The sequence below is a fragment of the Somniosus microcephalus genome, chromosome 1 (genome assembly GCF_052327205.1).
Source record: "Somniosus microcephalus isolate GS21.2 chromosome 1, FLI_Smic_1.0, whole genome shotgun sequence".
NCBI classification, from domain to species: Eukaryota; Metazoa; Chordata; class Chondrichthyes; order Squaliformes; family Somniosidae; genus Somniosus; species Somniosus microcephalus.
This window is the reverse complement of record NC_140987.1, coordinates 305,453,415-305,525,503: the sequence shown is the minus strand read 5'-3', so window position 1 is coordinate 305,525,503 and position 72,089 is coordinate 305,453,415.

Genomic DNA, 72,089 nt, shown 5'->3' with positions numbered 1-72,089 from the left:
AAACCAAAACTGTACGCAGTATTCCAGGTGTGGCCTCACCAGTACCCTGTATAACTGAAGCAAGACTTACCTGCTTTTATACTCCATCCCCCTTGCAAAAAAAGCCAAGATTCCATTGGCCTTCCTGATCACCTGCTGTACCTGCATACTAACCTTCTGTGTTTCATGCACCAGGACCCCCTGATCCCTTTGCACTGTAGCACTTTGCAGTTTCTCTCTATTTAGATAATAACTTGCTCTTTGATTTTTTTCTGCCAAAGTGCATAACCTCACACTTTCCAACATTATATTCCATCTGCCAAATTTCTGCCCACTCACTTAACCTGTCTATGTCCTTTTGCAGGTTTTTTATGTCCTCCTCACTCATTGCTTTCCCTCCCATCTTTGTATCATCGGCAAACTTGGATATGTTGCACTTGGTCCCTTCCTCCAAATCGTTAACATAGATTGTAAAGAGTTGGGGTCCCAGCACTGACCCCTGCAGAACACCATTAGTTACTGATTGCCAACCCGAGAATGAACCATTTATCCCAACTCTCTGTTTTCTGTTAGATAGCCAATCTTCCACCCATGCCAGTATATTACCCCCAATCCCGTGATATTTTATCTTGTGCAATAATCTTTTGTGTGGCACCTTGTCATATGCCTTTTGGAAGTCCAAATACACCACATCCACTGGTTCCCCTTTATCCACCCTGTTTGTTACGTCCTCAAAGAATTCGAGCAAATTTGTCAAACATGACTTCCCCTTCATAAAACCATTAAATTATGCTTATCCAAATGTCCTGTCACTGCTTCCTTAATAATGGACTCCGACATTTTACCAACTACAGATGTTAGGCTAACTGGTCTATAGTTTCCAGCCTTTTGCCTAACTCCCTTTTTAAATAAGGGCATTATATTAGCAGTTTTCCAATCTGCTGGGACCTTTCCTGATTCCAGGGAGTTTTGGAAAATTACCACCAATGCAACTGCAATCCCTACCGTTACTTCTCTCAAGACCCTAGGATGTAAGCCATCAGGTCCAGGAGATTTATTCTCCTTTAGTCCCATTTTCTTACCGAGTACCACCTCCTTAGTGATTTAATCGTGTTTAGCTCCTCCCCCCTATAGCCCCCTGTTTGCCCAGTGTTGGGATGTTTTTAGTGCCCTCTACTGAAAAGATTGATACAAAATATTTGCTCAGCATTTTTGCCATCTCCATGTTTCCCACCACTAATTTCCCGGTCTTGTCCTCTAAGGGACCAACATTCACTTTAGCCACCTTTTTCTTTTTATATAACTGTAGAAACTCTTGCTATCTGTTTTTATATTTTTTGCTAGTTTACTTTCATAATCTATCTTCCCTTTCTTAATTAATATTTTAGTTATTCTTTGCTGGCTTTTAAATGCTTCCCAATCTTCTATCCTCCCACTAGATTTGGCTACTTTATATGTTCTTGTTTTCAGTGGGATACTATCCTTTATTACTTTACTTAGCCACAGATGGCTGTCTTTTCTTTTACGCCCCTTTTTCCTCAGTGGAATATATTTATCTTGAAAGTTGTGAAATATCTCCTGGAATGTACACCACTGCTCATGTACCGTCTTACACCTTAATCTATTTTCCCAGTCCACTTTAGTCAACTCTGCTCTCATACCTTCATAGTTTCCTTTATTTAAGCTTAGTACGCTGGTTTGAGATCAAACTCTCTCACCCTCCAACTGAATTTTGAATTCAACCATGTTATGGTCACTCATTCCAAGGGGATCCTTTACGCGGACATTTTTTTATTAATCCTGTCTCATTACACAAGACCAGATCTAAGATTGCCTGTCCCCTGGTTGCTTCAGTTACATGCTGCTCAAGGAACCCATCCCTAATGCACTCTATGAACTCTTCCTCAAGGCTGCCCTACCCAATTTGATTTGTCCAGTCAATATGAAAGTTAAAATCCCCCATGATTATAGCTGTTCCCTTATTACAAGCCCCAACTATTTCCTGATTTATACTCCAACCAACAGAGTTGCAACTGTTAGGAGGCCTATAGACTACACCCATTAGTGACTTTTTCCCCTTATTATTCCTTATCTCCACTCAAACTGTTTCACTATCCTGATCCTTTGACCCAATATCATTTCTCACTATTGCAAAGATTCCATCCTTTATTAACATAGCCACCCCACCTCCCTTTCCTTCCTGCCTGCCCTTCCTAATTGTCAAATACCCCTGGATGTTTAGTTCCCAGTCATGGTCACCTTGCAGCCATGTTTCTGTAATGGCCACCAGATCATACCCATGTGTAGTTATTTGTACCGTCTACTCATCTATTTTGTTACGAATGCTGCATGCATTCAGATAAAGAACTTTTAAATATGTTTTGTGACATTTTACTCCTGCTTTTGTGACATTTTACTCTTGCTACTACTTTACCTTTATCTTTATATACATTCTGTCCATTCCTGACACGCTCTGGTTTTTAATTCCCCCACTGCTACCTTGCTCTATTGCCTTCTCCGCTGACATTTTTATTTTTCGCTCTCTTGAAACCTCCCCCCCACTAATTAGTTTAAAGCCCTGTCTACAGCCTTAGTTATTAGATTCACCAGGATTCTAGTCCCAGCACTGGCCAAGTGAAGTCTGTCCCAATGGAACAGCTCTCTCCTGTCCCAGTACTGGTGCCAGTGTCCCAAGAAGCAAAACCCATTTCTCCCACACCAGTCTTTGAGCCACGCATTTAACGCTCTGATTTTATTTTCCCCAGCCAAATTTGCTCATGGCTCAGGTAGTAATCCAGAGATTATTACCCTTGAGGTTCTGTTTTTTAATTTGGCCCCTAGCTGTTCATACTCCCTCAGCAGGACCTCTTTCGTTGTCCTATCTATGTCATTGGTATCAACATGGACCATGACAACTGGATCCTCCCCCTCCCACTTCAAGTTTCTCTCCAGCCCAGCGAAAATGTCCCTAACCCTGGCACCGGGCAGGCAACACAGCCTTCAGGACTCTCGCTCTCGGCTGCAAAGAACCCTATCCCCCTAATGATACTATCCCCTACCACAACAACATTTCTTTTTACTCCCCCCACTTTAATGGCCCCTCATTCCATGGTGATGTGGCCAGGTTGCTCATCCTCCTTGCAGTCCCTGTTCCCATCATCTCAGGGAAATAAGTTCCTCGAACCTGTTGGACAAGAGCAAGGGCTGCGACTCCTCCAACACTACCTCCTGGATCCCCGTACATGCCTCACTCATAGTCACCCCCTCCTGTCGCTGACCACGGACTACATCTGAATTAGTTAATCTAATTGATGTGGCTACTTCCTGGAACACAGAGTCCAGGTAACTCTCCCCCTCCCTGATGTGTCGCAGTGTTTGAAGCTCGGACTCAAGCTCATCAACACGGAGCCGGAGTTCCTCGAGCAGCCAACACTTACTGCAAATGTGATCACTGTGAACATCACTGGTGTCCACCAGCTCCCACATATTGCAGCAGTAACACATCACCTGCTCTGCCATTCTATGTAATTAATTAAATTTATTATTATTATTTTTAAACACCCTCTGCCCCGACTCTAGATGATGACTATCACACCTCTATTTAATTGAACTTACCAACTTATAAAGGCTTAAAAGGGAAGGAAAGATACTCACCAACCAGCCAATCACCTACCAGCTTGGCTGTGATGTCACTTTTGAATTCTGACCTCCCTTTGGAATGTTGCCTGTGGAGCCTGTTTCGGCTGCCTCGCCTCGCTGCTCCGACTTGACACCCGCTGCTGCTCCCGGCTGCCTCGACTGGGCCTCGCCTCGCTGCTCCGACTCGACACCCGCTGCTGCTCCCGGCTGCCTCGACTGGGCCTCGCCTCGCTGCTCCGACTCGACACCCGCTGCTGCTCCCGGCTGCCTCGACTGGGCCTCGCCTCGCTGCTCCGACTCGACACCCGCTGCTGCTCCCGGCTGCCTCGACTGGGCCTCGCCTCGCTGCTCCGACTCGACACCCGCTGCTGCTCCCGGCTGCCTCGACTGGGCCTCGCCTCGCTGCTCCGCCTCCACGATGTTTGCTAATCCTGAGGCTGGAAGGAAAAACAAGACAAAAACAGAACAAAAACAGCACATCACACCCCATTTGCCCAAAATCTCTCACTTACCCAAATCACAAAAGCATTCTCTGCTGCGAGCAGGCTCGGTTCTGGAGAAGAGCAGGCTCAGTGCTGGGGAAGCAGGCTCGGTGCTGTGTAAGACAAGGCCTGGCACTGGGGAAGATCAGGTTGATGCTGAGGAAGAACAGTCTCGGTGCTGGGGAAGACCAGTCTCGGTGCTGGGGAAGAGCAGGCTCAGTGTTGGGAAAGCAGGCTCGGTGCTGGGTAAGACCAGGCTCGTTGCTGTGGAAGCAGGCTCGGTGCTGTGGAAGACCAGGCTCGGTGCTGGGGAAGCAGGCTCGGTGCTGGGGAAGCAGGCTCGGTGCTGGGGAAGCAGGCGCGGTGCTGGGGAAGACCAGGCTCAGTGCTGGGGAAGCAGGCTCGGTGCTGGGGAAGCAGGCTCGGTGCTGGGGAAGACCAGGCTCGGTGCTGGGGAAGCAGGCTCGGTGCAGGGAAACACCAGGCTCGGTGCTGGGGAAGTGCAGGCTGAGCGCTGGGGAACACCAGGCTCGGTGCTGAGGAAGACCAGGCTCAGTGCTGGGGAAGCAGTTTCGGTGCTGAGGATGACCAGGCTCGGTGCTGCGGTAGAGCAGGCTTGGTGCTGGGGAAGAGCAGGCTCGCTGCTGGGGAAGCAGGCTTTGTGCTGGTGAAGAATAGGCTCGGTGCTGGGGAAGCAGGCTTTGTGCTGGTGAAGAATAGGCTCGGTGCTGGGGAAGAGCAGGCTCAGTGCTGTGGAAGCAGGCTCGGTGCTGGGGAAGAGCAGGTTCGGTGCTGTGGAAGACCAGGCTCGGTGCTGGGGAAGACCAGGCTCGGTGCTGAGGAAGCAGGCTCGGTGCTGGGGAAGACCAGGCTCGTTGCTGGTGAAGACCAGTGTCTGTGCTCTGGAAGCATGCTCATTGCTGGGGAAGAGCAGGCCCGGTGCTGGGGAAGCAGGCTCGGTGCTGGGTAAGCAGGCTCGGTGCTGGGGAAGAGCAGGCTCGGAACTGGGGAAGCAGCATCGGTGCTGGGGAAGAGCAGGCTTCGTGCTGGGGAAGATCAGGGTCGGTGCTGGGGAAGAGCAGGCTTGGTGCTGGGGAAGAGCAGGCTCGGAACTGGGGAAGCAGCGTTGGTGCTGGGGAAGAGCAGGCTCGGTGCTGGGGTAGAGCAGGCTTGGTGCTGGGGAAGAGCAGGCTCGGTGCTGGGGATGCAGGCTTTGTGCTGGTGAAGAATAGGCTCGGTGCTGGGGAAGAGCAGGCTCAGTGCTGGGGAAGCAGGCTCGGTGCTGGGGAAGAGCAGGTACGGTGCTGTGGAAGACCAGGCTCGGTGCTGGTGAAGACCAGGCTCAGTGCTGGGGAAGCAGGCTCGGTGCTGGGGAAGACCAGGCTCGGTGCTGGGGAAGCAGGATCGGTGCTGGTGAAGAGCAGCCTCGGTGCTGGGGAAGCCCAGGCTTGGTACTGGGGAAGACTAGGCTGGGTGCTGGGGAAGAGCAGGCTCAGTGCTGTGGAAGAGCAGGCTCGGTGCTGGGGAAGAGCAGTCTCGGTGCTGGGGAAGAGCAGGCTCGGTGCTGGGGAAGAGCAGGATCAGTGCTGGGGTAGCAGGCTCGGTGCTGGGGAAGAGCAGGCTCGGTGCTGTGGAAGAGCAGGCTCGGTGCTGGGGTGGCAGGCTCGGTGCTGGGGAAGAGCAGGCTCGGTGTTGAAGAAGACCAGGCTCAGTGCTGGGGAAGCAGATTCGGTGCTGGGGAAAAGCAGGCTCGGTGCTGGGGAATACCAGGCTCGGTGCTGGGGAAGACCAGGCTCGGAGCTGGGGAAGATCAGGCTCAGTGCTGGGGAAGACCAGGCTCGATACTGGGAAAGAGCAGGCTTGGTGCAGGGGAAGACCAGGTTCGGTGCTGGGGAAGACCAGACTCGGTGCTGGCCAAGACCAGTCTCTGTCCTGGTGAAGCAGTCTCAGAGCTGGGAATTCCAAGTTCTGTGCTGGGGAAGCAGGCTCGGTGCTGGGGAAGAGCAGGCTCGGTGCTGCGGAAGACCAGGCTCGGTGCTGTGGAAACCCAGGCTCGGCGCTGGGGAAGAGCAGACTCGGTGCTGGGGTAGCAGGCTCGGTCCTGGGGAAGAGCAGGCTCGGTGTTGAGGAAGACCAGGCTCGGTGCTGGGGAAGCAGGCTCAGTGCTGGGGAAGAGCAGGCTCGGTTTTGAGGATGACCAGGCTTGGTGCTGGGAAAGAGCAGGCTCGGTGCTGGGGAAGCAGGATTTGTGCTGGTGAAGAATAGGCTCGGTGCTGGGGAAGAGCAGGCTCAGTGCTGGGGAAGCAGGCTCGGTGCTCGGGAAGACCAGGCTTGGTGCTGGGGAAGACCAGGCTCAGTGCTGGGGAAGACCAGGCTCGGTGCTGGGGAAGCAGGCTTGGTGCTGGGGACGACCAGGCTCAGTGCTGGGGAGGGAGGCTCGGTGCTGGGGAAGACCAGGCTCGGTGCTGGGGAAGGCCAGGCTCGGTGCTGGGGAAGGCCAGGCTCGGTGCTGGGGAAGACCAGGCTCGGTGCTGGGGAAGCACGCTCGGTGCTGTTTAAAACTAGGCCTGGCGCTGGGGAAGATCAGGCTTGATGCTGAGGAAGACCAATCTCGGTGCTGGGGAAGACCAGTCTTGGTGCTGGGGAAGAGCAGGCTCAGTGTTGGGAAAGCAGGCTCGGTGCTGGGTAAGACCAGGCTCGGTGCTGTGGAAGCAGGCTCGTTGCTGTGGAAAACCAGGCTCGGTGCTGGGAAAGCAGGCTCGGTGCTGCGGAAGCAGGCTCGGTGCTGGGGAAGCAGGATGCGCTTGTGAAGAATAGGCTCGGTGCTGGGGAAGGGCAGGCTCTGTGCTGGGGAAGCAGGCTCAGTGCTGGGGAAGAGCAGGCTCGGTGTTGAGGAAGACCAGGCTCGGTGCTGGGGAAGAAGGCTCAGTGCTGGGGAAGAGCAGGCTCGGTTTTGAGGATGACCAGTCTTGGTGCTGGGAAAGAGCAGGCTAGGTGCTGGGGAAGCAGGCTTTGTGCTGGTGAAGAATAGGCTCGGTGCTGGGGAAGAGCAGGCTCAGTGCTGGGGAAGCAGGCTCGGTGCTCGGGAAGACCAGGCTCGGTGCTGGGGAAGACCAGGCTCAGTGCTGGGGAAGACCAGGCTCGGTGCTGGGGAAGCAGGCTTGGTGCCGGGGAAGACCAGGCTCAGTGCTGGGGAAGCAGGCTCGGTGCTGTGTAAGACTAGGCCTGGCGCTGGGGAAGATCAGGCTTGATGCTGAGGAAGACCAATCTCGGTGCTGGGGAAGACCAGTCTCAGTGCTGGGGAAGAGCAGGCTCAGTGTTGGGAAAGCAGGCTCGGTGCTGGGTAAGACCAGGCTCGGTGCTGTGGAAGCAGGCTCGGTGCTGTGGAAAACCAGGCTCGGTGCTGGGAAAGCAGGCTCGGTGCTGCGGAAGCAGGCTCGGTGCTGGGGAAGCAGGATGTGCTTGTGAAGAATAGGCTCGGTGCTGGGGAAGGGCAGGCTCTGTGCTGGGGAAGCAGGCTCGGAGGTGGGGAAGACAATGCTCGGTGCTGTGGAAGCAGGCTCGGTGCTGGGGAAGACCAGGCTCGGTGCTGGGGAAGACAATGCTCGGTGCTGGGGAAGCAGTCTCGGTGCTGGGGAAGACCAGGCTCGGTGCTGGGGAAGCAGGCTCGGTGCTGGGAAGAACAGCCTCGGTGCTGGGGAAGCCCAGGCTTGGTGCTGCGGAGGAGTAGCCTCGGTGCTGGGGTAGCAGGCTCAGTGCTGAGGAAGAGCAGGCTCAGTGCTGTGGAAGAGTAGGCTCGGTGCTGGGGAAGAGCAGTCTCGGTGCTGGGGAAGAGCAGGCTCTGTGCTGGGGGAGAGCAGGATTAGTGCTGGGCTAGCAGGCTCGGTGCTGGGGAAGAGCAGGCTCGGTGCTGGGGTAGCAGGCTCGGTGCTGGGGAAGAGCATGCTCGGTGTTGAAGGAGACCAGGCTCGGTGCTGGGGAATCGGCTTCGGTGCTGGGGAAGAGCAGGCTCGGTGCTGTGGAATACCAGGCTCGGTGCTGGGGAAGACCAGGCTCGGTGCTGGGGAAGATCAGGCTCACTGCTGGGGAAGACCAGGCTCGATACTGGGAAAGAGCAGGCTTGGTGCGGGGAAGACCAGGTTCGGTGCTGGGAAAGACCAGACTCGGTGCTGGCCAGGACCAGTCTCTGTCCTGGTGAAGCAGTCTCAGAGCTGGGAATTCCAAGATCTGTGCTGGGGAAGCAGGCTCGGTGCTGGGGAAGAGCAGGCTCGGTTCTGGGGAAGACCAGATTCAGTGCTGGGGAAGGCCAGGCTCGACGCTGGGGAAGAGCAGGATCGGTGCTGGGGTAGCAGGCTCGGTGCTGGGGAAGAGTAGGCTCGGTGTTGAGGTAGACCAGGCTCGGTGCTGGGGAAGCAGGCTCAGTGCTGGGGAAGAGCAGGCTCGGTGTTGGGGAAGACCAGGCTTGGTGCTGGGAAAGAGCAGGCTCTGTGCTGAGGAAGCAGGCTCGGTGCTGGGGAAGCAGGCACTGTGCTGGGGAAGCAGGTTCAGTGCTTGGGAAGCCCAGGCTCAGTCCTGGGGAAGCAGGCTCGGTGCTGGGGAAGACCAGGTTCAGTGCTGGTGAAGACCAGGCTTGGTGCTGGGGAAGAGCAGGCTCGGTGTTGAGGAAAACCAGGCTCGGTGCCGTGGAAGAGCAGGCTCGGTGCTGGGGAAGACCAGGCTCAGTGCTGGGGAAGACCAGAGTGATTTTGTGATATCCGAGTTGTAAGGTCAGAAACTGAGAGAAGCGAGATATTAGGAACAAAACCCAACTGTTTATTTACACGGTGTAGCAGAGAGACATAACTCTTACAAACTGGATGCCAGGCACATAATTCTTACTGCACGAGCCAAGATGGAGGATGGACCTCTGAGTCATACCCATAATGCAATGCCACATTACAGTACTAACTGGTGTACCAGGACATTGAATACATGACCCATTACCTTAAATACTGGTGAATGTGAACCCTTCATATTTGGCTCCATCTGGTGGATAACTTAAACATTACATCCCAGATTACTATATCCCTCCCCTCTGAAGTTGAACATTAATTTCTTAACAACATTCTTAAGTAGTCCCATAAGGAAACTCCTTTAACGATAGTCCATACTGAATGAATCTAGCAGGTCGTTATCAATCTCTCTGGCGGCTTGTGAGATCTTGGTGAACGTCTTACAGTCAAGTCCCTGCTTGGTTGTGATAGAGCCACCTGCTGCTCCTGAGCAGTACTCAGAGTATCTGACTCTGCTACGATGGTTTCCTCTTTACGAAGGGGTCCAGGTGGAACTGGCTCTGTTCGTGGTGATGGTACTACCGATGCATTTGAATAACTGGGGGCCAACTTGTCCTCCGACATCTCCTCTGGAACCTCCAGTTCGATTTCCCCTTGTCTGGTCAGTATCTGATCTACATGTCTGTGTACTACCTGACCAGTTCCCACCATGACCGTATATGATACTGGACCGGTCATTGAGTCTATGATGCCAAGAATCCATTTTGGACCATAACTGAAATTCCTGGTAAGGACCGCATCTCCTTCTCCAAAACTGCGGCTCTTTGTCCTTCTGTCATGGTTCTCCTTTTGTTTGATTTGTCGGTTTGCCACCTTCCTTTCTGGGTGAACCAGGTCAAGAGTGGAGCGTAGTCGACGTCCTAACAACAGCTCAGCAGGAGAGAGTTCTGTGGTAGATTGAGGTGTTATTCTGTAGCTGAACAGAACTCGTGACACCTTGGCTGCCAAACTCCCTTCCGCACTTTTTATCATCATCTCCTTAAATGTTTTTACGGCTCTCTCCACAAGTCCATTTGAAGACGGATGATATGGAGCTGAGGTCACGTGCACTATGCCATTGTTTCTCATGAACTCTTTTGTTTCGGTACTCACAAAACATGTGACATTGTCACTTACTACGATCTCCGGTAGCCCTTGATTACTAAAACTCCTATGCAGGCAGTCTATAGTAACAGTAGATGAAGCAGAATTTACAGGATAAACATCCATCCATTTGGAATGGGCATCAATGATGAAAAGGAACATCTTTCCCATGAATGGACCCGCATAATCTACATGTAATCTTCTCCATGGTTTATCTGGCCACTCCCAGGGGTGGAGAGGAGCTGCTGCTGGTGCCTTCCTGTGTACTTGACAAGTGCTGCATGTCTTGACTAGATTTTCTATCTCCTCATCTAGTTTTGGCCACCACAAGTAACTCCTTGCCAAGGCTTTCATATGCAAAACTCCAGGATGACACTGATGTAGTTGCCCTAGGATAGACTGTCGTGCTGGCTGTGGAATAATCACTCTTGCTCCCCACAACACGCAACCATCCTGCACACTCAGCTCTGTCTTCCTGACACTGTAAGGTGTGAAATCAGTCCCTTCCGGATGCTGTGGCCAACCCCTCATCACATATTCTCGGACTCTAGACAGTACTGGATCTTTACCGGTCCATGTCCTTACTTGTTCAGCGGTCACAATTGCCATGTCCATGTCCTCCAACATCAAAACTCTGCCCTTTGGAGCTGCACGGATAGGTGTACCTGGCAGTGGAAGATGGCTCAAGGCATCTGCATTCCCATGGTACTTGCCCGCCTTGTAAACGATGACATACTCATATGCCCTCAACGTCACTGCCCACCTCTGGATCCGGGGTGACACCATCTGTGGTACTGCTTTCATTTCATCAAAAAGAGATAGAAGAGGTTTATGATCGGTGCATATGGTGAATTTCCTGCCATATATGTACTTGTGAAACCTCTGTAACCCAAACATTACTGCTAACCCCTCTTTATCTAACTGGGAATAGTTTTTTTCCACTGGTGTCAGATTTCGAGACATAAACCCTATTGGTCTTTCTGTTCCATCTTCCAAGCTGTGTGAAAGAACTGCCCCCACCCTGTAAGGTGAAGCATCACAAGAGAGAATGATTTCTTTCTCTGCATTGTAGTGAACCAGCACATCCGAGGACAGCATCAGTTTCTTGGACTGTTCAAATGAAACCCTCTGTTCCTCTTTCCACTGCCACTGTGTCTCCTTGTGCAGAAGTTTGTGAAGAGCTGCTAACACTGTTGCCAAGTTTGGTAAAAATCTGTTATAATAGTTTAGCAGTCCCAGGTAAGCTTTTAACTCAGTCACATTTGTAGGAGCTGGGGCCTCCTGCTGTGCTTGTACCTTCTCCTTGATTGGATGGAGCCCGGTGGCATCCACTCTGTGTCCCAGGAACATGGCCTCATTCCCCAGGAAAGTGCACTTACTCCTCTTGAGCCGTAACCCAGCCTTATCCAATCTTTGTAGTACCTCTCTCAGAGTGCTCAGATGCTCCTGGTCGGTTCGTCCTATCACCAGAATGCCATCCAGATAGATTGAAACATGTGGGGTCCCTTGCAGTACACCCTCGATAGTCCTCTGGAAAATAGCTGGACTAGATGAGACACCGAATGGTAAGCGGTTATAGGTAAACAAACCCTTGTGTGTATTTATGGTTACATACTTCTTGGATTCCTCATCTAATGTAATCTGCAAGTATGCATGACTCATATCCAGCTTCGTGAATTTCTTCCCTCCAGCCAGGTTTGCAAAGAGATCCTCTGTTTTGGGAATAGGATACTGTTCTCGTTTAGACACCCTATTTACTGTCAATTTATAATCTCCACAGAGTCTTGCCAAATTGTCCGGCTATAAAACAGGTACAATGGGAGCTGCCCATTGTGAACATTTCACGGGTTCCAGTATGTTCTCTCTCAAAAGATGGTCAAGCTCAACCTCTACCTTCGGTTTCATGGCATACGGCACAGGTCGTTGTTTAAAAAACCTTGGCAGTGCCTCCTTGTCTACATAAATCTTAGCTGGGGGGCCATTAAATGTGCCAAGTTCTTCCTTGAACACGTTCTCATGTTCAATCAACACTTCTTGCAAAGACAATTGTTTGCCTCCCTCTATTTGATTTATTGCTCCCCAATCTAATTTACGTTCTTGTATCCAGCCCCAACCTAACAGGTTTGGTCCGGAACCTGATACTACAACTACAGGTAGCTGTTCCACAGTGTCCCTGTGTTGCACCGTTACAGTAGCTGTACTCAATGTCGCCACTCACTCACCGGTATATGTTTTAAGCTGCATAGAGCAAGACTTTAACTCTGGAACTTTTGCATGGTTCCACAATTTTGAGTACTCCTCCCTGTTCATTATGGTTACACTGCATCCTGTATCCACTTCAAAGTTGACCTTAGAGTCATTTACTGTCAGTTGCAAAGTGATAGGATCCACTTTTGGAATGTTCTCTACCATACTATGCATTATGAACATATCGTCTTCTTTCTCAGATTCTCCGCTGATGTGATGTGCTCCCTGTTTTTTCACTTCTCTTCCTAGGTTTTGCTTTTCTCCCCCTTTTGGTTTGTATTCCTCCACGGTTGCTTTTGCCCTGCATGCACATTTTATTTGTCCTTTTTTCCCACACTTGTGGCACTTTTCCTCCAGAAGCCTGCATTCCCTCACCAGGTGATTGCCATTGCATCTATAACATGCCTTTACATGCTCACGTTGTGGTTTCTGATGCATATTTAACTTGTGCACAACAACCTGACCTGCAACTTGCTTTGTAGTAGCCCAGTCAGAAACTTGTATTTCTTTTACATCTCGGTTCACTGTCTCTATGGCTTGAGCAAGTTCCAATGCTTTTTCATACGTAAGCCCAGTCTCGGACAATAATCTCCGCTGCATTCGATCATCCATTATCCCGCAAACTAGCCTATCTCTCAGCGTGTCTTTCAGGTTGTTGCCGTAATTGCAATCGTGTGCCAATTTCCTCAACACCGCTACATAATCCAATACAGTCTCTCCCAGTTTTCTGTTCCGTGAATTAAATTTGAAACGCTGTACAATCTCACTCGGTCTGGGATTGAAATGGTCCTTCAGCAAGGCCACTAAGTTAGCAAATGATCTGCCTCCAGGCTTTGCAGGACTGCATAAGTTTCTCATTAAACTATACGTCTGACTTCCCACGGAATTGAGCAAAATAGCTCTCCTTTTTCCGACATCATTTATATCATTTGCCTCAAAGAAATGCATCAACACCTCACAGTATTCATCCCAGGTCTGCGTCTGAACATCAAAAGCAGAGATCTTTCCTACCGTAGCAGCCATGATCCTTTTCTTTTTTTTCTTCGTTTAGATGTGATCTGTTTATCCTCGTCGCCAATATGTGATATCCGAGTGGTAAGGTCAGAAACTGAGAGAAGTGAGATATTAGGAACTAAACCCAACTGTTTATTTACACGGTGTAGCAGAGAGACATAGCTCTTACAAGCTGGAAGCCAGGCACATAATTCTTACTGCACGAGCCAAGATGGAGGATGAACCTCTGAGTCATACCCATAATGCAATGCCACATTACCATACTAACTGGTGTACCAGGACATTGAATACATGACCCATTACCTTAAATACTGGTGAATGTGAACCCTTAATATTTGGCTCCATCTGGTGGATAACTTAAACATTACATCCCAGATTAGTATAGATTTGGGGGACAGTTTCACAAAACAACAAATGGAGCACCTCGGATTGATAAGGCTGTAAAAAAGCTAATGGATTCTAGGTTTTACCTCAAGCGAAGTCTAGAATATAAAAGGCAAGCGTTAATGATGAACCTATATAAAATTTGAATAAGACATCAGTTATAGTCTTGTGTGCAGCATTGGGCCCACACTATAGATAGGATAATGAAGCTTTACAGGGGATACAATGTAAATTCACTACGATGCTGCCTGGTATGAAAAAATACAAATATGAAGAAAGTCTTGAAAAATTACTTTTGAATTGAGAAACTAATTTCCAGGTTGTTAAGTATGATATTTTCCAAACTTTGCCAGGGAATCATTTAGCTACTCAGGGGAAACTGCAGCATTCCCACGTGGTTACTGATGAATTGCTCTGCTGAAAGCTGCATTTGTTTGATACGTAGGAGGGATTGCTATCCCACCCCTCCTGGTGGGATCAGGACCACAGGTGCCTTTAGAATCAAGCATTCAGCCTGACTGCCCCATTCCTGCTGGCCACCATTTTAAGGACTCTCTGCCGTTCGGGGGCCGGGATGCCCGCCGAAAGCAGGCAGAAGCCTCGTAACTTTATACAGGTTGGGGGGTCCGTTTACATCAGTGGGGCCCCGATTGGATTGTAACTTGGGCCTGAGCTGGGAAGTTGTCATGGCCTTCCCACCAGATGAAAGCAGGTCAGAAGCTAAGAAGGACAATGAGGCCCTTCCAGTTAAATGGAAACCTTTTCTTTGTGGGGCTGGGGAGAGGGAGGCTCTCCCGAAAATGCCTCCTCATAATTTACCGCCTTCCTTTGTGCCGCCCAAAGAAGCTTGACCCCATATTCCCAATACTGTCTCATGCAGTGGAAGAGATAGCAGGGAAATGACTGACTGTCTAAGGAAAGTAACTCCACAAAAATGACTTGTAACAAACTTTGGTATGTTCTGCGTTGCACAATTATTTTCAACAGTGCCTGATACAGGCTGCTCCAATTAAAGCTGCATGACTCTATTGACATATTTTTCATTTCAGAATTAACGTTTAAAATGAGGTGCTCTTGAGAAATAATCAAGCCAAGTTCAGTTTTTGTTTTGAAGATTTATGATATTAATAAAATGCAATGTGATTCACATTAAATCAGTAGTTAAATTTCCATTTGGAAATTAAGAGTACATTCTCTTTTATATTTTTAAGCCTTGTGGCATGTTTCTAGTTAGTTTTAGTTCCCCTGCACTGGCCCTTTTGTACACAAGTTTATTACTAGTTAAGTCTGGGTTTCCGATCAGTGATGTGTGTGAGCAATGGTTGCGCCCTCCTTATACATTCTAACTTCAGAAAAGTGTGGACCTTTTAAATGCATTACCTTCCTTAAGCTAATGTTATCCTTTGAAAAACAAAAGCCAAACAAATTTGTTGTTGAAGTCCCGGGGCTTTAGTGCCAGGTGTGTGACAGGATATTTTCAAAAACTTATTTGTACCACAGTTTGCAAGTTGTAGAATGTCAACTGGTGAATAAACCAAATATGTAACTTAGGAATCCATGCTAATTAGTAGAATGAATACAAACTATGGGCTGGATTTTAATGTGCAGAGGTGCTGGAGTGGGGGTGGGAGGCGGGGTTTAATAGCGCGTGGGAAACCTGTAAATATGTTCAGCGCGTCTGTCAATGTAATTTTAACTCAGCAATCTCATTATCATTTTCCTTCTGTGTTTCCTGTCCAATCTGTGGCAGCGGGCGTGTAATATTCGCAAAATTCCCACATTCCCCCAAAGTTGTTAATAAAAGGGACCCTGCATGGACATTTTAAAAAGGGTAACCAAAAAATGGCGTCCGCACCTCGTGACCAAAAGCCTGCAAGATGTTTAAAAGCTTGGACTCTGTGGCAGCACAAGCAGCTTTCGTGGAAATTGAAACCTAAAATGCAGTTTCTGTGAAAAAGGACTTTGTATTTTGGAAAACAGACAGCAAACATTGAATATGCATTATGCCTGATCGTGGACAGATCAAAACCAGTTGGGCCTATACTTGAGGCCATCAAGTTGTCTGCATAATTAATCGGAAACAGCTTATGGGAGCCGTCAAGGCTGGACAGGCCGATTAAAATGCATTAATAACAATACAGCTCGGACATCAGGCCATCAGGTGCGATAAACAGCCATCTAAAAACAGTTAGTTTAGATTGCTATAATCATTAAAACCAACCCGACAAAATTGAAACAATGAACTAACCTGATTTGGCGCGCAGATAAGGGGGCTTCGAAAGGAGTATAACAGTGGGCTCTGGGTTGCAATCACTCTCTTGACTCTTGCGCTCTTGACTCTGACTTCTCATCTGGTCTTGGGCTGCCGCCGCCCGTACTCCTGCCCTGGCCTCATGGCAGGTTCTCTCCTCGCTCCCCGTAGCAGAGATTCAGCAACTAAATACACCATACCAATTGCGGGGAAGGGGAACAAGACCCGAGTCCATAGCTATCCAGAGCGCCCAGGCCGCAAAAAGGGGCGAGACAAAAGTGAGTAGGCAGTCCAGGACTTGTATAGTAACCGAACGGGCTGAGACAAAAAGAGACGAAGAAGACGGTAACAACTCGATAAGAGCAGAGCAGTGCACTGCGAAAATGCTGGTGTCCACGCCACAATGAATATACTGGAGTTCTTATGCTTGGGTAGGAAAATCTAGGCAGTAAAAACTGCCAACTGCCCTATAGGCACAAAGTCACCGCCGACGACCGCCCGAAGGAGAAGAAGAGGAGAACCCATCACGATGAGACGATGACGGCAGCGGAGGAGAAGAAGGTGTGTCGCAGCAGCAGCTCCAGCACTGCGCCCCTGAAGGACACGTGGCGACAGGGTACCTAAAAGGACAGAAAACCAAACCTCAAAACCTGCATTCGTTAAACAGTTGGCTTTGCTTTGGATTGGTGTGCATGAATTCTGGCCCCTCATAGCTTAATCTAGTTAGGTATACGGGGTGGGATAAGGATAAGGGGATTGTTAATGTAGTTTGTTTTCCCTCGATGTGCCATGTGTTCCCCATTCCCTGTATAAGTATAGTTATTTTGTATTCTGCCTGTATTTTATACTAAGTGACTTCTCATAAGACTGTTTTATTTTCTGTTTTAATAAAATTCTGGTTTTCTTACATCCAAACCACTTGTCTACTCGAGTTTTTCTGTATCGCCGCCTGTACGTAAGTCCGGTGTCTAGAACCCAGGGGCGTGGAAGTGATTCGAACCGCTCACCAACATTCAGGTGCATAACTGACTGGGCGCACACGCCACACCTGCCACCCTCTACAGAAAATGGTTACCACGGCAGGACACCGGCAACAGGGTTGCGATACAGCAGACAATGGTTCGGATGAGCAAACCATGATGGAGGAAAGGATTTCTGATTATGTGTTTAGCAAGGTGAATATCACTAAGAAGTGGTTCACCAATCTGTTAAGGGCTGGGCATCTGGTAGATGCAGCAGCTAAGTTGACAGAGGGAAAGGAACACAAGAGGTCCTTAAAGAAGGCAGTCTGGCTGATGTGTTTCAAAAAGCAGGTCCAGCTTTTGGACAGGCTCGTTGCAGCACAGGCCATCGAGTTAAGGGAGTCAGCCCTGGAGATCCAGGATAAGGCTCTGACAAGGGAGAAGTTATTGGTAGCTTTGCAGGCCTTGAATCAGGAGAGAGTGCATTTAATGGGAGAACACAAGGCCCAGTTGGAATACCTACGGTGCCAAGTCACCGAGGTCAAGGGAAATGAGCTAAGGTTGTGGGAGAAGAACGCCCGCTTGGCAAGGCAGATTAGGGAACAGGAAGAGAAAGTACACGAGTAAAGGCAGCTTACAAGCTAGCGAGCGAACAGGGGTTTGAGGAGGCAGACCACGGCCCCTGTAAAGAGCAGATAGAAAATCTGAGCCGGGCCCTCTGGAAGGCAAAAGGCATGATGGTATGCCTCATAAGCCCAAAGGCAGGTCAGGCGGATTTTATGGCGAATGAGGGGAGGACAGTTCCAACGTCAGCGGTAGTGCCCAGGGATGACCCGGTTGAGAGAGAGGAGATCTCACGACCACCACCCGTAGCGCCAAGTTTCAGCAAGGTTTGGCAGCAAGGGGGGTGGAGCCAGGGGTGGAGCCAGAGGTGGAAGCAAAGGTAGGGCAACCACCACCAGTGAAGTCGGAGCCGGGACCGATGTGCCCAGCACGGCATCGGAGGCTCGGCCGACCCGTCGATGGCGACGATGATGGACCCCTCCAAAACCAGTTCGTACTACCCTTTAACACCCAACAGCTTAGGGCTATGGTCAACCATATCCCGAAGCTCTCTGAAAAGGGAGACCCCTCGATCCACTTCAGGGACATAGAGCAGGCAGCCAGCATCAACAACTGCGATGGCGCTGAACAGGCCAAGATGCTACTATTCTCCCTGGAGAGTAGTCTTCTCCAATCCCTCTCTGACAAGTGTAAAAGGGGGCAGAGCGGGTATGAGGAGCTTGGAGATGCAGTTCTGGAGGCCATGGGGATGAATGAGGGAAGTCCTTTCTCCCGTGTGGAGAAGACGGTCCAGCTCCCAGGGGAAAACCTGCAGGCTTTCGCGGACCGGCTGTGGCCGGTGTACTGGAGGGCCTGTCCAGGGATGCTGAACTGGGGGTTCCTGAATGGGGATCCCCTGGCCCATTGGCTCCGTTGCCTGGTGGCAAACAGCTTGCCACAGGTCCGGGCCAAGGCAGAGGTCTGGTTCGACCCCAAAAACCCCAAGACCACCGCACTTACGGTGATTAGGCAGCTAACTCTAGCCTATTAAAACGGTAGGGGAACCGATGCACAGCCACCCAAGGGGAAGGTGCATGAGGTAAAACCCAGAAGGGTAGGAAAGAGTGGAACCAGGAAGGGAGTAGCCCCCCCAACACAAAGACCAATTGTTACGGGTGCGGGAAGGATGGTCACTGTCGGAAGGATTGCAAAAACCCTTGGAATGATAACAAGGGAAAGAACTCCACAGCCCCAGCCCAAAAGGCGGGAGCAGGAATCCCTCCCGCAGAGATCGAGTCACTTTTGGACACCATGAGGTCCTTATTGACTGGCCAGGGGAGAGTAGCAGCCGCTACCGGTACTCTGACCCCAACTGCCCCATCCAACCCACAGCCATGACTAGAGCCAGCGCAGCCAGTTTACCTGTGTTCCCTCCGATACGATGAATGGAAAAGACCCCTCTTGGAGATGGAGGTAGAAAATGTGACGGAGACCTATCTGTTGGACACGGGGGCATCATGCACCGTGGTCTACTCAGCTAACCCCACCACCTCGCCTCTCTCTAACGGGGTCCTATACAGTCTGTCAGGGTTCACAGGTAAAGAACAGGCTGGCTCGTTTTCCATCCCGCTCGCCATTCGGTTGGGACCGCTCCGCTCTAAGTGGACCTGGGTCCTGATGAAATGGGAAGTGGAGGGTGGAAGAGGGGTCCTGGGGGCAGACTTTATTGTAGGCCACGGGATCCTTGTAGATTTGAGGAATCATTGCTTATGGGGGGCAGGTAAAGTGAAGAACGGAGAGGTAGTAGTAATCCCAGGAAAGGAAGGGAAGGGGACCCTGTGCACCATGAAGCCCAAAGAGGGTTATAACCTCGAGCTTATGGTCAGTAACACCCCACAGGATTTCCAGGCATTTGTGCAGGCCCACCTGGCCACATTTGCCACTCACAAGCACGACTGCGGGAGGGTCAACGGGTTTGAGGTCAGCGTAGACGGGGACCACATGGCCCGACCACAGAAACAGTATAACTTCCCTAGGGAAGCAGAGCTGGACATGGAAGCAGCCATGTCCTCATTAGTGCAGCAGGGAGTTATGAAACCAATAGCTACCCACGAGAATTCTCCATTGTGGCCGGTTAGAAAGCCGGACAATTCCTGGAGGGCCACGGTGGACTATCGGGTGCTCGACAGTAACATCCCAGCCTGTGCACCCACAGTAGCAGCAGTTGCCGACCTGATAGGAAGTATTCCATCATCCGCGACCACTTTCATGGTGCTGGATATTTCCAATGGGTTTTGGTCCATCCCTTTAAGGAGGGAGGATCAGTACAAGTTTGCCTTTATGTTTAAAAGGCAACAGTACACATGGAACTGCTTGTCTCAGGGCTTCCACAACAGCCCCAGCATTTTCCATCAGTGCATGGCAAACAGTTTAAAGCATTTTAGCCAGCCCAGACAGTTGGTCCAATATGTGGATGACCTGCTCCTGTTCACCGATTTGAGAGAGGAGCATGGCCCACTATGGGCCAGACTGCTGGAGTTGATAGGGCAGAAGGGTTTTAAGGTAAACCCCAAGAAAGCGCAGATCGGCCAGCAGGAGGTGAAATTTCCTCGGCCTGACCGTGCGCTGGAGAAAGGGCCATAGATAAGGCTAGGAGAGAAGCGGTACAAGACTTACCAGTCCCCAACACAGTAACGGGTGTGAGGTCATTTCTAGGGCTAACCGGATACTGTAGAGACTTTATTGAGGACTATGAAGCCACCGCAGCCCCTCTGCTCCGACTCCTACACAAGGGAGTGGAGTGGCTTTGGGATGAGGGTTGCCAGGCAGCATTTGTCAGGCTCAAGACAGACTTGCAGACCACACCAGCTCTAGGGTCCATAGATGGGGTGAAAGAGTTTTTCCTGGAGGTAGCAGCCAGCGGGGACAGTCTGAATGCTGTGCTGCTCCAAGAGTGGCACGCCGGCTGCGGCCGGTGGTCTACTCCTCCAGGATATTCACAGATGTGGAAAGGAGCTTTTCCAACTGTGAGCGGCACCTCTTGGCCGCACATTGGGCTGTGAAAAGATCACTGACCTTCACAGGCACCTCTCCCATCACCCTCCTCACCCATCACACACCCACCCAGATGCTTCTGGATGGGAGGATCAAGGATGGAACAGTGAGCAGTGCTTGTATTGCCCGCTGGACCTTGTTCCTCTCACAGATGGATCACAGCCAACCTGCTATATCCTGGAACAGCCCACCGGTGTTCCATAGAAGGTGTTTGGGAAGTGAACATAGGTTTACAGGCCAGGATACATCCCAAAGGCCGCGAGATCTATGTAGATGTGTAAGATTTGCAAAATTTGTGCATCTTCCCGAAGGTTATTATCGATAAAAGGGACCCTGTGTGGACATTTTTGAAATTAAACAGGGAACCCAAGATGGCGTCCGTGCCTCGTGGCAGAAAGCCTATGGGTCTCCAAAATGGATTCTGCAGCACAGACAGTTTGGGGAAATTGAAACTAAGGCTGCAGGTTTCCTGTGAAAAAACTTTGGGTGAGAAATTGGGTGGAGCTGCAAACGGGGCGCCAAGCTCGCCTGGGCGCCGGATTTAGCACAGCGTTTGGAGCAGTAGCGACCACCAGAAATTCAGCTTGAGTGCCACAAGAGGGACACGGGGTGAGGCTCAAGGTGCTCCGCGTCCCTCTTAGGGCGCTGAAACTGAATATCGCAGCGCAACATGCTGCAACGCCACACGCTGCGGCACGGCGCGCTCCGGACTGCAGGCCCTCCTCCCATTCTTAAGGGGGAGGGGCCTGCACCAGCGCGATCGGAGATCGCGAGTGCCGGCAAAAGAGCCCGGCACTGAGAAGTGCCGGGCTCTCGGATAACAGCCGGTAATGCCGCGGGGGGCGATCAAGAGGCCGGGAACGGAGGTGCTGGCAGGCGGCCACCGGAAAAAACGGCCGCCCCGCACCTCCACCTTAATTTGCGCCACTGCTGCCACAGGAATGCCCCGTGAACCGGGCGCCATTTGCGAACGGCGCTACAGAGGCGGTCGCTGCCAAATATCGAGATCGGGGCGGTAGCGGGGTGCTGCGCACACCGATGACATCATCGGAGGTGGCGCAACACAACAGGTTAACGCCGCCATTAGCGCCCCAGCTAAATATCGCGGGAGGCGCGGCCAGTGGCGCTAAAGCCACTGAGTGCCCCCTTTAGGTGCTAACTGATGGCGCAGCCCACCGAATTTCTAGGCCTTTGTGTTTTGGGACCCAGACAGTACTGTGAATTATGTATTAGGCCAAATTGGAGGCAGATCTAAATTCAATGAGGCCTACAGTTAAAGCCATCAAACAGTCTGCATACATAATCAGAAACAGATTAAACACATCCGTCGAGGCTGGACAAGCCCATCAAGGAATTTCAGGACAATACGAGTCAATTATCGGGCAGGTAGATGTAATTACCGGCCATCTAAAAACCATCAGTATAGATTGCTACCATTATTTTAACTAGCCCGCCAAAATTGAAACAAAGAACTAACCTGATTTGTCGCGCAGATGAGGGTTTTTCGGCGAAGCTATAACTGAAGGCCCCCAGGTAGCAATCAAAGGAAGAAGGAACTCCTGCTCTGCTCTCCTGCTGCTCTGCTGCTGTTGGTACTGCCGCTCCCCGGCTCTTCAGCCCCTCGCAATCGTGGCTGCCACTCTTCCCCCATCCCACACTTACCCCCTGGCCTTTACCCGTGCCCTCTCCCACCCTATCTGGACTCGCCCCGACACCGGGTAGGGCGAACATGGGCAAATCAGGCCAGGGGAAGCGGGATGCGACGAGGGGAGGAGGAGGGGAGACCTCCCGGGGAAGGCCAACTGAGGGTAGGCTTCGAATCATTGGGCCTTCAGCCTCAGCCGACCTGCGACTGTCTTCATGCAAACTCAAGCTGTCGGTGAAGAACCATCCCTGCAAGGTAATGTACCCAAGCAAAGACTGTAACTTTGGGGTACTTGAACCTGGACAATGCCCTTGCAGCACCTGGAGGCTACGTGACGACGCCAGGCTCCAGAGAGCACCAAGAGTGAACACCGAACCAAACCGTTGTTTTGAGTCTAACAAACCCTTTAGATTGGTGAGCATGAATTCTGACCCCTCATAGCTTAACCTAGTTAGGTATAGTGGGTGGGATAAGGGGATTGTTAAGATAGTTGTTATCCCTCGATATGCCGTGTGTTCCCCATTCCCTGTATAAGTATAGTATTATTATGAATCTCTTGTAATTTTTGCCTGTAGAAGTGTACACTAATAATTTTCCATAAGATTGTGTCGAGTTTTCCTCTTCAATAAAATCTTGGTTTTGTTTGCATCCAACCACCTGTCTAATTGAGTCTTCTCTGTATCGCTGCCTGTATCTAAGTCCGGTGTCCAGAACCCAGGGGGTGAGCAATTCAAACCACTCAAAGAAGGTAGTCAGAGGCAAAGCTGACTGACCCGAACACGCCTGTGCAAAAATCCCCAACAGAAATGGCGACCACGGCAGGACACCAGCAACAAGGTTGCGATACGGTAGACAGTGGTTCGGATGAGCGAACCATGATGGAGGAAAGGATTTCTAATTATGTTTTAAGCAAGGTGAATATCACTAAGAAGTGGATCACCACTCTGTTAAAGGCTGGGCATCCGCAAGATGCAACAGCCAAGTGGACAGAGGGAAAGGAACACAAGAATCCTTAGAGAAAGCAGTTTGGCTGATGTGCTTTAAAAAGCAGATCCAGCTTCTGGACGGGCTCATTGCTGCACAAGCAATCGAGTTAAGGGAGTCAGCCCTGGAGATCTAGGATAAGGCTCTCGCGGGGGGAAAGTTGTTAGTAGCTCTGCAGGCATTGAACCAAGAAAGAGCAAGGCCCAGTTGGAATACCTACGGTGTCAAGTCACCGAGGCCAAGGGAAATGAGTCAAGGTTGCGGGAGAAGAACGCCCGCATGGCAAGGCAGGTTAGGGAATAGGAAGAGATAGTGCAGGAGGTAAAAGCCGCTTCCAAGCTAACTAATGAACAGGGCTTTGAGGAGGCAGACCACGGCCCCTGCCAAGAGAGGATAGAAAATCTGAGCCGGGCCCTCCGGAAGACAAAAGGCATGGTATGCCTCATAAGCCCAAAGGCAGGTCAGGCAGATTTTATGGGGAATGAGGGGAGAACAGTTCCAGTGTCACCGGTAGTGTCTAGGGACGACCCGGTTGAAAGAGAGGAGACCTCATGACTGTAAAGTCTGTAGGTATTATGGCGAATTAATACACAGACTACAAGAGTAACTTTAACAGGACTTTACTATTCGAAGGTCAGGGCGAATCTGCCCAATAAATCCTGACACAGCACTTATATACCGGTGTGGTCACCGTTGGTATTACAGTATACAGCAGCCAAGATAAAGTAGTGCCACACCTAAAATAGTTCTCTTAAAGGTGAACGGTTACATACAATAGTTCTCTTAAAGGTAGAACAGTTACATACACTACAATGACCACCACCCATAGCACCAAGTTTCAGCGAGGTTTGGCAGCAAGGTGGGGTGGAGCCCAGCATGGAGCCAGAGTTGGAGGCAGAGGTAGAGCAACCCCCGCCCGAAAAGTTGGAACCGGAGCCGATGTGCCCAGAACGGCATCGGAGGTTCAGCCCACCCGCCAATGGCGAAAATGAGGGACCCCTCCAAAACCAGTTCGTATTACCCTTTAACACCCAACAGCTTAGGGTTATGGTCAACCATGTCCCGAAGCTTTCCGCCAAGGGAGACACCTCGATCTACTTCCGGGATATAGAGCAGGCCGCCAGCGTCAACGACTGCGATGACGCTGAAAAGGCCAAGATGCTGTTATTCCCCCTGGTGTGGAGATGCCGGAGTTGGACTGGGGTGGACAAATGTAAGAAGTCACACAACACCAGGTTATAGTCCAGCAGCTTTATTTGAAATCACAAGCTTTCGGAGCGCTGCTCCTTCTTCAGGTGAAGTGGAGAAATGCATAAAGGCACAGCTTATATAGTCAGAGAATCATGTCAGATGTTTACAGGTAACCTTTCCAACTGCCATTTATCACACCTCGGCCGAGAGATAATCACTGCAGTCAAAGGTGTGAATGGTGTCCAAACAGGTCAGTCAGGGAAACATTACATCAAAGAACAATGAGGTGGGGTCACAAGGGGTCAAATATTGCAGATGCTGGGGTCTGTATGAAAAACAAAAAAACAGACAAAAAACATTTTTTTTGGCTGGAAATCACAGCAGGTCCGGCCGCATCTGTGTAGAGAGAACAAGCCAATGTCGACTCGAGTCTGGATGACCCTGCATCAGGTGGGGTTACATGTAGCGTGACATGAACCCAAGTTCTCGGTTGAGGCCGTCCTCATGGGTGCGGAACTGGGCTATCATTTTCTGCTCGACGATTTTGCGTTGTCGTGTGTCTCGAAGGCCACCTTGGAGAATGCTTACCCGAAGATCGGAGGCTGAATGTCCTTGACTGCTGAAGTGTTCCCCGACTGGGAGGGAACACTCCTGCCTGGTGATTGTTGCGCGGTGTCTGTTCATCCGTTGTTGCAGTGTCTGCATGGTCTCGCCGATGTACCATGCTCCGGGGCATCCTTTCCTGCAACGTATGAGGTAGACAACGTTGGCCGAGTCACATGAGTATGTACCATGTACCTGGTGGGTGGTGTCCTCACGTGTGATGATGGTATCTGTGTTGATGATCTGGCATGTCTTGCAGAGGTTGCTGTGGCAGGGTTGTGTGGTGTCGTGGTCGCTGTTCTCCTGAAAGCTGGGTAATTTGCTGCGAACGATGGTCTGTTTGAGGTTAGGCGGCTGTTTGAAAGCAAGTAGTGGAGGCGTGGGGATGGCCTTAGCGAGGTGTTCATCATCATCGATGACATGTTGAAGGCTGCGAAGAACATGGCGTAGTTTCTCCGCTCCGGGGAAGTACTGGACGACGAAGGGTACTCTGTTGGTTGTGTCCCGTGTTTGTCTTCTGAGGAGGTCTATGCGATTTTTCGCTGTGGCCCGTCGGAACTGTCGATCGACGAGTCGAGCGTCATATCCCGTTCTTACAAGGGCGTCTTTCAGTGTCTGTAGGTGTCCATCGCGTTCCTCCTCGTCTGAGCAGATCCTGTGTATTCGCAGGGCTTGTCCATAGGGGATGGCTTCTTTAACATGGTTAGGGTGGAAGCTGGAGAAGTGAAGCATCGTGAGGTTGTCCGTGGGCTTGCGGTAGAGTGAAGTGCTGAGGTGTCCATCTTTGATGGAGATTCGTGTGTCCAGGAATGAGACTGATTCTGAGGAGTAGTCCATGGTGAATTTGATGGTGGGATGGAACTTGTTGATGTTATCGTGTAGTCTTTTCAGTGATTCTTCGCCGTGGGTCCATAGGAAGAAAATGTCGTCGATGTATCTGGTGTATAGCGTTGGTTGGAGATCCTGTGCAGTGAAGAAGTCTTGCTTGAACTTGTGCATGAAGATGTTTGCGTATTGGGGTGCGAATTTGGTCCCCATGGCTGTTCTGTGTGTTTGGGTAAAGAACTGGTTGTCGAAGGTGAAGACATTGTGGTCAAGGATGAAGCGGATGAGTTGTAGGATGGCGTCTGGAGATTGGCTGTTGTTGGTGTTGAGTACTGAGGCTGTCGCAGCGATGCCGTCATCGTGGGGGATACTGGTGTAGAGTGCCGAGACGGCCACCGTGGCGAGGAGTGTTCCTGGTTCAACTGGTCCGTGGGTGCTGAGCTTCTGTAAGAAGTCTGTAGTGTCGCGACAGAAGCTGGGGGTTCCCTGTACGATGGGTTTCAGGATGCCCTCGACATATCCAGGGAGGTTCTCACACAGGGTTCCGTTGCCTGATGCGATAGGACGTCCAGGTGTGTTGGCTTTGTGTATCTTTGGGAGGCAGTAGAAGTCTCCCACATGGGGAGTACGTGGGATGAGAGCATGTAGGGTGCTTTGAAGATCTGGATCGAAGGTTTTGATCAGTCTGTTGAGTTGGCGGGTGTGTTCTTTGGTCGGATCTGCGGGTAACTGTCTGTAGTGTTCCTGGTTGTCTAGTTGTCGGTATACTTCTTTGCAATAGTCTGTTCTGTTCTGTATGACGATGGCACCTCCTTTGTCTGCTGGTTTGATGACGATGTTGCGGTTGGTCTTGAGAGCGTGGATGGCGTTGCGTTGTGCTCGGGTGACATTCTGGACTGTCTTGTGAGTGCGGCTGATGAATCTGGCGTTGATGCATCTCCTGACAGCTTGAGCATACATGTCAAGCTTAGGGCAGTGACCCTCCGGAGGGGTCCAATTTGACTCTTTCTTCTTCGGTTGCTGCACTGCGGATCCCTCTGTCTGCTGTTCCGGATCATTGATTGTCTCATTGGGTTCGCTGCTGACATCTTGGGATTTGTGGAAGAATTCCCGGAGCCTCATTCTCCTGATGAATTCCTCTGTGTCTGCCGCGAGACCGATGGGGTCCATTTTGGTGTTGTGCAGAAACTGAGCCCTCGGCTGAGAACTTCAATTTCGTCTGGTTGAAGGGTGTGGTCGGACAGGTTGATGATGGATTTCCCTGTGGTTTCAACCGTGGTACCGGGGGAGGCTTGGTTGCTGCTGCTGGTGATGCCAAGTTTCTCAAGCTTCATGTTCTTGGTGTGCATGTAGGTAGCGTAGTTCCGTTGCCTTGTTTGTTTGGCGGTGTCTCGTAGCTGGCCTGCTGCGTCCTGAGCACAGGCTGAGAACATGGACTCCATCTCGGTTTCGAGGTTGCGGCGTCTGCTGTAGAGCTGGTGTACGAGATGGTTGAGGAGTGTGCGAGAGGTACGATGGCAGAGTCTCTCAGCATAGTCTGTGTTGTAGGTCGACTTGAGTGGGTTAGTGATCTGTAGTCCTTTCGGGATCTTGTCTGCTTTCTTGCATCTCTGTAGAAACTTGATGTCTGTGTCGATATGCGCGATCTTCTTGGAGATCCTCTCCACTTTGAGCCGGCAGTTTGTGGTGTCGATAGTAGCCATGGTGTGGAGATGCCGGAGTTGGACTGGGGTGGACAATTGTAAGAAGTCACACAACACCAGGTTATAGTCCAACAGCTTTATTTGAAATCACAAGCTTTCGGAGCGCTGCTCCTTCTTCAGGTGAAGTGGAGAAATGCATAAAGACACAGCTTATATAGTCAGAGAATCATGTCAGATGTTTACAGGTAACCTTTCCAACTGCCATTTATCACACCTCGGCAGAGAGATAATCACAGCAGTCAAAGGTGTGAATGGTGTCCAAACAGGTCAGTCAGGGAAACATTACATCAAAGAACAATGAGGTGGGGTCACAAGGGGTCAAATATTGCAGATGCTGGGGTCTGTATGAAAAACAAAAAAACAGACAAAAAAAATGTTTTTTGGCTGGAAATCACAGCAGGTCCGGCCGCATCTGTGTAGAGAGAACAAGCCAATGTTGACTCGAGTCTGGATGACCCTGCATCAGGTGGGGTTACATGTAGCGTGACATGAACCCAAGATCTCGGTGGAGGCCGTCCTCATGGGTGCGGAACTTGGCTTTTTGTCTGTTTTTTTGTTTTTCATACAGACCCCAGCATCTGCAATATTTGACCCCTTGTGACCCCACCTCATTGTTCTTTGATGTAATGTTTCCCTGACTGACCTGTTTGGACACCATTCACACCTTTGATTGCTGTGATTATCTCTCTGCCGAGGTGTGATAAATGGCAGTTGGAAAGTTTACCTGTAAACATCTGACATGATTCTCTGACTATATAAGCTGTGTCTTTATGCATTTCTCCACTTCACCTGAAGAAGGAGCAGCGCTCCGAAAGCTTGTGATTTCAAATAAAGCTGCTGGACTATAACCTGGTGTTGTGTGACTTCTTACATTTATTCCCCCGGAGTGTAATCTCCTCCAATCCCTCTCTGAAGAGTGTAAGAGGGGACAGAGCGGGTATGGGGAGCTTAGAGATGCGGTTCTGGAGGCCATGGGGATGGATGAGGGAAGTCCTTTCTCCCGCATGGAGAAGACGGTACAGCTCTCAGGGGAGACCCCGCAGGCTTTTGCGGGCTGGTTGTGGCCGGTATATCAGAAAGCCTTCCCGGGGACGTGGGACCGGGGATTCCTGAAAGAGGATTCTCTGACGCATTGGCTCCGTTGTCTAGTGGCGAACAGTTTGCCACAGATTCGGGCCAAGTCAGAAGCCTGGTTCGACCCCAAAGATCCCCAAGCCACAGAGCTCACGGTAATTGGACAGCTCACTCTAGCCTATAAAAACAGTAGGGGAGCGATGCACACCAACCAGAGGGTAAGCTGCATGAGGTAAAACCCGGACCGGGTAGGAAAGAGTGACACCAGGAAGGGAGTAACCCCCCCCAGCACAAAGACCAATTGTTACGGTTGTGGGAAGGATGGTCACTGGCGGAAGGAGTGTAAGAACCCTTGGAAGGATAACAAGGGAAAGCATCCCACAGCCCCAGCCCAAAAGGCGGGGATCGGGACCCATTCCGCAGAGGTTGATTCGCTTTTGGATGCCATGAGGTCCTTTCTGACTGGCCAGGGGAGAGTAGCAGCCACCAGCGGTGCTCTCACTCCATCAGCCCCATCCAACCCACAGCTGTGACTAGAGCCAGCGCAGCCTGTGTATCTGTGTTCGCTCCGATATGATGAGTGGGGGAGACCCATGATGGAGATGGAGGTGGAAAAGGTAGCGGGGACCTATCTGTTGGACACGGGGGCATCACGCACTGTGATCTACTCAGCTAACCCCACCACCTCACCTCTCTCTAGCGAGGTCCCTTACAGTCTATCGGGGTTCACGGGTAAGGAACAGGCTGGCTCGGTCTCCATCCCGCTCGCCATTCGGATAGGACCACTCCGCTCCAAGTGGACGTGCGCCTTGATGAATTGGGAAGTGGAGGTTGGAAGAGGGGTCCTGGGGGCCGATTTTATCGTAGGTCATGGGATCCTGGTGTATTTAAGGAATCACTGCTTCTGGGGGGCAGGAAAGGTAAAGAGCAGTGAGATAATAGTTATCATGGGCAAGGAAGGGAAGGGGACCCTCTGCACCATAAAGCCCAAAGAGGATTATAACCTCGAGCTCATGGTCAGCAACACCCCACCAGAGTTCCAGGCATTTGTGCAGGCCCACCTGGCCGCATTTGCCACTCCCAATCACGACTGTGGGCAGGTCACAGGGGTTGAGGTCAGAGTAGACGGGGACCCCATGGCCCGACCACAGAAACAGTATAACTTCCCCAGGGAAGAAGGGCCGGACATGGAAGCAGCCATGTCCTCGTTAGTACAGCAGGGAGTTCTGAGGCCGATAGCCACCCATGTGAACTCTCTGTTGTGGCCGGTTAGAAAACCCGACTATTCCTGGAGGGCCACGGTGGACTATCGGGTGCTCAATAGTAACATCCCAGCCTGTGCACCTACAGTGGCAGCAGTTGCCTACCTGATAGGGAGCATCCCAGCATCCGCGACCATGTTCACGGTGCTGGATATTTCCAATGGGTTTTGGTCCATCCCTGTAAGGAGGAAGGATCAGTACAAGTTTGCCTTTACGTTTAAAGCGCAACAGTACACATGGAACTGTTTGCCTCAGGGCTTCCATAATAGCCCCAGCATCTTCCACCAGTGCATGGCAGACAATTTGAAGGACTTTAGTCAGCCCGCACAGTTGGTACAATATGTGGATGACCTGCTCCTGTTCACTGATTCGAAGGAGGAGCATGGCCCACTATTGGCCGAACTGCTGGAGCTGTTAGAACAGAAGGGTTTCAAAGTGAATCCCAAGAAGGCGCAGATCGGCCAGCAGGAGGTGAAATTCCTCGGTCTGACCATGCGCGCTGGAGAAAGGGCCATAGATGGAGCTGGAGAAGGAGAATCCCGGGACCCCTGTCGGGCAGGCGCAGAAGCCGCAGTCCGGGACAAGGGAGGCTCACAGGGGGTAGTTTTGGCCCTGGACCTGAAGCGGGTCCGGATCCAAGATCCCGTCTGTATGACCGTCCCGGTGAGAAAAGAGAATAGACAGGCCCTGGAAGGTCCGCTCGGAGCAGCAAGCGAGCCCTCAACACAGGTTCTAAAGCAGGCCACTGGCTACATTAGCCAGTGCAAACTGTTTCAGCCTGAAAGGGTAAAGCAGCCAGTTGGGGTAAGGTCTGAGGAGAAAGGTCCTCAGCCCACAGCATGAGCAAGTTCACAGACTGCACAGGCAGGTGCTGTGGCTTGCTTGAAGGGAGCGGCCATCCAGCCCATCGATTGGGACACGCCCCCACTCTTCTGGGATCCAGATGAGAGGGAGGGACTTGAGGGCAAAAACCCCACCCCTAGCCCAGGTGTAGAGAAGGAGGGACCTGAGGTCGAAGTCCCCGCCCCGGACCCAGCCATGGGACCTGGGGGCGGAGCTACTCAGCTCGCAGCAGCAGGCTGTGAAAAGTTACCTGCCCCCAGCCCAGGTTCAGGAGGGGTCAAGCCTGGGGGAGCAGTGGTTCGGGTAAAAGGCCCAGCAGCCAAGAAAGCCACACCCGCCAAAGCCCCCAGAAAGTCCCCGCGGACGCCCCAGCCGAGAAAGCCATGGTCACCAGACCTCCAGTTCCCAAGGGCCGCCCCTCGAGCCAGGGAGTGGTCCAAGGTCAGAGGTCCTCAGCCAGCAGCCTCAGGCTGCGAGGGACCAACCATGAAGGACGATGCGGTCACGCCCGGGGTAGCGGCTAGCCGCAGTCTGACCAGGGATTAGCCCTGCCGCCCGGAGATGGGCGGCGGATGTATATAGTTGGTTTAAGTTTAAGTAAGGTGTAATTGTTTAGCTTAAGTTTGTGTGTTTGTAATTGTAAGTTATATAGGGTGATGGGTAGATTTAAGTTAAGCAGTCTGTTAAGAGTGTATATGTGGGTCGAGGTCACGGGACCCGACCATGCCTCACCAAGCCAGAGAATCTCTTGGGGATCTGGCTGCATGTTTTTTTTACATCTTTTTGCAGAGAGGTGTTTCGGGATGGAATGGATCATGGTCCTATTCACCCTAATCGGGATGAGTAAGGAGAGGAGGGGCAACGTCCAAGACTCCCACATCTATGGGTGTTCGGGAGAAAAGGTGCCCCTGGTGATCGATGGGAGCGGTGAACGGGTTGCGGAGGAGACCGCTGTCCACTTCCACGAGAGAAGTTGGCCAGGATGGTTGGGGTCCAATTTGTCTCAGTACTCCAGCCAGACCGGATTCACGTATGGGGAAGCCTCCCTCCTGTGCCCCCAGGTGCGAGTCGTTTCCACGAGGGTCAGCGTCACCGTTGGAAAGCGAATATGCAAAGGACACATTCCACTGGACAGATGGTGGTGGCTCCGAAAGTTGAGCAAGGATATGAGGAACCCTGAAGTCGAAAGGGAGCATTTGGGTAATAACACCCATCGGACAATTACCGGTGTATTGATTTCTTTGTGGGTTCAATGATGAGACATTTATGAAAGAGAATGAGTTTTAATCTAAAGTCTGTTCAACTCTTTTATACAGCTTTTACAGGAGACACGATGCTGTGATGCATCTAGAACGAAACTGAAACTAAAACTAGACTGCCTTGCTTGTCTCGGTCACATGCCCTCTGCTGGTCAGGCACAAGCAATCAATCAGGCAACTATGCTGGTAAGACATGATAATCAAACAGGCAAATAACATCAGTATTTGCTGATATCATTACATCTCCTTTTCTTAAAACAAAAGTACTTTACTTTTAACTAACAACATGTTTTCTTTGTATTAATGTGCATTTTAACTGTAACACTTAATGAACTTACATTATCATTATCATGATCAAGATTTTGTAACCTTGCTTTGTGTGTTCACATGAAATATGTCAATACACTAGAACTTGAAGAAAGAATAAGATAACATTACTTCCTTCTATAACAGTAGCCCTTAAATTTTCTCAATGAGTCTCTCAGGAGGCTTCATGTGTCTTGAGGATTTCCTGATTGATTGTCCTTGAATCTGAGTTGTTGCCTCAGATGATTGGTTCTCAGCTGTGTGATCAGGTTGTTCAACAGTATCAGTCTCTTGATCTGCTGTGGCTGGTCCTATGAGAGGAACTCGATGATTTCTTCTCAGAACAGCACCCTCATCTGTCTGAATGGTGTATGATCTTGGTTGAACTTCACTCAGGACAGTTCCCTTCCGAGTCCATGTGTTTGTTTTGTCTTTGAACCTTACTTGGTCACCAGTGTGGAGTTCAGGTATGTTTTGTGTTCCTCTGTCATAGTAGTACTTTTGCTTATCTTTCTGTTGCTCTTTGAACTTCCTCACTTTCTCCCCCTCTTTTGTTTTCAGGAGGTTCTCCGGGATGGGTAGGTTTGACCTTAGCCGACGTCCCATAAGGAGTTGGGCTGGTGACTTACCACACTCGAGCGGCGTTGTGCGGTATACAAGCATGCTTTGGTAGAAGTCAGTTCCACTGTCTTTTGCCTTGTACTTCAGTCTTTTCACTGTGTTTGCGGGCTCTCCTGGGTCAACAGCTCTGGACAACGTGTCTGCTGTATACATCAGCTTACCCAGTGTGTACGCAACATTCAGTTCATCATAGACTGTCTCTCCTTCGCTTTCCACAACGAGGACTCTCTTTACCAGGTTCAGTCTCTCACAGGCTTTTAAACCTAATATGGCTTGCACATCCTTTGGCACCACAATTAATGCTAGCGTGTGCTCTCTGTCCTTGTGTGTTACTTTGACAATGCATCTTCCTTTCACTGGTATATCAGTACCTGTGTATCCTGTCACTTTCAATTTTATTCCATGTGTCTTTGGTCTGGGTCTAATTTTCTTAAAATCAGTCTCTGATATCACATTAACTTGTGCTCCAGTATCCAATTTAAATGGAATGTGTATGTCATTCACTTTTAGTGTCAACATCCAGTCTCTTTCTTCTTCTTTGTTTTCAGACACAACATCTACATTGAACTCCTCTATCTCGCTTTCATCTACTGCATGGACCTTGCTTTGTTGCATTTGGTTCTTACAGCAACGGGCATAATGGTTGTTCTTGTTGCAACTATTGCATGTTTTACTATATGCTGGACACTTTCTTGGTGGATGCTGTGTACCGCATCGACTACATGACTTTCGATTGCCCTTTCATTTTCGTTCGCTGGCCACGCCTCTTTTTTCACATTGGCGCTCGTTTTGTTAAACGGTTTGTATCCATTCTTTCTCACTGCATCCACGTTGCAGCTATTGTCACTGAACAGCTCCTTTGCCTGCAACTTCACAGTCTCTGCAGCCCTACACAGTGCTATGGCTTTTCCCAGGTCTAGATCTTGCTCTCTTAGCAGTCTTTCCCTTAGACCATTATCTGGAATACCACACACCAGTCTGTCTTTTATCAGCGAGTCTGTCAGTCCCCCAAATTCAGACGATTTGCTTCTGTTTCTCAGTTCAGTCACATACTGATCAATAGTCTCACCCGTTTTCTGTACACATGTGAAAAATCTGTGCCTCTCAAACGTCACGTTACGTTTAGGTATGCAGTAGGCCTCAAACTGTTCCATTATTTTATCTAGCTTCATTTTGTCTCCATTAGCAGCGAATGTGAAGTTATTATACACCTCCAGCACTTCATCACCCACGACATGTAAGAACATTGACGATTTCTTTTTATTACTTTTCTCGTCAGCTCTGATTGCTGATAAATACAACCCCACATGTTGTTTGAATCTCCTCCAATTTTCAGCCACATTACCTGTCAATTGAAGAATCGCCGGCGGGAGTAAACCTTCCATTTTTCACTTCGTTAGCTATTCTCTAATGGTAATCAACGACGTTCTCTTTTGGCTTGCTAATCTGTGGAGAGCTGATTTAACTTCAGAGTTTTTCTTTTCATCTCTTTCAGCCACTTCTGACACCATGTATTGATTTCTTCGTGGTTTCAATGATGAGACATTTATGAAAGAGAATGAGTTTTAATCTAAAGTCTGTTCAACTCTTTTTTACAGCTTGTACAGGAGACACGATGCTGTGATGCATCTAGAACGAAACTGAAACTAAAACTAGACTGTCTTGCTTGTCTCGGTCACATGCCCTCTGCTGGTCAGGCACAAGCAATCAATCAGGCAACTATGCTGGTAAGACATGATAATCAAACAGGCAAATAACATCACTATTTGCTGATATCATTACAACCGGGACTCATGGAGGACTGAATGTATGCTGGGACAAGTGGTGGGAACCAGACCAAGGGATTTATATCTGTATGTGGGGGTCAGAGAAGGTCTGCCCCACAGGCATATCCAATATGTTCCACCGGCAGTGGCACGACACCGGGAAGGGTATAAGGTGGGATGCCAGACGGAGGTGTGTACAGTCCCATACACCCCGATCCCAGTCAATGTAACTGAGCTTGTGCCCCGTCCACAGCGCAGGCAGCGAGGTTATCCAGAGAAGGTTGCCCCACCACCACCAAGGGACCAGGGAATGGGTTGGTACTAGTCCCCACCGATCAGATGCTGTACCAGTGGGTACACTACGTGGTAGCTTCCGTGATTTTAAATCTCACGGAGTTACAGTTACCGGAATGGTGCCCCAAAGAAACAGAGCAGTTATACCAGGCCCAATTAAAGGACATATTCCTAAAGTTTTACGAGTTCAATTTTGCCCACATGGACAAGACCGAACTCTACACCACACACCGGGAATTATTGGGTAACCCAGGGAGACAAGGAAGGGGTGTATGGAATGATGTTTTTACTGTGTTTAACATTGTGTCCTCTGTCATCAACAGCTTGGATGACATAGAGCTGCAGACCCAGATAAATGGTTTAAAAACACAGTTAAAAAGGATATTACTCGATGAGAACAAAGTAGTAGGCTCGGAGTTGCTTGAGGACCAGGCCATGACGGTCCATTTTAAAAGAGATCATAGCCGAGTTGGAAAAGCACGCAAAGGCGGTAAATGCTCTCATAAGACCAAGCTGTGCAGAATGAGGTGTGCATGTTATACGGGGCGTGGTTACTGGGCGAGGGCCGCAGTAAACTGGAGGATTTAAAACAAGGTTTGGTCCCCTCCAGGGTTAGCAACAAGCACCTCGCAGCCCTCCACCCTTTTGAGAACACATTGAGCCCATGCCAACTCCGGCTAGCCTCCGAAGCCTATCCAGTCCCCGTGGATTGTGGGCGGTCCAACCACACAATCATGGGAGTAGTAGTTAGGATGCCGGTCATGGGTAGGACAGCCCGACCCACCCTGGTATACAGGGTTGAGAACATTGGAGTCATTCAGGGGGGTACACACCTTCGGTTCACAGCAGTCCCACCTTACATCATTAAGTGGGAGCACGCGATGACAGGTACTGACCTCTCAGGGTGCCGGAGCCGGGGAGCACACATAATCCTGTGCCCCCAGCACTTGAATGCCTTCTCAAGGCTGCAGTGTGGGTTCAGAGCTGCTGACGCGAAGCCTATAAATTGCACCATGGAGGCAGTGGCACAAGGCCATGTTCTCCCGCATGTAGCATATATAGGAGGGTGGGACATATTGTGTCACAACCGGCGCGTCCCACTACCAGCACGGACATCAGAGCTGGTGCCCGGTTAGTGACAGCAATTTCTGTTTTAAACCCAAGGCAGAAGTTCGAGTGGCCCAGGAGCGAATTGTCCCCATCCTTGAACCCTCCACTGTTCACGTCACTGTGAAGGAGAATTTTACGAACTTTCAGAAGTACGTAGCGCACTTTGGCTACAAAACTCCCCTCTCCCTGAACATTTGACCAAAATTCTAAAAGCTGTCATAGTTTCACAGAAACGTTTCTACACTCTCGAGCAGAACACAGTAGAGATAGGGACTAAGATATTGGACATTGTGACTCCACCCTGGTGGAACCTTTTCAATAATATAGAAGTCCCTTCGTGGGTCAGACTGGCTTCTCACATTCTCGTGGTTTGCCAGTTAGGAGTAGTGCTGTATTTATTCACAGATCACAGAAATCACAGAAACCCCACAGTGCAGATAGAGGCCATTTCGGCCCATCGAGCCTGCACCGACACATATCCCACCCGATCTCCGTAACCCCTACACCAACACATATCCCACCCTATCCCCGTAACCCCACATATTTAATCCCCCTAACACTAAGGGTCAATTTATCATAGCCAATCAACCTAACCCGCACATCTTTGGACTGTGGGAGGAAACCGGAGCACCCGGAGGAAACCCACGCAAACACGGGGAAAATGTGCAAACTCCACACAGACAGTCACCCGAGACCGGATTCGAACCCGGGTCCCTGGCGCTGTGAGGCAACAGTGCTAACCACTATGCCACCGTGCTGCCCTAGTTTGCATTCAGTGTAAGGAAAAAGGTCGGAGGTCAGAATTCCGAAACCAGAGCTTTTGGAAAGAACATTATGTAAAGGTGGAGGAAGATACGCCGGTTTAAGCTTCTCCCTATTTTCGATTGAAGAATTGTTGTTTCTTTGTGTTTGTTATTGTCAATTAAATGTTTTTCTTTTGTTGTTTTCATTTGCGACGCGGTTTAATAAAGATATGTGTACCAAGTGGTGCAGGGGTGTAGGACCCCCTCCATGCTTGGATGTGTGTGTAAAGCCTGTAATATTACTCTTTGTATGCTTATGTACACTACATTTTCATAGAATGGGAAGTGCATGTGTCATGGGTATATTGGATAGATAATTACAGGGGAAGGCTGACTATGGAGGGTCAGAAAAATTTTGCTCACCTTGAAAAGTATGATACGTCAAGAAAATTTTAGTATCACAGGGCGGAATGTAAGATTTGCAAAATTTGTGGATCTCCCCAAAGGTTATTATCAACAAAAGGGACCCTGCGTGGAAATTGTTGAAATTAAAAAGGGTACCCAAGATGGCATCCGTGCCTCATGGCAGAAAGCCTACGGGCCTCCAAAATGGATTCTGCAGCACAGACAGTTTGGGGAAATCAAAACTAAGGCTGCAGGTTTCCTGTGAAAAAACTTTGTGTTTCGGGGCCCAGACAGAACTGTGAATTATGTATTAGGCCGAATTGGAGACAGATCTAAATTCAATGAGGCCTACAGTTAAAGCCATCAAACAGTTTGCATACATAATCGGGAACAGATTAAACACATCCATCGAGGCTGGACAAGCCCAACAAGGACTTTCAGGACAATACGAGTCAATTATCGGGCCGGTAGATGCAATTACCGGCCATCTAAATACCGTCAGTATAGATTGCTACCATTATTTTAACTAGCCCGCCAAAATTAAAACAAAGAACTAACCTGATTTGGCGCGCAGATAAGGGTTTTTCGACGAAGGTTTAACTGAAGGCCCCCAGGTAGCAATCAGAGGAAGAAGGAACTCCTGCTCTGCCCTCCTGTCACTGCTGCTGTCAGTACTGCTGGTCCCTGGCTCTTCGGCCCCTCGCCCTCGTGGCTGCTGCTCTTCCCCCGTCCCGCGCTTACCCACTGGCCTTTGCCCGTGCCCTCTCCCACCCTATCTGGACTCGGCCCGGCACTGGGTCGGGCGAACATGGGCTATTCAGGCCAGGCGAAGCGGGACGCGATGAGGGGAGTAGAAGGGAAGACCACCGGAGGGAGGGCCAACTGAGGATAGGCTTCGAATCATCAGGCCTTCAGCCTCAGCCGACCTGCGACTGTCGCAAACTCAAGCTGTCAGCCAAGAACCATCCCTGCAAGGTAAAGTACCCAAGCAGAGACTGTAACTTTGGGGTACTCGAACTTGGACAACGCCCTTGCAGCACCCAGAGCCTACGTGATGACACCAGGCTCCAGAGAGCACCAAGAGTGGACCCCGAACTCAACCGCTGTTTTGAGTCTAACAAACCCTTTAGATTGGTGAGCATGAATTCTGACCCCTCATAGATTAACCTAGTTAGGTATAGAGGGTGGGATAAGGATAAGGGGATTGTTAAGATAGTTGCTTTCCCTCGATGTGCTGTGTGTTCCCCTTTCCCTGTATAAGTATATAGTATTATTATCACTCTCTTGTAATTTTTGCCTGTAGAAGTGTACACTAATAATTTTCCATAAGATTGTATCGAGTTTTCCTCTTCAATAAAATCTTGGTTTTGTTTGCATCCAACCACCTGTCTATTCGAGTCTTCTCTGTATCGCTGCCTGTATCTAAGTTTGGTGTCCAGAACCCAGGGGGCGAGCGATTCAAACCGCTCAAAGAAGGTAGTCAGAGGCAAAGCTGACTGACCCGAACACGCCTGTACAGAAACCCCCTACAGGCAGTTCCAGCACTGTACCTGCTGGTGAGCGTCTCACAGGGTGTGGAGTTTATGACCCAGCGGCAAACATTGCCCTGGCGATTAAGCTCCCCAGCACCATGAGCACACAGCAGGCTGAACTGCCTGTGGTAGTGTACGTCGTTACACACCCAGAAATCTTCCCCAACCCTTACACGATTTACTCGGAAAGCATGTTCACGTGCAATTCGTGTACGGAGTACCTGGCCATCTGGTCCCACCGCGGATACACCTCCGCCAATGGGAGGCCCCTTACAGTAAAAACCCTGCTGCAAAAGATCCTGGCAGCAGTGGGGTAGGAAGGGGAGGTTTTCATCCACAAGGTGAAGGCCTATTCCTCCACAGAACCCCGCGGCCAAGGCAAGCAGCAGGCTGACTTGCTCGCCAAGGAGGGTGCCCGCACAGGCACTTTCTGGGACCCATTTGGGTCCAGACCCATGGCGGCAGTCAGGGGTAGTGACGAGACCCAAGGGAGTGCAGGGGTAGCATTAGCCCCGGACCTTAAGACGGTCCAAGCCCAAGACCCCGTCCTCAAAGCAGTCCTCAGCGCAGTGACTGAGGGAAAAATGGTAGAGGGTCCGTACGGCACAGCAACCCTCTCCGTCAAAGAGGGTATGCTGTTCCAGGGGGAACAGTGGGTTGTGCCACAGCAGCACTGGAGGGAATTCCTTCAACTGGCCCATGAGAGTCCAGGAGTGGGACACCCCGGGCCTGAGACCACCTGGCAACGGGTGGAAAGTCAGGATGGTGGCGGGGACTCACGGAAAATGTCTGTGATTTCTGTGCAGGCTCTCTTGTATGCGCTGCAAATAACCACAACCCCACAAAAGGAAGGTACCCATGGGACACGTCAGGTTGGTAGAGGGACCATGGCAGTCGATAAAAGTCGACTACATCGGACCGCTGCCCACCGCCCAGGGAGGCTATAAGTACTGCCTAGTCCTGGTGGACATGTTCACCAAATGGGTAGAGGCCTTCCCCTGCAGAACAGCCACGGCTCTGGGTACTGCCAGGATCCTGGTCCGGGAAGTGTTCTTGCGGTGGGGACAACCACATTATGTGGAGTCCGACCAAGGGAGTCACTTCACCGGACAGGTGATGCAGAACACCCTTATGCTGTTAGGCATTGAGGGGAAATGGCATGTGGCCCACAACCCCCAGTCATCAGGGATTTTGGAACGTATGAACAGGACCATAAAGGAAAGGTTGAGGAAGGAAACGGTGGACTCGCCCCATAAATGGGCCGAGGTCCGACCGTTGGTTTTGATGGGGATCTGGGCCAGCCAGTCTAAAAGCATGGGGTACTCCCCGTATGAGCTAATAACTGGCAGGGTTATGCTGACCCCCACCCATGTACTAGCCCCGGTGCTCATGGAGGGTCAGCTCAGAGAGGGAAACCGGGACAGGTTCGCCTGAAACCTCTTTGAGCACCTGCAACAGGTCCATGAGCAGGCGGCTGGGAACATGGGAAGGCAGCATCGGAGTAACCGATTGCTGCTCGAACCGAGAAAGCACCACGAGTGGGAGGTAGGAGATCAGATTATGGTGAGAAACTATGCCCGAGTAGGAAGTTTGGAACCATTGTACATGGGGCCCTACAGCATTGTAGATAAAGTCAGCCCCATGGTATACACTGTTAAGATGCCCCGGTGTACAAGATGGTTTCATATCAACCAGTGCACGCTGTTTAAACCTGAACGGGGAAAACAGCCAGTTGGGGTAAGGTCTGAGGATAAAGATCCTCAGCCTGCAGCAGGAGCGAGCTCACAGGCTGCACAGGCAGGCGCTGTGGCTTGCTTAAAGGGAGGGGCCATCCCGCCCATCGATTGGGACACTCCCCCACCCTTCTGGGATCCAGACGAGGAGGAGGGACCTCAGTTCAAAAACCCTGCCCCAGACCCAGCCGTGGGACCTGGGGGCGGAGACTCTCAGCTCGCAGCAGCAGGCTGCGAAGAGTTACCTGCCCCCAGCACAGGTTCGGGAGAGGTCAAGCCTGAGGGAGCAGCAGTTCGGGTTAAAGGCCCATCGGCTAAGAAAGCCCCACCCGCCAAGGCCCCTAGAAGGTCCCCATGGACGCCCCAGCCTAGAAAGCCATGGTCACCAGCTCTCCAGTTACCAAAGTCCGCCCCTCAAGTCCGGGTGAGGTCCAAGGACAGAGGTCCTCTGCCAGCAGCCATGGGCTGCGAGGGACCAACAGTGCAGGATGGTGCGGCCACGCCGGAGGTAGCGGTGTGCCGTAGTCCAACCAGGAATTAGTCTGGCCACGTGGAGACGGGCAGCGGATTTACATTGTTTAGGTAGTTTAAGTTTTGGTTATTGTTAAGTTTAAGTATTTAGCATAAGTTTGGGTGTTTTAGCTTAAGTTAAATAAGGTGATGTGTAGTGTTAATTAAGTAAGGAATCTGCTAAGAGTGTATATATTTGAGTCGAGGTCGCGGGACCCGACTATACTTCACCAAGCCAGAGAATCTCTTGGGGACCTGGCTGCATGTTTTTGTATCTCTTTGCAGAAAGACTTTCAGGATGAAGGGGATCGTAATCCTATTTGCCCTGATTGGGATGAGCATCAGAAGGCGAGGCGATGTGGAAGACTCCCATATCTATGGGTGCTCGGGAGAAAAGGCTCCAGTGGTGACTGCCGGGAGCAGCGAACAAGGCACGAAGGGACCTGCCATCTGCGCCCAACGAGGGTAGATGGCCCGGGTGGTTGGGATCCAACTCCACCCGGTACTCCAGCCAGACAGGATTCAACTACGGGGAGGCCTCCCTCCCCTGCCCCAGCGTACAGGTTGTGGCCTCACAGATCGGCGTCACTGAGGGGAAACGCGTGTGCCTGACTTGCACAGGACTGATTCCCCTGGGAAGATGGTGGTGGCTCAGGAAGCGGAGCACAGACATGGGGGATCGCACCACCGACTGGGAACGGATGGGAAACGACACCCACCGAACGGTCACCGGGACCCAAAAAGGGACTAGTGTATGTTGGGACAAGTGGTGCGAATCAGAACAGGGGATCTATGTCTGTATGTGGGGGTCGAAAAGGGCCTGCTCTACGGGCATATCTATCATCTTCTCTGCAGTCTGGCAGGATAAGGGGAAGGGGGTAGAATGGGATCCCAACCTACGCACATGCAGTGTCCCACGGTACCCAGCCCCAGTTAAAGCCACTGAGCTAGTGGCACGCACCCGAAAGCCCTTGCCCATGACTCAGGCAGCAAGGAAACACAGGGTAGGGTGCCTCACCACCACCAAGGGACCAGGGAATGGGTTTGTAGGGGGTTTTTGCACAGGCGTGTTCAGGTCAGTCAGCTTTACCTCTGACTACCTTCCTTGAGCGGTTCGAATCGCTCATCCCCTGGGTTCTAGACACCAGATTTAGATACAGGCAGCGATACAGAGAAGACTCAAATAGACAGTGATGCACTATCAATTGCTACAAAAGACTGGAGATTGAGTAAGTAATAAACAGGCTTTTATTACCAAAGAACAGAGCATGCCTCTTGGGGTTGCCTGGTATCCAAAAGGGCCGGAGGCTTCTGAGCAGCGACCTTTATACCCAGCCATGAGGGTGGAGCCAGGGGCGGAGTCAGCTGAGGCATGCACAGACAAGTACAACAATACTAACAACAGTGGTTTACCACATTCACCCCTTGTTTAGAATTGAGTCCGGCGGGGTGAAGTGCACTAAAAATTCGTGTACTGAAGTCTATCAGGAGGCCTTGTAAGCCGTCCTGAGCGTCGCAGCAGCGGCGGTGATGGTGCAGCATCCAACGGTGAACCCGGTGTCTCGTTCAGAGGAGGTGTGGCAGGTGGCGGACCCTGGGGCTGCTGCATGCCGTCTACAGGGGTCAGAGCATGGGTAATGGGAGGTAGCGATGGTGGTCTCTCAGAGGCACCCGAAGGTGCGAGGTCTCGTGCGGGGACTGTGTCCTGGGGGTAGGCATGAGTAGCGGTGGGTGGCGAAGAGGGTGTTTCAGGAGCACCTGCAGGTGCGAGGTCTCGAATGGAGACTGTGTCCTCCCGCCCGTCCGGGTACACCACGTAAGCATACTGCGGGTTAGCGTGGAGGAGGCTCACCCTCTCGACCAGGGGGTCCGCCTTATGGGTCCTCACGTGCTTCCGCAGTAGGACGGGACCTGGAGAAGTCAGCCATGTTGGTAGCGAAATCCCCGACGTGGACTTCCTGGGGAAGGAGAACATTCTCTCGTGAGGAGTGGCATTGGTGGGTGTACAGAGCAGCGACCGAATGGAATGGAGCGCCGCAGGGAGGACCTCCTGCCAGCGGGAGGTCGGAAGGCCCTTAGATTTTAAGTTTAAAAGAACTGCCTTCCAGACTGTCGCATTCTCCCTTTCCACCTGGCCGTTACCCCGGGGGTTGTAGCTGGTGGTCCTGCTTGTAGCAATGCCTCTCGCTAGCAGGTACTGCCGAAGTTCGTCGCTCATAAAAGATGAGCCCCTGTCGCTATGGATATAGCTAGGGAAACCGAACAAGGCGAAGAGGTCATTCAGACATTTAATGACCGTGGTACTGGTCATGTCCGAGCAAGGGATGGCAAACGGGAAACGGGAGTACTCATCAATTATATTGAGGAAGTACACATTGCGGTCAGAGGAGGGGAGGGGCCCTTTAAAATCGATGCTCAGCCGCTCGAAGGGGCGCGTGGCTTTGATCAGGCTCGCTCTGTCTGGCCTATAAAAATGCGGCTTGCACTCGGCACAGATCTGGCAGTTCCTGGTCATGGTCCTGACCTCCTCGATGGAGTAGGGCAGGTTACGGGATTTGATAAAATGGAAGAACCTGGTGACCCCCGGGTGGCAGAGGTCATTGTGGAGGGTCTGTAGCCTATCAACCTGCGCGTTGGCGCACGTACCACGTGATAGGGCATCTGGGGGCTCATTGAGTTTCCCGGGCCGGTACAAGATATCGTAATTGTAGGTGGAGAGTCCGATTCTCCACCTTAAGATCTTGTCATTCTTGATTTTGCCCCGCTGCTTATTATGAAACATAAAAGCCACTGAACGCTGGTCAGTGAGCAGGGTAAATCGTTTTCCGGCCAGGTAATGCCGCCAATGTCGCACGGCTTCCACAATGGCCTGGGCCTCCTTTTCGAGAGAGGAGTGTCGAATCTCGGGGCCCTGGAGGGTCCTTGAGAAAAAGGCCACGGGTCTCCCCGCCTGGTTAAGGGTTGCAGCTAGGGCAAAGTCGGATGCGTCGCTCTCCACTTGAAAAGGGAGGGACTCATCCACAGCGTGCATTGTGGCCTTCGCAATGTCTCCTTTTATGAGAGTGAAGGCTGCACAGGCCTCTGCTGTCAGGGGGAAGGAGGCGGACTTGATGAGGGGTCGGGCTTTATCCGCATAGTTGGGCACCCACTGCACATAGTAAGAGAAAAACCCCAGGCATCTCTTCAGTGCTTTCTGGCAGTGGGGGAGGGGGAGCTCCATAAGGGGGCGCATTCTATCGGGGTCTGGGCCGATGACTCCGTTCTCCACTACGCAGCCAAGAATAGCAAGGCGCGTAGTACGAAACATACATTTGTCTTTGTTGTATGTGAGATTCAGCCGCTGGGCCGTCCGGAGGAATTTCTCTAGATTAACGTCGTGGTCCTGCTGGTCGTGGCCGCAGATGGTGACGTTGTCTAGATATGGGAAAGTGGCCTGGAGCGCGTTCTGGTCAACCATCCGGTCCATCTCCCGTTGGAAGACAGAAACTCCGTTGGTGACGCCGAAGGGAACTCTGAGAAAGTGATAGAGCCGACCGTCAGCTTCAAAAGCTGTGTACTGGCGGTCCTCAGCCCTGATGGGGAGCTGGTGGTATGCCGACTTCAGATCAATCGTCGAGAACACCCGGTATTGTGCTATCTGATTGACCATGTCAGATATGCGGGGGAGTGGATATGCATCCAGCTGGGTGTAGCGGTTGATCGTCTGGCTGTAGTCAATAACTAGGCGCTGTTTGCCGCCAGCCTTCACCACCACCACTTGTGCTCGCCATGGGCTATTGCTGCTCTCGATAATCCCTTCCTTCAGGAGTCTCGCTACCTCGGATTTAATGAAACCCCTATCCCCGGCACTGTAACGCCTACTTTTGGTAGCGATGGGCTTACAGTCGCGGGTGAGGTTAGCGAACAAGGAGGGGGGGGAGACTTTAAGGGTGGAGAGGCTGCAAATGGCACGCGGCGGGCGATTTAAAAACTGCTGGCTGCAGACTGTGAGAGGGGGGAGGGGTCCACCATACGCTAAAGTGACACTCTTAAGGTGGCACTGAAAATCCAACCCCAGTAGGACGGCAGCGCAGAGATGGGGCAGGACCAGAAGTTTAAAATTTTTGTATTCAGTACCCCGCACTGAAAGAGTCGCCATACAGTAGCCACCGACGTCCGCTGACTGGGCTTTGGAAGCCATAGAGATGCGATGACGCGTCGGCAGGACCGGGAGAGAGTAACTGCGCACCGTGTCGGGGTGTATAAAACTCTCCGTGCTCCCGCTGTCAAAAAGGCAGGTAGTGGCGCAGCCGTTTACCGTAATGTCCATCATGGACCTGGACAGTTGATGCGGGAGAGATTGATCCAGCGTCACGGAAGCCAGCGTATGTTCAAGCGTGTCGATGCGGTCGTCCGATGAGGCGGTGGTGGAGTCCGGGTCCCCCGTAACCAAAGTCGGAGGCGTCCAAGATGGCGGACAAAATGGCGGCGCCCACGGTCCCCACGCGGCTGGGGGAGCCCAAGATGGCGGACAAGATGGCTGCGCCCACGGTTCGCACGCAGCGCTGCTGGCGTTAGCGGTCTTCCCTTTGCAGGCGCTAACGTAGTGACCTTTCTTCCCGCAGCCGGAGCAGGTAGCATTCTTCGCGGGGCAGCGTGCTCTAGGGTGTTTAGCTTGGCCACAAAAATAGCATTTTTGTGCCTTGGACATCGCTGCAGCAGTTGGAGGTGGCGGTCCCATGGCCCAAGATTGCGGCGTCCACGGCGCGGGGCGATGAGGGGAGAAAGCGTCCATATTTCTGTGGGCCGCGTCGAGCGAGAGCGCGAGGGACACTGCCTTTGTCAGGTCTATTTCACCCTTCTCCAGCAGCCTCTGCCGGGAGTAGTCGGACCTTAGACCCGCAACGAAAGCGTCTCGTATCAGTCCCTCCGCATGTGCCGCGGCCGATACTTCCTTGCAGTCGCAGCCGCGTCCGAGTACCCGCAGTGCCCGTAGGAAGGCTTCCACCGATTCCCCGGGCTGCTGTCTGCGAGATCTTAAAAGGTGCCTGGCATAGACCGTGTTAACCGGGCGTGCATACTGCCCTTTCAGTAGGTCGATAGCCGCCGCGTAGGTCGTCGCATCTTGGATTAAAGTATAGACTTGGTGGCTCACCTTCGAGGCCAGGATTTTCAGTTTATTTTCATCAAGAGTCACGGTCGAGGCTTCCAGATACGCCTCAAAGCAACGCAGCCATTGTGCGAATTTAGTCGACGAACCCGCTTCTTGGGGGTCTAGGTCCAGGCATGTTGGTCTGAGGGCTCGCAGCAGCGCCTGCTGCTCAGTGTTTTGCGCCATCGGTTGATCAGCATCCGCAGCCAACATTTAACTTTGGTAATAAAATTGATGCACTATCAATTGCTACAAAAGACTGGAGATTGAGTAAGTAATAAACAGGCTTTTATTACCAAAGAACAGAGCATGCCTCTTGGGGTTGCCTGGTATCCAAAAGGGCCGGAGGCTTCTGAGCAGCGACCTTTATACCCAGCCATGAGGGTGGAGCCAGGGGCGGAGTCAGCTGAGGCATGCACAGACAAGTACAACAATACTAACAACAGTGGTTTACCACAGACAGGTGGTTGGATGCAAACAAAACCAAGATTTTTATTGAAGAGGAAAACTTAATACAATCCTATGGAAATTCACTAGTGTACACTTCTACAGGCAAAACTTACAAGAGAGTCATAATAATGCTATATACAGGGAAATGGGGAAAACACGGCACATCGAGGGACAACAATTAACTTAACAATCCCCTTTTCCTTATCCCACCCCCTATACCTAACTAGGCTAAGCTATGAGGGGTCAGAATTTATGCTCACCAATCAAAAGGGTTTGTTAAACTCAAAACAACAGTTGGGTTGTAAGATTCGAAATTTTCCGCAATTTAATCACACAACAAAACAGGGTTGATAAGACAGTTTATTGACCAAGAGAAAGCTTGTACAGAAAAAACCTTTGATAAAAAGGGGCTTACAAAATGGCCACCGGACCTCGTGATCAGTTTCTGGGACCATTTGATTTCTGTTACTGCAAGCCAGACAGGCTTGTGGATTGAGAACAGTAAGCCCGCGAAAGCCAGTATCGAGAAACCGAAACTCAGGGAACTGAGCATACATATTAATTGGATTCTAAGTACAAGACAGTTTCAGGTAACAGGATGGGGCCCATCAAGAAATGGGCGGACAATTGAATGAACACTTAAACCCATTTACTGTACAAAGGAAAGACCGTTTAACAGCCATCAAGGGCAACCTCCAGACCGATCAATATGCAAACCGAGTTACGGTGACAAAGTAAAAGACATTATCGGCCAGGAAGGCCAGTTAAGCTATCACCGGCTCCCGTTACAAGACAAAGCGCCCCTGCAGAGATTTCTGCCCGCCAAAAATATTACAAAGACTGGACTATGATTTGGCGGGAGATAAGACTGTCCCAAAAAGGTATAACTATGGATTGACAAGTCCATCAGTAGCGCGAAATGCTTCAGAACTTCGTCAGGAGCTTCGGAACTCAAACGGTTCTTCTACGGTACGCTTCTTCTGGAATTCAAGCTTCACCTCAGGTTTTCATTTCTTCAACGCACCGGGACAGACTTTCCGATTAAGACAGCACTTCGGTTTCGGGACGTGGTCGATGTTCGGCCAGGCAAGGCTCGGCCACGACGAAAAGACGACGAGGGTGGCCCGGCTACCTTTTTGTCGGGTGATCATCGACGACCCAGGCCGAAGAAGAAGACACCCTCCAGCGCTGCCTCGAAGGATAATTATGACGGCATAAAGAAAGCAATTCGGTACCAGCGCCCCGTCCCGGGGAAGACCATCAGGAAAACCGATGATCCAGGCCGGAGAAAAAGGACACTCCGGGCCAAGCACTCCCGTGCCTCAACATCCCATTCTCAGCTTTCCAGGAATGGACTTTCCCATGTGTATCCAGTTCTTCAACAACTTTTAACGGATTCAGTCATGACGAGCGCTCATCGAGGCTGTGTCCGCTGCCTCATCGCCTGAGAGAGAGAAAAACAAGCTGCGCCAGATGTTTCCAAATCCACGTGACAACGGAAAGCTGTGCCAAAGGGGCTGCGAACCCCCTCTTTTGCGAATCTGAAAGTGGTGAGCATGATTCCGAGTTCCTCAAGTCAAAACTTAGTCTAGGTCTAGGGGAGGGGGTAAGGGTAATCGTAATGTGTTTCCCCTTTTACGATGTGCCATGTGTTCCCCATTTCCATAGAGTTAAGTTTATAGATATGTGTATGCTTGTAGTTACATTAATCTGTGCTTATGACATGTATTTCTTAATGTTGCAAACTGTTTAATAATAAAAGCATCCATTTCGTGCTATTCAACCTGGTCTATTGAGTTTTTCTCTGCACTACAGTTCCCTGCACCTAAGTCCAAGGTCTAGAACCGTAGGGGAGAGTGGGTCGAAACACTCAAGGGTAATTATTGCACGAAGCCTGGTAGGAGACCAGAACGAGCAAGAGAAACCCCCTACAGAGATGGCGACCGCGGCAGGACCTTGGCAGCAGGAATGTAGCGTGTTAGATCAAGGTTTGAATAAGCGAAATGTGATGGATGAGAGAATAGAGGATTATGTTTTTGGGAAGGTAAACCTTACAAAACAGTGGATATCTGACCTATTGAGAGATAGGCGCCCGCTAGACGCAGCCATCAAGTGGACAGAAAGTAAGGAGCATAAGAAATTGGTAGAAAAGGCGGTCTGGCTGATGTGTTACAAGAAGCAAGTCCAGCTTTTGGACCAGGTCGTTGTGGCACAGACAGCCCAGATCAAAGGGCTGCTTATAGAAGTAGAGGAAAAGGTTGCGGGAGGTCAGAAACTGATTCAATCGCTTAATGCGCTGAATCAGGAACGCCAATCCGCAACTCTCCGCCATGAGACCCGGAGAGAGTATTTGCAATGTCAGGTCACTGAGGCCAAGGCCAGCGAAGGTAGAATGAAAGAGAGGTGTTTCCGCCTAGCTAAGCAGATAGCGACACAGGAGGAAAGAATCTTGCGGGCTAGGGCAGCTTATAAGATGGCCATGGAGGATAGGTCTGAGAACACCGATCATAGCGCTTGCCACAGTGAGCTAGAGGACTTGAGAATGGCCCTAGCAAAGGCAACCGGCTTGGTGTGTCTCATAAACCCGCCAGCGAGCCAGTTACTGTTAGCCAAGGAATCAAAAAGACCAATTCCACAGGAGGCAGTTAGGGTACCAACCCCCGAGCCCTCAGCACCTCCCGCCTATACTGAGTCTTGGACTCCGGGGGAGGAAACGGAGAAGTCAGACACAGAGGTTCTTGAGGTAGAGCAACACCAGGTAGTAGAGTCGGGGCCGGCGCCGATGTGTCCAACTCGACACCGGAGGCTCGGTCCGAACGAAGACAATGGCGATGATGGACCCCTCGTGAATCAGATCGTAATGCCTCACAGCGCACAACAGCTGAGGGCAATGATAAGTCACCTCCCAAAACTCTCCGAGTCAGGAGATCCCTCCGTCCATTTTAGGGACATGGAGCAAACCGCAGCAGTTAATGACTGCGACGGGGCCGAACAGTCCAAAATGCTGCTGTTCTCCCTGGATAGCTCGCTCCTCCAGTGTCTCCCTGACGAGAGCAAAAGAGGGCAAAAAATGTACGAGGAGATATGGGATGAGATCCTGGAGATTATAGGGGAGGGTGACGGAACTCCATTCCTCCGATTGGAAAGGACGGTACAGCTAGAGGGAGAACCCCCACGGGTTTTCACCAGAAGGTTGTGGCCAGTGTACCGGTGCAGTTGCCCGGGAGGACCGGACCGGAACGCGCTAAATGATGACCAAAGGGCTCATTGGCTCCGGTGTCTGGTCGCCAATTGCTTGCCGCTGGTGAGGGAGCAGGCCAAGGCATGGTTTGACCCCACTAACCCCCGCTCCACGGAGGACGTAGTGCTTGATCAGCTCATGATAAGTTACAGGAACAACAAGAGTAGGGATGTGCCTTCCTCAAAAGGAAAGGTGCATGTGGCGAGGCCTGCAGCTCCTGCTAAAAAGGAATGGCATCAGGAGGGGAATCGCACCCCGCAAGCCAAGAGCAGTTGTTACGGGTGTGGAAAGGAGGGTCATTGGCGCCAAGACTGTAAAAATCCCTGGAAGGATTTAAAGGGGAAAACTTCCCCAGCCCCGGCACCAGGAGATGGTGCGGTTGTGGATCCCGCTGCGATTGAGTCCATCATACAGACAATGCGGTCTCTGATGACCTCGCAGGGGAAAATAGCTGTCACCACCGGCCTTGCTACTCCCGAAACTCCGATCACTGTACCCAAGTGACTAGAGTCGGTGCAGCCCGTCTACCTGTGTCCGCTCCGCTACGATGCATGGAGACGACCCCTCGTAGAGATGGAGGTAGAGGAGGTGAAGGAAACTTATCTGTTGGACACGGGAGCATCGTGCACCATAATCCACGCAGATAACCCCACCACCTCGCCCCTGTCCACCGGGGTCCCATATCGTCTGTTGGGCTCCACGGGCGAAGAACAGGCTGGCGCACATTCCCTTCCCCTCTCCCTTCGTTTAGGGCCACTCCGCACCACGTGGAAGTGTATCCTGATGAGGTGGGAAGAGGGAGGAGGAACGGGAGTCCTGGGGTCTGATTTCTTGGTAGCCCACGGGATCCACGTGGACCTGAGAAATCATTGTCTCTGGGGAGAGGGTGCGAGTGTGAGGGAGATAGAAGGTGTTAAAGAAAACCCTACGAAGGCGCGGGTTGGTCGGCGAGAAGTAAAATTCTTGGGTCTAACCCTATGCGCTGGCGAGAGAACCGTAGACCAGGAGGATGAGCCGGAATTGGTGCAAAATCCGCCGGTCTGCGCCACTCGCACTGTAGAAGTGTCCCGACACAAAAGGTGCTTTAGCATGAAGCGGAGCAAACTGTTTAAGTCGGGTGCACAAGGGCCAACAACAATGGCCAGGTCTGAGGACAAAAATCCTCAGCCTGCGACAGAGTCACAGACCACACAGGCTGGAACAGTGGCCTGCGTGAAGGGAGGAGTCATCCCATTGGAGTGGGAGGTCTCCCCTCTGATTTGGGATTCAGACGAGGAGGAGCCTGAACGGCTCGGCCCCGCCCTTGACCCGATCACGGAGGAGAATAAGTCAGAGGACGAAGATCCCGCCCTCGACTCAAGCTTAGGGGAGGTAGGGATTGGGGGCGGAGACTCACTACCTGTAGGGACAGGTGAGGTGGAGTCGGACGCCACAGATTCCGGCCCCGGGGGGGCGGAGCCTGAGGGAAGGGAGCCGGAGCCGGCAGCTGTGGTGGAACCACAGGCTGTGACGGTGAAAGTCCCAACCCCCGGTCCGTCAGCCCTGGGAGCCTCGCCCAAGGCAGCCCCTCGTAGGTCGACGCGAACGCCCCAGCCCAGAAAGCAATGGCCAAATTCTCCCTATCTTCCCCAACCTCGGTCCAGAGCAGCCCAAGAAAGGCACGATTCCCGTTCAGCAGCGACAGGCTGCGGGGGATCAAAGCCGAAGGTCAGTGCAGCCCCGCCACAGGGAGCGGCACGCTGCAGCCCTCACAGGAATTAAGTAGGCCGCCCGGAGGAGGGCGGCGCTGTACATAGGTGTTAGGTAATGATGAGTTAAGTTAGGTAATTATAATGATCGTTTAAGGTGTGTAAAGTTTAAGATGATGGGGATGTTTAAAAGGTAGTTTTCGGATCCTGCCCAGAATGTGTGGTTGTTTGGAAGTGGGGTCAGGGGACCCCAGTGTCCGTTTAATTAAGCCAGCACCTATTGGGAGCCTGGCTACATCATCTTATCGATTACAGAAACCAGAGATACGATGGAGAGGATTCTCGTGATACTCACGGCGATCGGGTGCGGGCTGGCCTACTGGGGCCGCACCAAGGACGTCATCGTGTTCGGATGTTCCGGGGACACAGCCCACATCGCGACGGATGGGACGGGGAAGCGAGAGGTTGAGGAAAACGCCACATACTTCGACCAAGGAGGATGGCCAGGTTGGCTGGTAACGAATTCTACGGAATACTCCAGCAATTTCGGTTTCGCCTACCAAGAGACTTCGTTAATGTGCCCTCGGGTGAGGATCCTTGCACCCAGAGTCAGCGTTACCGTGGGAAAGAGGATCTGTTTGGTGTGTAATGGGAACGTACCGTTAAGTAGATGGTGGTGGTTACGAAAGCTGGGGAAGGAAATGAAGAACTCTACCATCGAGTGGGAATGACTGGGTAACAATACCCATCGGACAATTACGGGGACTCACGGACAATTACATGTGTGTTGGGACAAATGGTGGGAACCAGATGAAGGGATATATGTCTGTATGTGGGGTTCGAAACGCGTTTGCCCCAAGGGCGTATCCATCTTTTTCCAGAGGCAGTGGCAAGATGAAGGAAAGGGGATGAGATGGGATGTCAGCACTCGGGCGTGCGGAGCCCCATACTCCCCGATTCCAGTAAACGCCACTGAACTCATCACCCGCCCACGCAAGCCCCTGCCCACGATTCTGGTAGCACTAGCCCAGAAGGAAGGGTGCCCCACCACCACAAAGGGACCCGGGAACGGTCTAGTATTGGTACCCACTGGTCAGATGCTGTACCAAGGAGTACACTACGCAGTGGCCTCAGTGATTTTAAACCTCGCTGAGGTACGATTGCCGGAGTGGTGTCCCAGGGAAACGGAACAGTTGTACCATGTACTGTTAACCCGAATGTTCAGACAATTTTACGAGTTTGACTTTGCCGATATCGACAAGGCCAAATTATACACCACACCACAGGAAGTTTTGGATCGGGTAGGAAGGCAAAGAAGGGGTACTGTAAATGACATTTTCACTGCTTTTAACACCGGAACGTCTTTTGTCAACGCTCTAGACAACGTGGAGCTGCAGACACAGATCAATGGTTTAAAGGCCCAGTTAAGGAACATACTGACAAGCGAGAATAAGCTAGTGGGTTCTGAGCTACATGAGGACTAAGCCATGACACTACACTTAAAAGAAATAATTGCTGAGCTGGAGAAACACGCTAGAATGGTAAATGCGCTCATTAAGGAGGATCGGAATGCGTCCGATCAGGCTGCGCAGAATGAGGCCTGTGTGCTATACGGGGCGTGGTTACTGGGCGAGGGCCACAGTAATGTGGAGGATTTAAAACAAGGTTTGGTCCCGTCCTGGATCAGCAACAAGCACTTGCAAGCGCTCCACCCTTTTGAGAACGCATTAAGCCTGTGCCAGCTCAGACTAGCTGCAGAGGCATACCCAGTCCCAGTGGACTGCGGACGCTCAAACCACACTATCATGGGAATAGTGGTGAGGATGCCGGTGTTGGGTTCCGCAGCAAAGCCCGCCCCGGTATACAGGGTGGAGAACATTGGAGTCATTCAGGGGGGTGCGCACATTCGTTACGCAGTGGTACCGCCTTACATCATCAGATGGGAGAGTACGATGACAGGCACCGACCTCTCGGGGTGTCGTAGCCGGGGAGCACACATCATCCTGTGTCCCCAGCACATGAACGCCTTTTTGAAACCACAGTGCGGGTTCAGAGCCGCTAGCGCGAAGCCGATAAATTGCACCATGGAGGCAATGGCAAAGGACCATGTGCCCCCGCAGGTGGCATATATCAGAGGTGGGACATACTGTGTCACCACTGCAGCACCTCACTACCGCCACGGACAGCACGAGTGGTGTCCGGTCAGTGACGGCAGTTTCTGTTTCAAACCCAGGGCTGAAGTTCAAGTGGCACAACAGCGGATTGTCCACATTCCTGCACCCTCCACCGTTCACCTCACTGTAAAAGAGAATTTCACGGACTTGCAGCGATTCGTCACGCATTTTGGTTATGTCATTCCCCCTCTCCCCGAACACCTCACCAAGATTTTAAAAGCCGTCATAGTTTCACAGAAGCATTTCTACACACTGGAGCAGAAGACATTAGAGATAGGGAAAGACATATTGGACATAGTCACCCCACAATGTTGGGACCTGTTCACCAATATAGAGATCCCGGCCTGGATTAGAATAGCATCCCACATCCTAGTAGTGTGTCAGGTTTTAATTGTAATATTTTTATTGTTCATGCATTGCAAGAGAGGCAAACGCCTCCAGAGGCACGAGAACACAGGAGAATGGAGAGAACGCTATGTACGAGTGGGGGAAGAGGACACCCCAGTGTAAGCGGCTAGTATTAAAAGTTAAAGCGGCCCTCCATTTTTGGTTTTTCAGCCACTGCATGATTTAAATGTGTGAATACTGTAATGTTATAGCCGTTGGTGAAGTTTTGTTTTGTTTGATTAATAAAAGGTGTATGCAGGTGGTGCAAGGGGCATTGGCCCTTTCACATCTGAATAAATGAATGTGTTATAGTATAAGATAATACTGCCTATGATTGTCCAACTGTACACAAGGTAATTTTTCTGAAATGGGAACTGCATGTGTCGTGAGGGTCATAGATAGTTAATTACCAGGAATGTTTGGACGTGAGGAATCAGGGAAAATTTGCTCACCGAGGATTATTGATACTTTAAGCAAGCTATCAGTATCACAGGGTGGACTGTAAGATTTGAAATTTTCCGTAATTTAATCACACAACAAAACAGGGTTGATAAGACAGTTTATTGACCAAGAGAAAGCTTGTACAGAAAAAACCTTTGATAAAAAGGGGCTTACAAAATGGCCGCCGGATTTCGTGATCAGTTTTTGGGACCATTTGATTTCTGTTACTGCAAGCCAGACAGGCTTGTGGATTGAGAACAGTAAGCCCGCGAAAGCCAGTATCGGGAAACCGAAACGCAGGGAACTGAGCATACATATTAATTGGATTCTAAGTACAAGACAGTTTCAGGTAATAGGATGGGGCCCATCAAGAAATGGGCGGACAATTGAATGAACATTTAAACCCATTTACTGTACAAAGGAAAGACCATTTAACAGCCATCAAGGGCAATCTCCAGACCGATCAATATGCGAACCGAGTTACGGTGACAAAGTAAAAGACATTATCGGCCAGGAAGGCCAGTTAAGCTATCACCGGCTCCCGTTACAAGACAAAGTGCCCCTGCAGAGATTTCTGCCCGCCAAAAATATTACAAAGACCGGGCTATGATTTGGCGGGAGATAAGACTGTCCCAAAAAGGTATAACTATGGATTGACAAGCCCATCAGTAGCGCGAAACGCTTCAGAACTTCGTCAGGAGCTTTGGAACTCAAACGGTTCTTCTACGGTACGCTTCTTCTGGAATTCAAGCTTCACCTCGGGTTTTCATTTCTTCAACGCACCGGGACAGACTTTCCGATTAAGACAGCACTTTGGTTTCGGGACGTGGTCGATGTTCGGCCAGGCAAGGCTCGGCCACGACGAAAAGACGACGAGGGTGGCCCGGGTACCTTTTTGTCGGGAGATCATCGACGACCCAGGCCGAAGAAGAAGACACCCTCCAGCGCTGCCTCGAAGGATAATTATGACGGCATAAAGAAAGCAATACGGTACCAGCGCCCTGTCCCAGGGAAGACCATCAAGAAAACCGATGATCCAGGCCGGAGAAAAAGGACACTCCGGGCCTAGCACTCCCGTGCCTCAACATCCCATTCTCAGCTTTCCAGGAATGGACTTTCCCATGTGTATCCGGTTCTTCAACAAATTTTAACGGATTTAGTCATGACGAGTGCTCATCGAGGCTGTGTCCGCTGCCTCATCGCCTGAGAGAGAGAGAAACAAGCTGCGCCAGAAGTTTCCAAATCCACGTGACGACGGAAAGCTGTGCCAAAGGGGCTGCGAACCCCCTCTTTTGCGAATCTGAAAGTGGTGAGCATGATTCCGAGTTCCTCAAGTCGAAACTTAGTCTAGGTCTAGGGGAGGGGGTAAGGGTAATCGTAATGTGTTTTCCCTTTTACGATGTGCCATGTGTTCCCCATTTCCATAGAGTTAAGTTTATAGATATGTGCATGCTTGTAGTTACATTAATCTGTGCTTTTGACATGTATTTCTTAATGCTGCAAACTGTTTAATAATAAAAGCATCCATTTCATGCTATTCAACCTGGTCTATTGAGTTTTTCTCTGCACTACAGTTCCCTGCACCTAAGTCTAAGGTCTAGAACCGTAGGGGAGAGTGGGTCGAACCACTCAAGGGTAATTATTGCACGAAGCCTGGTAGGAGACCAGAATGAGCAAGAGAAACCCCCTACAGCGTCCACGCCAGCCATCAAGCCCTGTCTAATCTAAACCCATTTTCCAGCATTTGGCCCGTAGCCTTGTATGCTATGGCATTTCAAGTGCTCATCCAAATGCTTCTTGAATGTTCTGAGGGTTCCTGCCTCTACCACATTTTCAGGCAGTGAGTTCCAGATTCCAACCACCCTCTGGGTGAAAAAGTTCTTCCTCAAATCCCCTCTAAACCTCCTGCCCCTTACCTTGAATCTGTGCCCCCTTGTTATTGCCCCCTCTACTAAGGGAAAAAGTTCCTTTCCATCTACCCTATCTATGCCCCTCATAATATTGTACACCTCAATCAGGTCCCCCCTCAGCCTTCTCTGCTCCAAGGAAAATAACCCCAGCCTGCCCAGTCTTTCTTCATAGCTGAAGCACTCCAGCCCAGGTAACATCCTGGTGAATCTCCTCTGCACCCTCTCCAAAGCAATCACATCCTTCCTATAGTGTGGCGACCAGAACTGCACACAGTATTCCAGCTGTGGCCTAACCAGCGTTTTGTACAACTCCATCATAACCTCCCTGCTCTTATATTCTATGCCTCGGCTAATGAAGGCCAGTATCCCATATGCCTTTTTAACCACCTTATCCACCTGTTCTGATGCCTTCAGGGATCTATGTACATGCACACCAAGGTCCCTCTGATCCTCTGTCATTCCTAGGGTCTTACCATTCATTGTGCATTCCCTTGCCATGTTAGTCCCTCCAAAATGTATCACCTCACAATTTTCAGGGTTAAATTCCATTTGCCACTGTTCCGCCCATCTGACCAACCCTTCTATATTGTCCTGCAGACTGAGGCTACCCTCCTCGCTATTTACCACCTCACCAATTTTCGTGTCATCTGCGAACTTACTGATCATACCTTTTACATTCACATCCAAATCATTAATGCAGACCACAAACAGCAGGGGACCCAGCACCGATCCCTGCGGTAACCCACTGGACACAGGCTTCCAATCACAAAAACAACCTTCGACCATCACCCTCTGCCTTCTGCCACTAAGCCAGTTTTGGATCCAATATGCCAAGGCACCCTGGATCCCATGGCCTCTTACCTTCTTGATCAGTCTCCTATGCGGGACTTTATCGAAAGCCTTACTGAAATCCATGTATACCACATCCACTGCACTACCCTCATCCACACACCTAGTCACCCCCTCGAAAAATTCAATCAAATTGGTCAGACATGATCTTCCCTTGACAAAGCCATGCTGACTATCCCTGATTAATCCTTGCCTCTCCAAGTGGAGAGTAATTCTGTCCCTCAGAATTTTTTCCAATAATTTCCCTACCACTGATGTTAGGCTCACTGGCCTGTAATTCCCTGGTTTATCCCTACTACCCTTCTTGAATAATGGTACTATGTTAGCTGTTCTCCAGTCCTCTGGCACATTCCCTGTGGCCAGAGAGGTTCTGAAAATTTGTGTCAGAGCCCCTGCAATCTCCTCCTTTGCCTCACACAGCAGCCTGGGATACATCTCGTCCGGGCCTGGGGATTTATCCACTTTTAAGCCTACTAAAACTGTTAGTGCTTCCTCCCTCTCGATGCTAATATGTTAAAGTATATCACAGTCCCCCTGCCCGATTTCTATGCCTACATCGTCCTTCTCCATAGTGAACACAGATGCAAAAAAATCATTTAAAACCCCACCTACATCTTCTGGCTCCACACACAGATTGCTGCTTTGGTCCCTAATGGGCCCTACTCTTTCCCTAGTTATCCTCTTGCCCTTAATATACTTATAAAACACCTTAGGATTTTCCTTTATTTTGCTCGCCAGTGTTATTTCATGGCCACTCCTCGCTCTCCAAATTGCTTTTTTAAATATCCCCCTGCACTTTTTATACTCCTCAAGGGCTTCCTCTGTCTTTAGTCCTTTGTATCTGCCAAAAGCCCCCTTTTTTTCCTAATCCATTCTCATATACCCCTTGACATCCAAGGTTCCCTGGGCTTGTTGGTCCCACCCTTGACCTTTACGGTAACATGTTGCCATTGTACTCTCTCAATTTCCTTTCTGAAAGACTCCCATTGCTCCAATGTGGATTTTCCGACAAGTAGCTGATCCCAGTCCACTTTGGCCAGATCCTGCCTTTTTATATTTTAAATCAGCCTTCCCCCAATTTAGAACCTTTATTTCCGGTCCATCTCTGTCCTTTTCCATGATTACCTTAAATCTCACCGAATTTGGTCACTGTCACCAGAGTGCTCACCTGCTAACACTCGGAGCAGCGGGAGCAGAGGAGGAGCAGCCGGGTATAAAAACTCATGACCAGCGAGGCCCGAGAGCACTCGGTGCAGCGGGAGCAGAGGAGGAGCAGCCGGGTATAAAAACCCACGACCAGCGAGGCCCGAGAGCACTCGGAGCAGCGGGAGCAGAGGAGGAGCAGCCGGGTATAAAAACCCACGACCAGCGAGGCCCGAGAGCACTCGGAGCAGCGGGGGCAGAGGAGGAGCAGCCGGGTATAAAAACCCACAACCAGCGAGGCCCGAGAGCACTCAGAGCAGCGGGAGCAGAGGAGGAGCAGCCGGGTATAAAAACCCACGACCAGCGAGGCCCGAGAGCACTCGGAGCAGCGGGAGCAGAGGAGGAGCAGCCGGGTATAAAAACCCACGACCAGCGAGGCCCGAGAGCACTCGGAGCAGCGGGAGCAGAGGAGGAGCAGCCGGGTATAAAAACCCACGACCAGCGAGGCCCGAGAGCACTCGGAGCAGCGGGAGCAGAGGAGGAGCAGCCGGGTATAAAAACCCACGACCAGCGAGGCCCACCAACTCCGCAGCGGGGAGAGAGGTAAAAAATAGTCAGTGTGTGACGTCACCAGGGAGCAGGTAAGTGATTGGTTGGTGAGTATTTCTCTTTTTTAAACTTTAACTCTGCAGTTTATCGTTACTAGGGTCTTTTCTGGTGTAGCAGGTACTGTTGGTCGACTATACAAGAGCCTTAGAGATATCTTTAAATTGGTGATAGTAAATTAATTTAAATTAATTAAGGGGAAAGTCATGCCAGGAGAGCCCAGCCCCGTGATGTGCTCCTCCTGCTCCATGTGGGAATTCAGGGACACTGCCCCTGGTGACTACGTGTGCAGGAAATGCATCCATCTGCAGCTATTAGCAGACCGCATTGAGGAGCTGGAGCTGCGGGTGGATGGGTTGTGGAGCATTCACGAGGCTGAGAAGTTCGTGGATAGCACGTTTAGTGAGTTGGTCACACCGCAGGGAAGGGCTGCACAGGAAGAAAGGAAATGGGTGACCACCAGGCGGAGCAATAGAAGTAGGCAGGTAGTGCAGGAAACCCCTGTGACCAATCCCCTCTCAAACAAGTATACCGTTTTGGATACTGTTGGGGGGAATGACTCACCAGGGGAAGGCAGCAGCAGCCAGCTTCCTGGCACTGGGGGCGCTCCTGCTGCCCAGGAGGGGAGGAAAAAGAGTGGGAGAGCAATAGTCGTAGGGGATTCTATAGTAAGGGGAACAGATAGGCGTTTCTGTGGCCGTAGACATGAATCCAGGATGGTTTGTTGCCTCCCAGGTGCCAGGGTCAAGGATGTCACTGAGCGGCTGCAGGGCATTCTGGAGGGGGAGGGTGAACAGCCAGAGGTCGTGGTCCATATTGGTACCAACGACATAGGTAAAAAGAGGGATGAGGTCCTGCAGCAAGAATTTAGGGAGCTAGGGGCAAGATTAAGGAGCAGGACCTCAAAGGTTGTAATCTCTGGATTACTCCCGGTGCCACGTGCTAGTGAGTATAGGAATGGGAAGATAGAACAGATGAATGCGTGGCTAAAGGGATGGTGCAGGAGGGAGGGCTTTAGTTTCCTGGATCACTGAGTCTGCTTCTGGGAAAGGTGGGACTTGTACAAGTCGGACGGTTTACACCTGAACCAGAGGGGAACCAATATCCTTGCGGGGAGGTTTGCTAGCACTGCTGGGGGTGGTTTAAACTAATTCGGCAGGGGGATGGGATACAGAGTGGAGCTATAGTAGGGGGTGATGTACAGCCAAATAAGGAGGAAAAAACAAGTCAGCAGGGAAGGCAGAGCAAAGATGTGAAGGCAAAAGGGAATATGGCAGGGCTGGATGGCATTTATTTTAATGCAAGGAGTCTTGCAAATAAGGTGGATGAACTGAAGTTGTTGTTGAACACATGGGAGTACGATATTGTTGCTATCACGGAGACATGGTTGAGGGAGGGTCAGGAGTGGCAGCTCAATATTCCGGGGTATAGAATCTTCAGGCGAGACAGAGGGGGGTGTAAAAGGGGAGGGGGTGTTGCAATATTAATTAAGGAGTCTATTACTGCTTTAAGGAGGGATGATATATTAGCGGGTTCCTCTAATGAGGCCATATGGGTAGAACTTAAAAACAAAAAGGGGTCAAGCACCTTGCTGGGAGTGCACTATAGGCCCCCAAACAGTCAGGGGGAGATAGAGGAACAGATATGCAGGCAGATATCAGAAAAGTGTGAAAATAATAGGGTAGTAATAGTGGGGGATTTCAACTTCCCCAATATAAATTGGGATAGTCAGAGTGTGAAAGGCTTGGAGGGAGCAGAATTCTTAAAGTGCATCCAGGAAAGCTTTTTGAGCCAACATGTAGAAAGTCCTACAAGAGAGGGGGCGGTACTGGACCTAATTCTAGGGAATGTAGCCGGGCAGGTGGTGGAAGTGTCTGTAGGAGAGCATTTTGGCGATAGTGACCACAATTCGGTGAGATTTAAGGTGGTCATGGAAAAAGACAAAGACGGCCCGGAAATCAGGGTTCTAAATTGGGGGAAGGCCGATTTTAATAAGATAAGACAGGATCTGGCAAAAGTGGACTGGGAGCAGCTACTTATAGGAAAATCCACATCAAAACAGTGGGAGGCTTTCAGAAGGGAAATAGAGAGAGTGCAACACCAACATGTTCCTGTAAAGGTCAAGGGTGGGACCAACAAGCAAAGGGAACCTTGGATGACAAAGGATGTACAAAAATGCATTAGGAAAAAAAGGGGGGCTTTTGGCAGTTACAAAAGACAAAAGACGGTGGAAGCCCTAGAGGAGTATAGGAGGTGCAGGGGCATACTTAAAAAGGAAATTAGGAGGGCGAGGAGGGGCCATGAAATAACACTGGCGAGCAAAATAAAGGAAAATCCTAAGATGTTTTATAAGTATATTAAGGGCAAGAGGATAACCAGGGAAAGGGTAGGGCCCATTAGGGACCAAAGTGGCAAGCTGTGTGTAGAGCCAGATGAAGTAGGTGGGGTTTTAAATGAATTTTTTGCCTCAGTGTTCACTATGGAGAAAGACGATGTAGATATAGAAGTCGGGCAAGGGGACTGTGACATACTTGAACATATTAGCATCGAGAGGGAGGAGGTACTAGCGGTTTTAGCAGGCCAAAAAGTGGATAAATCCCCAGGCCCAGACGAGATGTATCCCAGGCTGTTGTGTGAGGCAAAGGAGGAGATTGCAGGGGCTCTGACACAAATTTTCAGAACCTCTCTGGCCACAGGGGATGTACCAGAGGACTGGAGAACAGCTAATGTAGTACCATTATTCAAGAAGGGTAGCAGGGATAAACCAGGGAATTACAGGCCAGTGAGCCTAACATCTGTGGTAGGGAAATTATTGGAAAAAATTCTGAGGGACAAAATTAGTCTCCACTTGGAGAGGCAAGGATTAATCGGGGATAGTCAGCATGGCTTTGTCAAGGGTAAATCATGTCTGACCAATCTGATTGAATTTTTCGAGGGGGTGACTAGGTGTGTGGATGAGGGAAATGCTGTGGATGTGGTTTACATGGACTTCAGTAAAGCTTTTGACAAGGTCCCGCATAGGAGACTGGTCAAGAAGGTAAGAGCCCATGGGATCCAGGGGGCCTTGGCGCGTTGGATCCTAAACTGGCTGAGTGGCAGGAGGCAGAGGGTGATGGCCGAAGGTTGCTTTTGTGACTGGAAGCCTGTGTCCAGTGGGGTACCTCAGGGATCGGTGCTGGGTCCCTTGCTGTTTGTGATCTACATTAATGATTTGGATGAGAATGTAAAGGGTATGATCAGTAAGTTCGCGGATGACACGAAAATTGGTGGGGTGGTAAATTGCGAGGAGGAAAGCCTCAGGCTACAGGACAATATTAACGGGTTGGTCAGATGGGCGGAAAAGTGGCAAATGGAATTTAACCCGGAAAAGTGCGAGGTGATGCATTTTGGATGGACAAATAAGGCAAGGGAATACACAATGAGTGGTAGGACCCTAGGAAGTACAGAGGGTCAGAGGGACCTTGGTGTACATGTACATAATTCCCTGAAGGCAGCGGAACAGGTAGATAAGGTGGTTAAAAAGGCTTATGGGATACTTGCCTTCATTAGCAGAGGCATAGAATATAAGAGCAGGGAGGTTATGATGGAGCTGTACAAAACGCTGGTGAGGCCACAGCTGGAGTATTGTGTGCAGTTCTGGTCGCCTCACTATAGGAAGGATGTGATTGCTTTGGAGAGGGTGCAGAGAAGATTCACCAGGATGTTACCTGGGATGGAGCGCCTCAGCTATGAAGAGAGACTGGACAGGCTGGGGTTGTTTTCCTTGGAGCAAAGAAGGCTGAGGGGGGACCTGATTGAGGTGTACAAAATGATGAGGGGCATAGATAGGGTAGATAAAGAAGAACTTTTCCCCTTAGTAGGGGGATCAATAACAAGGGGGCACAGTTTCAGGGTAAGGGGCAGGAGATTTAGGGGGGATTTCAGGAGGAACTTTTTCACCCAGAGGGTGGTTGGAAGCTGGAACTCACTGCCTGAAAGCGTGGTAGAGGCAGGAACCCTCACAACATTCAAGAAGCATTTGGATGAGCACTTGAAATGCCATTGTATACAAGGCTATGGACCAAATGCTGGAAAATGGGATTAGACTGGACAGGGAGGGATGGGCGGCGCAGACACGATGGGCCGAAGGGCCTCTTTCTGTGCTGTAAAACTCTATGACTCTATGACTCTATGACTTCCACCACTTGCCCGGCCACATTCCCTAGAATTAGGTCCAGTACTGCCCCCTCTCTTGTAGGACTTTCTACATGCTGGCTCAAAAAGCTCTCCTGGATGCACTTTAAGAATTCTGCACCCTCTAAGCCTTTCACACTCTGACTATCCCAGTTAATACTGGGGAAGTTGAAGTCCCCCACTATTATTACCCTATTATTTGCACATTTCTCTGAGATTTGCCCACATATCTGTTCCTCTATCTCCCCCTGACTGTTTGGGGGCCTATAGTACACACCCAGCAAAGTGCTTGCCCCCTTTGTGTTTTTAAGTTCCACCCATATGGCCTCATTAGAGGAACCTGTTAATATATCATCCCTCCTTACAGCAGTAATTGACTCCTTAGTTAATATTGCGACACCCCCTCCTCTTTTACCCCCCCCCCCCTCTGTCTCGCCGGAAGATTCTATACCTCGGAATATTGAGCTGCCAGTCTTGCCCCTCCCTCAACCATGTCTCCGTGATAGCAACAATATCATACTCCCATGTGTTCATCAACACCTTCAGTTCATCCATCTTATTCGCAAGTCTCCTTGCATTAAAATAAATGCCATCCAGCCTTGCCCTACTCCCTTGTGCCATTACATATTTGCTCTGCCTTCCAAGCTGACTTGTTTTTTCCTCTATATTTGGCTGCACATCACCCCCTATTATAGCTCCACTCTGTATCCCATCCCCCTACCAAGTTAGTTTAAACCCCCCCCCCCCAACAGTGCTAGCAAACCTCCCCGCAAGGATATTTGTCCCGTTCTGGTTCAGGTGCAACCCGTCCGACTTGTACAAGTCCCACCTTCCCCAGAAGCAGACCCAGTGATCTAGGAAACCAAAGCCCTCCGTCCTGCACCAACTCTTTAGTGATGCATTCATCTGCTCTATCCTCCTATTCCTATACTCACTAGCACGTGGCACCGGGAGTAATCCAGAGATTACAACCTTTGAGGTCCTGCTCTTTATTCTGCTACCTAGCTCCCTAAATTCTTGCTGCAGGACCTCATCCCTCTTCCTACCCATGTCGTTGGTCCCAATGTGAACCACGACCTCTGACTGTTCACCCTCTCCCTTCAGAATGCCCTGCAGCTGTTCAGTGACATCCTTGACCCTGGCACCAGGGAGGCAACAAACCATCCTGGAGTCACGTCTATGGCCACAGAAACGGCTATCTGTTCCCCTTACGATAGAATCCCCTACCACTATTGCTCTCCCACTCTTTTTCCTCCCTTCCTGAGCAGCAGAAGCACCCCTGGTGCCAGGAAGTTGGCTGCTGCTGCCTTCCCCTGGTAAGTCATCCCCCTCAACAGTATCCAAATCGATATACCTGTTTGAGAGGGGGATGGCCACAGGGGTCCCCTGCACTACCTTCCTGCTTCTACTGCTCCGCCTGATGGTCACCCATTTCCCTTCTGCCTGTGCAGCCCTTACCTGCGGTGTGACCAACTCACTAAACGTGTTATCCACGACCCTCTCAGCATCGCGAATGCTCCAAATCTCATCCATCCACAGCTCCAGCGCCTCAATGCGGTCTGCTAGAAGCTGGATACATTTCCAGCACACATGATCATCAGGGACACCGGCAGTGTCCCTGAATTCCCACATAGTGCAGGTGGAGCTTAACACGGGGCTGGGCTGTCCTGACATGACTTACCCTTTAATTGGTGCTCTTCTTGCTCTCTGGAGTCTGCCGTCGTCACGTGGGCTCCGGGTGCTGCTGGGGCATTGTCCAGGTTCGAGTACCCCAAAGTTCAAGTCTCTGCTTGGGTACTTTGCCTTGCAGAAATGATCCTTCGTTGACAGCTTTATTATGCATTAAGGTAGTTGCAGGTCAGCTGGGGCTGAAGGCCCGCTGATTCGAAGCCTACCCTCAGTTGGCCTTCCCTCCAGTGGTGTTCCCTCCTCCTCCTCCCCTCATTGCGTTCCACTTCGCCTGGCCTGAATTGCCCGTATTCGCCTGACCCGGTGTTGGGGCTAGTCCAGGTAGAGTGGGAGAGGGCACGGGCAAAGGCCAGTGGGTAAGCATGGGACGGGGAAGAGCGGCAGCCATGAGGGCGAGGGGCCAAAGAGCCGGGGAGCGGCAGCGCCAGCTCAGCAGTGGAGCAGCAGGAGAGCAGAGCAGGAGTTCACCGTTGCTACCTGGGGACCTTCAGTTATACATTCGTCGAAAAACCCTTATCTGCGCGCCAAATCAGGTTAGCTCTTTGTTTTAATTTTGGCGGGCTAGTTAAAATAATGGTAGCAATCTATACTGACGGTTTTTAGATGGCCGGTAATTACATCTACCGGCCCGATAATTGACTCGTATTGTCCTGAAAGTCCTTGATGGGCTTGTCCAGCCTCGATGGATGTGCTTAATCTGTTTCCGATTATGTATGCAGGCTGTTTGATGGCTTTAACTGTAGGCCTCATTGAAATTAGACCTGTCTCCAATTTGGTCTAATACATAATTCACAGTTTTGCCTGAGTCCCAAAACACAAAGTTCTTTTCACAGAAAGCCTGCAGCCTTAGTTTTGATTTCCCCCAAGCTGTTTGCGCTGCAAAATCCATTTTGGAGACCCGTAAGCTTTCTGCCACGAGGCACGGATGCCATCTTGGGTACCCTTTTTAATTCAAAAATGTCCACGCAGGGTCCCTTTTATCGATAATAACCTTCGGGGAGATGCACAAATTTTGCAAATCTTACACTCCCCCCTGTGATACTAAAACTTGCTTGAAGTATCATACCCTTTTAAGGTGAGCAAAATGTTTCTGACCCTCCATAGTCAGCCTTCCCCTGTAATTATCTATCCAATATACCCATGACACATGCACTTCCCATTCCGTGAAAATGTAGTGTACATCAGCATACAATGAGTAGAATTACAGGCTTTACACACACATCCAAGCATGGAGGGGGTCCTACACCCCTGCACCACTTGGTACACATATCTTTATTAAACCGCGTCGCAAAAGAAAACAACAAAAGAAAAAAACATTTAATTGAAAATAACAAACACAAAGAAACAACAATTCTTCAATCGAAAACATAGAGAAACTTAAACCGGCGTATCTTCCTCCACCTTTACATAATGTTCTTTCCAAAAGCTCTGGTTTCGGAATTCTGACCTCCGACCTTTTCCCTTGCACTGAATGCAGACTAAATACAGCACTATTCCTAGCTGGCAAACCATGAGAATGTGAGAAGTCAGTCTGACCCACGAAGGGACTTCTATATTATTGAAAAGGTTCCACCAGGGTGGAGTCACAATGTCCAATATCTTAGTCCCTATCTCTACTGTTTTCTGCTCGAGAGTGTAGAAATGTTTCTGTGAAACTATGATGGGTTTTAGAATTTTGGTCAAATGTTCAGGGAGGGGGGGAATTTCGTAGCCAAAGTGCGCTACATACTTCTGCAAGTTCGTAAAATTCTCCTTCACAGTGAGGTGAAGAGTGGAGGGTTCAGGGATGGGGACAATTCGCTCCTGGGCCACTCGAACAGCAGGACCGCTGTGAACCGAATGTGTGCGCTCCCCTGAATGGCTCCAATGTTCTCAACCCTGTATACCGGGGCAGGTCAGGCTGTCCTACCCATGACCGGCAGCCTAACTAATACTCCCATGATTGTGTGGTTGGACTGCCCACAATCCACAGGGACAAGATAGGCTTCGGAGGCTAGCCGGAGTTGGCACGGGCTCAATGTGTTCTCAAAAGGGTGGAGGGCTGCGAGGTGCTTGTTGCTAATTCAGGAGGGGACCAAACCCTGTTTTATATCCTCCAGGTTACTGCGGCCCTCGCCCAGTAACCACGCCCCGTATAACATGCACACCTCTTTCTGCGCAGCTTGGTCAGAAGCATTTCTGTCCTCCCTTATGAGAGCATTCACAGTCTTTGCGTGCTTTTCCAACTCGGCTATGATCTCTTTTAAATGGACGGTCATGGCCTAGTCCTCATGCAACTCCGAGCCCACTACCTTTTTCTCATCCAGTAATATCATCTTTAACTGTGTTTTTAAACCGTTTATCTGGGTCTGCAGCTCTATGTCATCCAAGCTGTTGATGACAGAGGACCAGTGTTAAACGCAGTAAAAGCATCATTCCATACACCCCTTCTTTGTCTCCCTGGGTTACCCAAAAATTCCTGGCGTGTGGTTTAGCGTTCAGTCTTGTCCATGTGGGCAAAATCGAATTCGTAAAACTTCTTGAACATGTCCTTTAATAGGGCCTGGTATAATTGCTCTGTTTCTTTGGGGCTGCACTCCGGTAAATGTACCTCCGTGAGATTTAAAATCACAGAGGCTTCCGCATAGTGTACCCCCTGGTACAGCATCTGATCGGTGGGGACTAGTACCAATCCATTCCCTGGTCCCTTGGTGGTGGTGGGGCAATCTTCCCTGGATAACCTCGCCACCTGCGCCGTGGGCAGGGGCTTATGGGGGCGGGTTACCAGCTCTGTGGCTGGGATCTGGGAATACGGGCCCGCACACACTTTTCGGCTGGCATCGCACCTTATTCCGTTCCCGGTGTCATGCCTCTGCTGGTGGAATATAATGGATATGCCTGCGAGGCAGACCATCTCTGACCCCCACATACAGATATAAATCCCTTGGTCCGGTTCCCACCACTTGTCCCAGCATACACTCAGTCCTCCATGAGTCCCGGTAATTGTCCGATGGGTGTTGTTACCCAAACGCTCCCATTCATCTTCGGGGTTCCTCATGTCCTTGCTCAACTTTCTAAGCCACCACCATCTGTCCAGTGGAATGTGTCCTTTGCATGTTAAACATATACGCTTTCCAACGGTGACGCTGACCCCCGTGGAAACGACTCGCACCCGGGGGCACAGGAGGGAGGCTTCCCCGTACGTGAATCCGGTCTGGCTGGTGTACTGAGATGAATTGGACACCAACCATCCTGGCCACTTTCCCTCGTGGAAGTAGACAGCGATCTCCTCCGCATCCCGTTCACCGCTCCCATCGATCGCCAGGGGCGCCTTGTCTCCCGAACACCCATAGATGTGGGAGTCTTGGACGTCGCCCCTCCTCTCCTTACTCATCCTGATTAGGGTGAATAGGACCACGATCCATTCCATCCCAAACATCTCTCTACAAAAAGATGTAAAGAAAACATGCAGCCAGGTCCCCAAGAGATTCTCTGGCTTGGTGAGGCATGGTCGGGTCTCGCGACCTCGACCCAAAGACACTCTCTCAACAGACTGCTTAACTTAAAACTACCCATCACCCTATTTAACATAAATTACAAACACCCAAACTTAAGCTAAACAACTATACCTTACTTAAAACTTAAACCAACTATATACATCCGCCGCCCGTCTCCAGGCGGCCAGGCTAATCCCTGGTCGGACTGCGGCTCACTGCTACCCCCGGCGTGACCGCACTGTCCTTCACTGTTGGTCCCTCGCAGCCCGAGGCTGCTGGCTGAGGACCTCTCTCCTTGGACCTCTCCCTGGCTCGAGGGGCGGCCTTTGGTAACTGGAGGGCTGGTGACCATGGCTTTCTTGGCTGGGGCGTCCGTGGGGACCTTGTAGGGACATTGGCGGGTGGGGCTTTTCTGGCCGCTGGGCCTTTTACCTGAACCGCTGCTCCCTCAGGCTTGACCTCTCCCAAACCTGGGCTAGGGGCAGGTAACTCCTCGCAGCCTGCTGCTGCGAGATGAGAGTCTACGCCCCCAGGTCCCGTGGCTGGGTACGGAACGGAGTTTTTGACCTCAGGTCCCTCCCTCTCTACACCTGGATTAGGGGCAGAGTTTTTGCCCTCAAGTCCTTCCCTCTCATCTGGATCCCAGAAGAGTGGGGGCGTGTCCCAATCGATGGGCTGGATGGCCCCTCCATTCAAGCAAGCCACAGCGCTTGCTTGTGTGGTCTGTGAACTCGCTCATGCTGCAGGCTGAGGATCTTTAACCTCAAACCTTACCCCAACTGGCTGTTTTCCCCTTACAGGCTGAAACAGTTTGCACTGGTTGATGAAACCAGCGGCATGTTTTAATACCCATGTTGAAGGCTCGCCCACTGCCCCAAGTGGACCTTCTAGGGGCTCCCCTTTCTCTTTCCTCACCGGGACGGTCTTAAAGATGGGATCTTGGATCCGGACCCGCTTTGGGTCCGGGGCCAACACTACCCCCCGTGTGCCTCACTTGTCCCAGATTGCGGCTTCCGGACCTGCCCGATAGGGGTCCCGGGATTCTCCTTCCCCAGCCCTATCTATGGCCCTTTCTCCAGCACGCACGGCCAGACCGAAGAATTTCACCTCCTGCTGGCCAATCTGCGCCTTCTTGGGATTCACTTTGAAACCCTTCCGCTCTAACAGCTCCAGCAGTTCGCCCAATAGTGGGCCATGCTCTCTTTCGAATCAGTGAACAGGAGCAGGTCATCCACATATTGTACCAACTGTCTGGGCTGACTAAAGTCCTTCAAAATGTCTGCCATGCACTGGTGGAAGATGCTGGGGCTATTATGGAAGCCCTGAGGCAAGCAGTTCCATGTGTATTGTTGCTGTTTAAATGTAAAGGCAAACTTGTACTGATCCTCCCTCCTTACAGGGATAGACCAAAAGCCATTGGAAATATCCAGCACCGTGAACATGGTCGCGGATGCTGGGATGCTCCCTATCAGGTCGGCAACTGTTGCCACTGTAGGTGCACAGGCTGGGATGTTACTATTGAGCACCCGTTAGTCCAACGTGGCCCTCCAAGAAATGTCCGATTTTCTAACCGGCCACAACGGAGAGTTCACATGGGTGGTGATCGGCATCAGAACTCCCTGCTGTACTAACGAGGACATGGCTGCTTCCATGTCCTGCTCTGCTTCCCTGGGGAAGTTATACTGTTTCTGTGGTCGGGTCATGGGTCCCCGTCCACTCTGACCTCAAACCCTGTGACCCTCCCGCAGTCGTGTTTGTGAGTGGCAAATGCGGCCAGGTGGGCCTGCACAAATGCCTGGAACTCTGGTGGGGTGTTGCTGACCATGAGCCCGAGGTTATAATCCTCTTTGGGCTTCATGGTGCAGAGGGTCCCCTTCTCTTCCTTGCCCGGGATAACTATGATCTCACTGTTCTTTATCTTTCCTGCCCCCCAGAGGCAGTAATTCCTTAAATCCACCAAGATCCCATGACCTACGATAAAATCGGCTCCCAGGACCACTCTTCTACACTCCACTTCCCAATTCATCAGGACACACGTCCACTTGGAGCGGAGCGGTCCTATCCGAATGGCGAGTGGGATGGGGACCGAGCCAGCCTGTTCCTTACCCGTGAACCCCAATAGACTGTAAGGGACCCCGCTAGAGAGAGGTGAGGTGGTGGAGTTAGCTGAGTAGATCACGGTGCATGATGCCCCCGTGTCCAAAAGATAGGTCTCCGCTACCTTTTCCACCTCCATCTCCATCATGGGTCTCCTCCACTCATCATACACAGATACACAGGCAGCACCGGCTCTAGTCACGGTTGTGGTTTGGGTGGGGCTGACGGGGTGAGAGCACCGGTGGTGGCTGCTACTCTCCCCTGGCCAGTCAGTAAGGACCTCATGGCGTCCAAAAGCGACTCAACCTCTGCGGTAGGGGCCTTTTGGGCTGGGGCTGTGGGATGCTTTCCCTTGTTATCCTTCCAAGGGGTCTTACACTCCTTCCGCCAGTGACCATCCTTCCCACACCCGTAAAAATTGGTCTTTGTGCTGGGGGGGTTACTCCCTTCCTGGTGCCACTCTTTCCTACCCGGTCCGGGTTTCACCTCATGCAGCTTTCCCTTGGGTGGGTGTGCATCGGCTCCCCTACCATTTTTATAGGCCAGAGTGAGCTGTCTAATTACCGTGATCTCTGTGGTCTGGGGATCTTTGGGGTCAAACCAGGCTTCTGCTTTGGCCCGGATCTGTGGCAAGCTGTTCGCCACTAGACAACGGAGTCAACGCGTCAGAGAATCCCCGTTCAGGAATCCCCGGTCCCGCGTCACAGGGCAGGCTTTCCGGTATACCGGCCACAACCGGTCCGCAAAAGCCTGCAAGGTCTCCCCTGAGAGCTGTACCGTTTTCTCCACGCGGGAGATAGGACTTCCCTCATCCATCCACATGGCCTCCAGAACCGCGTCTCTAAGCTCCTCGTACCCACTCTGTCCCCTCTTACACACTTCAGAGAGGGATTGGAGGAGATTATTCTCCAGGTAGAATAGCAGCATCTTGGGCTTTTCAGCGTCATCGCAGTCATTGACGCTGGCGGCCTGCTCTATTTCCCTGAAGTGGATCGAGGGGTCTCCCTTGGCGGAAAGCTTCGGGACATGGTTGACCATAACTCTAAGCTGTTGGGTGTTAAAGGGTAATACAAACTGGTTTTGGAGGGGTCCCTCATCTTCGCCATTGGCGGGTGGGCCGAACCTCCGATGCCGTGCTGGGCACATCGGCTCCGGTTCCGCCTTTTCGGGCAGGTGTTGCTCTACCTCCACCTCCACCTCTGGCTCCTCTCTGGGCTCCACCCCCCCTTGCTGCCAAACCTCGCTGGAACTTGGCGCTCTGGGTGGTGGTCGTGAGGTCACCTCTCTCTCAACCGGGTTGTCTCTAGGCACTACCGGTGACACTGGAACTGTTCACCCCTCATTCCCCATAACATCTGCCTGACCTGCCTTTGGGCTTATGAGGCATACCATGCCTTTTGCCTTCCGGAGGGCCCGGCTCAGATTTTCTATCCTCTCTTTGCAGGGGCCGTGGTCTGCCTCCTCAAACCCCTGTTCATTAGCTAGCTTGTAAGCAACTTTTACCTCCTGCACTTTCTCTTCCTGTTCCCTAACTTGCCTTGCCATGCGGGCGTTCTTCTCACGCAACCTTGACTCATTTCCCCTGGCCTCGGTGACTTGACACCGTAGGTATTTCAACTGGGCCTTGTGTTCTCTTACTAGATGTACTCTTTCTTGGTTCAAAGCCTGCAAAGCTACTAACAACTTTTCCCCCGCGAGAGCCTTATCCTGGATCTCCAGGGCTGACTCCCTTAACTCGATTGCCTGTGCGGCAAC